Here is a 72,089-nt window from a genome sequence, read left to right as displayed (position 1 = left end):
AATATGACATTAACACTTTCAAAAAGACAGTCTCTCAAGAGGATAGTGAGGATAGCAGTCTTTAAACTGCTGTGCTTTCAAACAAAAAGCTATTTTGCATACTTAAAAAACATCTTTAATTTTCTCATCTGTAGAGCTCAATACTTTAAAAAACAACTCATTAATTCTTTCTTACCTCTTGTATCGTTAGAAAAGAAGCAAAACTTAAACACTCAAAAATTAAGTCATTTGCCAAAGGCTGTATAGGAATTCACCAACTAAGTACATTGACTCTGAAAGGTTTTGGTATGAAATTCCACATATTGTACCACTAATGATAACTCCTGTTCCAGGCACAGTGGCTCATATCTGTAATCCCAGCATTTGGGGAGGCCAAGGAGGGAGTATCACTTGAGGCCAGGAGTTTGAGACAAGCCGGGACAATATAGTGAGACCCTATCTCTACCAGAAGCTTCTTTAAAAATTAGCCAAATGTGGTAGCACATTCCTGTTGTCCCAGCTACTCAGGAGGTTGACATGGAAGGATTGCTTGAGCCCAGGAGGTGAGCCATGATTGAGCCACTGCACTACAGCCTGGGTGACACAGCAAGAATCTATTTCTCAAAATAATTCCCACAAAACTAGCATTCATTGAAGTTATGCCATGCTCTATGCACTATGATATGGCTTTTGTATGCATTAACTTATTCCATGATAATCAAAATGTTAGTAGGTAATATTATTGTCCTCATTTTAGAGATGAGGAAGATGAATTTTAGAGATATCAAGTAACTTTTCCAAGGTGACACACCAGAATGAATATACCCAATTTCTGGCAAAGATGTCATGTCTGTCTTACAAAGAATTACCAAATCAGAGTAAGGAAAAGATCTTGCTTGACTCCAGTACTGAAATAGTGAACAAAATGGGTTCTGAGGTTTTCATGGTGGATTGCTGTAGGTACATTTATTTATTTTTCTAGGGCATAGTGAATCTTTTTTTTTTTTTTTTTTTTTTTTTAAATGTATTTGAACTACTTCATGAAAGTAAATTAGAAATTAGCCTTTAATGTTAGGAGTCAGGATGGTGGTTTCCAGTAGAAAGGAAGGAGTGGTGATGACTTGAAGGGGAGCTCAAGGGTGACATTTAGTGCTGATTGCTTACATCTTGTTGTAAGGGATCACAATACAGTTGTGTTTACTTTGTGAAAATTTGTTATGCTGGACACTTATGATTCATACAGTTTTCTTTATGTCACGTATCATTAAAGTTCATGTTAAAATTACTCTTTGAAAATATCTAAAAACATATTTGAAATAAGTATACTAAATACCTCTAAAAAAAAACTGATTACATTTACCAGCTGTGAAACAGGTGAGGCAGTGTAACAGAGCCTATGCTTATAGATTTTGAAGATGATAGGTCTTGTTCATTTCCATCCCAATTCAGGATTTCTAAGCCTCAACATACTTGCCTATAAAAATAAAGGTACTGGCCAGGTGCGGTGGCTCACCTGTAATCCCAGCACTTTGGGAGGCTGAGGCAGGTGGATCACTTGGGATAACGAGTTTGAGACCAGCCTGGCCAACATGGTGAAATCCCGTCTCTACTAGAAATAAAAAAATTAGATGATCATGGTGGCGTGCATCTGTAATACCAGCTACGCGGGTGGCTGAGGCAGGAGAATTGCTTGAAATCAAGAGGTAGAAGTTGCAGTGAGCCGGGATTGTTCCACTGCACTCCAGACTGGACAATACAATGAGACTGTCTCGAAAATAAATAAATAAATATGTTTTTAATGAAGGTACTGAGATCAATGAGATCTATTACAGTATTAGCTTTGTCTTTGTTACTTCATCCTCCAATGAAGGTTTCTGTGTGCCTTGTATGTAAGTGTAAAAAACAGATAATAAGATGGAATTAAATGTGCAATCAGTTTATTGTGGGAAACATCAGAGGAGGCTTGGAGAGATGCCCCACTGCAATGCAAGTGTGAATTTTGTGAAGGTGAGAGAGCAGAGTTCATGGAAACAGATTATGCTTTAAAAGAACCAGGTTTAGGGAGAATGAGATTTTTAAGAAGAATTCCATTTTGATATAATGAGCCTGAGGTATTTTTTAGCCATCAGTTTTGCACTGTCATAGAGAAATAGGGGTCTGAGGTGTGCTAACGTTGGACATTTGTGAGTCATCTGCATATAGGCAGTAATGGAAGTCAGAGACATGAAGAGAAAGCATAAGATCATGATACTGAAGAAAAAACGGCCTCAAGCACTGAGGAATTCTGACATTTAATGTCAAAAGAAAGAAGGAGAAGCTCACAAAGATAAGTCAGTAAAGAGGTAGGAACAAAGCAGAAAAAGATTGTGTTCAGGAAGTCAAGAAGAGTAAGAAATGATCCACAATGACAAATGCTACAGGAAGGTCAAGTAAGAGGAGGTCTAGAAATGCCCATTGGATTCAGAGACGCAGCGGCTATGGTTGATCTAGCAAGAATAATTACAGTTCAGTGATGAGTACAAGCCAATTCCCCTATATAATGGTAGGGATAGGGGTGGGGCAGGAAGGGAGACAGAGGTGGAGATGGCGTACAAATCTAAAATGCAACTGAATGTGTTAGTGTTACGGAGGATGCAAACAGCTCCTCTATTAAACAAGAGGAAAGGAGAATAAATTAGATACAGATGTAGGCAGTTATGTATATTTGGAAAAAGGAAGATGAGATATCCCAATCTTATACAATAGTTGCTATTTTCTCTTGAAAATATCATCTCTGAGAGCAATGAAAAAGGTAGAAAAGTTGGAGGACTATGAAGAACAGAGAGTTTGAAAAAGTCTTTTCAGAAAATGGGAGTGGGAGTTGAACAAAACATACAGCAATGTAAAAGGTCCATTTGCTGTTGTTGACTGTACATTTAGAGTAGATTCAATGTCACCTTGCACTGTTGGATGCAATCACAGGAAGTGCAGATCACTGGGTTAATCTGGTACTGACCTTATTTCTACAATGAAACATAAGGAGACATGTGACATGTTTCATTGAAGACAATAAAAGCCAAAGGCGAATTCATTAGTGATACTGGACATGGTGTTCCTGAAATAATAGTGTGTGGACTCATGGTTGAGTAGTGAAGTTAAGAAAAGAAAGGAATAATGGGTTGAGAGAATGCAGGGAATCCTGGAGAGAACCCCAGTACCTGAGCTTTTTGACCTCCAACATTAAACAATTCTTACAAAACCAATCAATTCAGTTCTCAAGAAAAAGCTTGTTATACTTCTTACAGTCCAAAAATTAGCTACATTTCTGTTGGCAAATACAACCAAAAAACCTCCCTTGCCTTCATGAAGTTTGTGTTTTAGGAAGTCATATTAACAATACTTATTAGAGAGAAATACTATCTAATAGAAATATAATATGAGCCATATATGTAATTTTTAATTTTCTAGTAGTTACACTAAAAGAAGTAAAAAATAAACATATAGGTTTGTGAGATTTAAGAAAAAACAGGATTATACTTATACTAAAAAGTAATCCTGTTTATCTGAAAATTTATCCTATTGTCATCATTTCTAATGAGCGTGTCTGTTTTCTCTAAATTCTCTCAGGGTGTTTTTAGTTTTCCAGAGTGAAAGCACCTGGAAATTATTTACTTCACAGTAGAGACCCAGAAGAAGAGTAATGGCAGGCAGAAAGCTCACACACACAAAAAAAGAAGGTTGAAGCTGTCCTTTACCTCGGGGAGAGAATAATCTGTCTGACTGCGTCATTTTTTCTTGCCATTCTTCTTATCTGCTGAAACTGTGCTTTCCTAGAGCATTCATCAAGCAGCTCTTTTTGGTTAGCAGAGAGATCCCTGTATGCATTCTAACTTTGCAATATAATCCATCTTGGAGAGAGGAAAATATAATGAAAAAGGAGAAGGAGATAATTCTTATATTGATATTTACATTTCCCAGAACATACAAAACCGTCATTTAAAATTAACTGCTCACTAGACCAACATCTCACTGAGAAAATGCTGTTTCATTCAGAGAGGAGATTGACTTGGAGCCCCTTTGAAATGGAGACACTATTTTAATTACTATTCTTTCTTTCCTCCCCAAATGAACCCCCTTTAATGGTTCCATTTGTAAAAAGTTCTCTTCCTTTGTATTTTTAGTCTGCTGAAGTTTAGAACTCATTATATCATTTTTAATTAGTAAAGAGGTTACAAGTTCTGACCTGCCAAAACAATAATTTCTTTCCAGTCTATAAACGGATGTTTTTCCGATAACAATTATGGAACCAATTTCTAAAGTTTGAATCTACCTGTAGTAGTAAGGTTAGTGCCCCAGTTTGCAGGGGAGGATAGTATAAAAATTGTAATGATCTTACAGTGGTTGGGTAATGTTTGAACTTTGGAAAGATGACAGCCAAAATATACTACTGTTAAATCAAGGTTAGCCCAAAGCTGCCTCCTTACACATTTTAGGTTTGGCCTAAAGGTTTCTCTGTACATAGTGAACTATAACAAGTGGAGGTGTAAACAGACCATAGCCTGCTCTTGTGCCTGTCACTGAGTTTGGGCCAATCAAATGTAGCCAACTGCTCAAACTATGTTCAAGTAAGACAAACGCCAAGCTGTAACCAATCCAGCTGTTTCTGTACCTCACTTCTGTTTTCTGCACCTCACTTTCCTTTTTCTGTCCATAAATCTTCTTCCACCACATGGCTGTGCTGGAGTCTCTGAGCCTACTCTGACTCGGGAGGCTGCCTGATTCGTGAATCGTTCCTTGCACAATTAAATTCTTTTAAATTGAATTCAGCTGAAATTTTTCTTTTAACACTATCCACTGGTACTTTATTGAGGCATGGAGTCAGGAGCAATAAAAAGAAAAGAGAGGTCACCATTTAGAATCATTTATTTCCACTACTTATCATTACCAAGAACTAACAAGTTCTGAGTTCTTGAATATACTCAGCACATAAGCACAAATTTTCTCATCCCTTTCTTTTCCTCCTTACTTTCCCAAACTAGTATAAACAATCCAACAGAAACATAACATGACCTAGGATAGAATTAGGATTATGGCTGGAAAATATTCAATTGTCCTTTACCCTAAAAATGATCATTACTAGTTCTCTTAGAGGTACAAAATTGTTAGGATGCAATTCTTTGTGGGTCTCACATTTCTGCACATTTTTCAAGAGAAACACCAATTACTTTTTTATTTTAGGCTATATTCGAAAAGCCTTAGAAGAAAGAAATGGTATATCCCTTTGGAACAAAGGGCAGGCATGCTTCTCATCCAGTAAAAGAGAGATGATGCCTCCCTGCAAGCAAATAAAGGAAAACTTACCACCCAGTGTAAAATATTTGGGTTCCCTAAATTCAGTTTTCCTCTCCTGGAATCCAACCCACTGCATGTGCAAATGTCATTTGACCCGTTTTTACATCACTCTATAGGGCTCAGAGAAGTATCAAAAAAAATGTTTACTCTGACTGATACTCTTACTGTAAGTAATAAATAATCCTTTGTCTCTGACCCAGGAGTCTTGTGTTTTCTACTAGTATTCATGAAACTGTGGAAAGTTTCATGTGGCAGGCTTACTTGTTAGTTTGCAAGCAGGATAAAATCTCCAACCCTTCATAGTTCTTCACAAGAATCAGCAACAGAAAAATGCATAAAGTTACAGACTTTTAACACTTATATGCCTATGTCTGAAATAGACCTTCAAGCTGAGGCTGGAAGTGGTCAGAAAGTGAAGGCTTTCTGGGGAAGTTTCTCAACTGGTTGCAGCACACTGGTGTACTGTTAACTCTTCATCATTGTAGAGTATCAACTCAATGTGCAAAATGTATTTTTGATGCACTGAGGAGATGTACCACCATCATCATATACATCAGATAAGATGCTGAGTTGACCCGATCATGCTGTATGATATAGGATATAGAATATACCTTTTTGAGGGTAAGAGATGAGAGGTTAAACTCAATTCAGCATGAAAGGAAAGCTGAGCATTTACTGGTACATGTGAGGATCTCGCTTCCTTCATATAAAAGTGTTGACAGAACATTCAAAAACTTGATTCAAACAGGGTCTAAAGCTGAGCAGTGACTAGTTGGAAAGTGTGGTAACTTCAGGAAGTTTTTTTAGTTTTCCAAATTTTTCTCTTTCTTTAAACCTGCTATTCACCTTTTCATCTTTTCAAGTGTGCTTTCCCCCAATCTAGAATTCAAAAAATGTGCCAAAAACACACCAATAATGCAAACCACAGAAATGCAATGTCCACAGCTATAGATTGAGTTGAGGCTGACAATCACAGTAACTGCAAGAAAATCCTCTATGAGGTTGATTCTCACAGGAATTTATAGGCCACTACAGGGTCTAAACTCAGAGCTGAGCAGATTAGATAGTATCTACTTGGTGTCAAAATTTTACAGTGAGAAAAACCTTCTCTGCCCTTTAAGTTCCTCTTTAATCCTCAAAACTAACTCAACCTAGGTACTATATGAAAAGATTCAAAGATGTATTCTTCTTGAGTTTACCCTAGACCTCAAATATAAAACTTTACTAGTCATACCTAAGGGGTAAGAGATACATGGAGAGAGAGACTCAGTTCGTGAGTCCCTGCCAGACAGAAGCCTCCAGGAAAAGGTCTTGACCTCTGGAGAGAAATGCCAAGATAGGAGAGGAATTCCACAGACCACAAACAAGAAGTGGCATTATGCAGGAAGAACCAAGGACAAGTCAGCTTGACAGAACCTATCCCTGGCCTGCGCTGTGAAGGATGAAGTGAACACAAAAGTGAGTGAGCTCCTTTAATGCAAGTAAGAACACATTGCCACCATCAGACATTTAGGTTTCCTCCCTAATAGCAAGATTTGATTTAAAAAACAAACACACTAGCCTCCATGTCCACGAAGTGCTGAAATCCTGGAGGTTGGGCTATAGAGAGGGTCCTCCTCTGACATTATCTGGAGAATAAAGAAAAAATGATTTATCTTAGGAATAACCTCATTCTTCACCTTTGCTGAAAAGTAGAAAAAAAACAAATAAATATTTTAGGTGGATATGCTACTTGACTGCCTGTTATGTTTATAATTTTACTTTGTAAAGGAAAATCCTGCTGTCTTTCTACTTTAAAAAATGCCTTAAATAATAAAGCTCTTCTGAGGAAAGTCCAATTTGAGGATGGCTATATGTTTTAATGAAGGCTTTTGACTCCTGGGAAATATAAGAAGGAGCATCCAGAAATAGTGATAATAGATTTTCTGTCTTTTATTCCTGATGGGAAAGGCTATTTTAAAGAATTTCAATTCTTAATGAAGATACACAACAGATGACAGCACTGATTAACTGGTTAAGCATTCAATTCTTCCCCAGCTATCTAGTCAGGTTTGGATTCTCTATTAAAATTCAATACTTAGGTACACCAGTCAGGGAAGGAAAGAAAAGAATGTCTCTTGCTTCAAACTTATAATGGCCTCCAGCTCTGCTGTGCCCAACTTTAAGTAGATTGCTTAGTTTGGCCACTTATACTGTTTTTTCTGGAAACCACTCACACTTCTTCTGGGTTGCACTCCTAAACCACTGGAAGTAGTCTGGCTGAGAAGGAATTAGAGTCCAAGTATCTTTTTTTCTTTTACCTGTGCCTTTTGAACACCCTGCACTTTAAAAAACATAGAAAACAAATTTATTGACAACTTCTTACAATTATGTCCTACAGAAAGATTTTGTCGTTACCCACTCCTTCTTTCCAAGTTTTACTGCGAAAGAATAAGCACTGTTAAATCCAGCTGGTGACTCCTATGGAAAAGTTTACCACAGAAACATTTGCAATCAGTTAAGACTTTGGTCCCATAATGCTTAGCAAAAGAAGCTGAAGATCATTCAGAACGGAAATGGAATTCTGTGTGCCAAGCCTTAGAGCTAAGCTTTAAAAAGTCACACATGAACGATGTGCACTTTTCTCTTTGTTTGGTGCCTGGCGAATGGAGACAACAATGGCTTTAAGGAGATTTTTATCCACTGTATTTGTGTCTGCGTTTGTATAGAACATACTGTTTCCTTGGCAGATCACCGAGACTTGCTCACATCTGTTTCTGCTTTCATTTCTATTACCCTATTCATTTCTGGCCAGGAGTCAAAAGAGCTCTAAGTTTACAAGTGCCACGAAGGCATTTGGTTGAGGAGAATATATTTTCTTTTATTAAACCTATATTTCTGTTTTGATTTTTTCCTATTTTTCACTTAATCAGGATTAATCACAATGGAATAGAGGTTTTTATGAATATTCTGGAAAATGACATTTTAAAGGTGCAATTTACAGTGATCTAAATGCTTAGAAATTTTATGTTTCCTACTGATTTACAGACCATATAGAGGGGCAGCTCTTTATTGCAAAACCATGTGCTTCGGAGTTAGACAGAGTTAATTCTGAGCCTAGCTCTGCCAGTTATTGACGATCTGGCCTGAATCCTAGGCTTTCTCATGTGTATACAGGAGATGAAAAAGAAAATTCAACATCTTTAAGTTGTGAAGGTTAACTATAAACGCATGCTAAATGCTTGGAAAGGGGGAGAATTATCAATGAAGAGTAGCTCTTATTAATACTTTGTGGCAGTAAAATGCAAGGTTCTAATCACACTCAGCAATTTTTCTGAAAGCTTGCTGGTTATCCTTTCTATGAAATCTAATTATTATGTAGTGGTTTTTCATTAGGACCAATAGCACGTCATCACTAATAATAATGGATGCAAAGGCTTACTGAGGCATAGAAGTTTTATTTGCTTAGCATAGGCAAATGGTCTCGAGGACAACACATTTATGTTTGAGGAAACAGAAACAAATTCCTATAAAAGCCAATACCATAGTGAATATTTGAGAGAAAAATGCAACACTGGTAGATGTGAAAATAAGTCCTGGTACCAGGAATAAGGGAAAACAGTGGTTATCCACTGAAAACCAGATAGTAGACCTAAATAAAATAGACAGTAAGATTAACCAAAGGAAACTATTCTCCATCTCTCACCTCTATTATATTGATTATAATCAGCATTGGCTCTTAATCGAAGGAAAAAGCCAGGCCCCACCTAGGGAAGACCAATGCCAATCTCAGTTAACCACTTGACATGACAAATGGATTTGCTTCAGAATGTCGATTTTGTTTGGACCCTGCAATCAGTAAAATTAAGCAAGGAGACTTATGTACACACATCTAGCCCAATCATAACCGTAAAAGATGCTGAAGTTTAAAATAAAGAATTTGAACAATATTTAAAAGACAACATTTTAGGCGTTCATTTCACTTCTGGAGTCAAGTAATATTGAAGAAGCAATATTGTACTATTTCGATAGGATTTACTCAACCAGCTGGATTTAAAGGTTGCTTCTTCCACATGGGTGATACTGTTTGCTGTATCAGGGGAGATGTTTACGATTCTTATCTTTAAAGCTGTGATTATTTTCCATACTTCCTAACAATTTTTCAGGTACCCCAAAGACAGCCACACTCATCTATCTTTATTCTCTAAAAATGTATTTTGTTTTTTTCTCGCTTAGGTGAGGTTGACTTTCATAAAGGAAGACAGGGATTCTTGTAAACATTGGAGTCTTTTCTTTAATCAGTTTTCTTGTCTCCTATTTGGTATCGCTTACTTCCCTCTGGGTCATTTCAATGAAATTAGACCTCACCATGCCATACCAAATAAAAGAAAAGAAAACTATGAATTAATGAAGTTTGGATAATGTAATTCTTTTAATGAAATTCAGGCTTATTGCTTTAAAGAACCTACGGTAATTAAAACAAGACTGAGAACTGCTTCGTTGAGATTCAAATTTAATAAATAACGAAGCGAGATTTGCAATTAGAATAACAGATCAGGCACCAGCCCAAGTACTGCCAGTATTTGCTTATATTGTAAATCTGCTTTTTATTCATCTATTCATTCTTTCTTTCAACACAAACTTATTGAGCATGTATTATTTTTCAGGCAGTATGCTAGATGCTAGCGATAGAGTGGTTAACAAGAGAGAATTACTTCTTTACCTGCTTTATTCTGGTATACTTGGAAAAAATTTTCCTCTAATTAACCTTTCCCTTTATTATCTTATTTATATTATTCAATGTTTTCATATAATCAAAAACTCACAATTAAGATTAAATGAATGAGGTTTTGTTCTACTTTTTATAAGGGCAGAAACTGATCAGCAATTCTTCCTTTTTCTGCAGCTGTGTGTCTTAACAGATTAAAAGCTATTTGAATCGGTTTCTTTTTTCCTGACAACTTGCAGGAAATGGATACTTTTTGGCTAGAAATGACCAGAAATGGCAAATCTTGTCTTTATTTCTGCTATAACATTATTGTAAGAGTTCGAACCAACAAGTTAAGAGATACAAAGTCAAGGAAATACTGCACAGTAAAAATACGGTGAAAGTAGATTTTGATGAGAAAACAATGCTACAACCTCCAATAGTGCATAATAATATAGTTGTCTCAGGAGGCAAAATGACCTAGGAAAGTTAAGCACAAGAACGTAAAGCCTTATGGTGCTCAGAAGTATACCTGGCACCGCTGCAGGATACTTTAACCAGAAAGAGCACAGACTTCTGGATAAAGAACTGAGTCTAGTGGTCCCAAGTTCTACTGGAACCTTGGGTCTGTCCCTTTACCTCTTAGGGATACAGTTTACTGGATAAGCAATGGAGTTGCAATCAAAGCCTGATCAAATCCGATTGGGAGTTGTAACTGTGGCCAAGCTCCTTCCCTGAGGGGGCTCTTTCATCAAAATGATGAGGTCAGACTAGAAGTTTTCTAAAGGAAGCTTTGGTGTTGACATTCTTCATTTGTAAAATTAGAGTTAACCAAGAACTGTTTCCCTAGGTGAAAAATTTATTTTTACTTTTTTTTTCTGCATGGCACCTGTTCTACTCACTATCCTCCTATAAATACTCCTTGTAGGACTACCCGAGCATACAGGAAAAGGTGGCAATGCCATGTTATGGGCTGGATTGTGTGCCCCCCAAAATTCCTGTGTTGAGTCTTAGTGCCTAGTACCTCAGAATGTGACTTTATTTGGAGATATAGTTTCTAAAGAGGTCGTCAATTTAAAATGAGGTCATTAGGGTGGGCTGTAATCCAATATGATTGCTGTCTTTATAAAAAGGGGACATTTGGACACCGAGGCAGGCACAGAGGAAAGACAAAGTGAAGACAGAGAGAGAAAATGGGCATCTATAAGCCAAGGAGGGATGCCTAGAAGAATGCTCTCCTTCACAGTCCTCAGAAGGAATCAATCCTCCCAAAAACTTGATCTCTTGAGCTCTACAACTGTGAGACAAGACATTTCTGTTGTTTATGCCAGTGGTTCCCAACTCCTGGGCCAAGGTCCTTGGCCTTTAACAGGGCCAAACAGCAGGAGGTAAGTCGAGGATGAGAACATTACCATGGCATTAGATTCTCATAGGAGCGCGAACCCTACTGTGAACTGTGCATGTGAGGGATCTGGGTTGCGTGCTCCTTATGAGAATCTAACTAGTGGCTGATGATCTCAGGTGGAACAGTTTTATCCAGAAACCATCCCCCCTCCCACTCCCGTCCCTGGTGCCAAAAGGATTGGGGCCTGCTGGTTTACATGACCCACTTTGTGATACTTTGTTACAGCAGCCCTAGCAAACTAATACACCCCACTGAGCTAGTTCCAAGAAAGAAAGAAAAAAAAAGAGGTCTGGCTATGACAAATATCAATAAACAGTGACTTGGATCCTAGTCTCCCTGCCCCTTCTAAAGACATACCCCAGTTTGCATGTTTTCCTTTCATGGCATCTCCCTTTTTTCCTGTATCTCCCACTCCCCAAATCTGCCTGCAGACATATTTTAACTAGACATAAGTAGGCCAATTTGATGCAGAGGATTTATAACCTGATTTGTCACACTCACCTACCCTACTTGCCTGCCTCAGAATATTTTTCTTTATGGCCTGACTTCCTCATGAGGGCCCCTTTTAGCTACAATATCTGTTGAAATGGATGTGGTAGGTCATCAGTGGCCTCCTAGAGATTCTGAGTAGAGGAATGGCATGATGAAAAAGGTACTTTAGGAGATGATTAGTGACCAGAAAAGGAGGATGAGGGGAAGGAAGTAGATGCTGAGAGACAAAAATTATTGTCGTTTTTCAAGCAGGTGATATGACCAAGTAGTCAACAGGATTAGACTAGACCTGTGGTTCTCAAACTTGAGTGGACGTGGGAATGAGCTGGAGGGTTTGCTGAAACACAGACTGCTGGGCCAACCCTTGAAGATTCTGTTTCAATAGATCTGCGGTAGGGACCCAGAATTCCTATATGCGTAACAGTGCCAACTCAATGATAATCGATCATGCAAATTCTATCTTATTTTGTCACCATATTAGCCAGGAATTAGAAGCTGCCATGCCTAAAATTAAGGGAAAATATGAACTGATGCCTTCAAATCTGGCTATAGTCTTAAGTTATAAATGGAGGTGACTAACATTTCTATTCCTCCACTTTCCCCACTCCAGTTGGTAATCACTGATTTATAATTTGCAAAACCCTTATATGTGATTTTCTTTTTAAATATTTTTATTATTTTAGTTATATATTTTTTTTTATTTTTCCACAAGTTATTGGGGTACAAGTGGTATTTGGTTACATGAGTAAGTTCTTTAGTGGTGATTTGTGAGACTTTAGTGCACCCATAACCCCAGCAGTATATATTACACCTTATTTGTACTCTTTTATCCCTTGTCCCCCTCCCACCCTTCCCTTCAAGTCCCCAAAGTCCATTGTATCATTCTTATGCCTTTGTGTCCTCATAGCTTAGCTCCCACATGTCAGTGAGAAGAGGCATCACACTACCTGATTTCAAACCAGGTGACTGATTTTGGTGACTATAAGGCCATAATCACCAAAACAGCATGGTACTGATATAAAAATATGCACATAGAACAATGGAACAGAATAGAGAACCCAGAAATAAACCCTAATATTTACAGCCAACTGATCTTCGACAAAGCAAACAAAAATATAAAGTGAAGAATGGACGCCTTTTTCAACAAATTGTGCTGGGATAATTGGTTGGCCACATGTAAGAGAATGAAACTGGATCCTCATCTCTCACCTTCCATTTGACTTTCAAGAGCAATTGATCAATTCACAAATAATGGTTCTGTTCATCATTCTATTAAGTAGGCTTTGAAAATATTACCCCCAATTTACAGACGAAAGAAGTGATGAGAGAGGGCATTTCACCCCTCTCTCACTTCTGTTCTTGCCAAGTTTTTAACAATTTGCCCAAAAAATTAATGTCTCAACTCTAGAAGTTGCCCTTAACTATATGATGGGAACAATATTAGATTGATCATTACATTCACACAACTAATTTAAAGCAAAGCACCACCCAATCAGAGTCCATTAAAAACAGCAAGTCAACCTTAACAGACTTCTCATTGATAAATTATGGATTGTGCTTGAATGTTCATCCTATAAAACTGATCAAGTTTCCGGGTTTTTTTCTCTGTCCTTAGACTTCATGTTATATAAAGAAGTGTCAGGCTATACATTCAATAAGTTAGCTCCTTGTGAAGTGAGGAAAAAACAAGCTTCTCATTTCTGATTTCCTTCAAGTTCACGAAGAGAACAATCCCAAGAACTGTACTTTCTATTAAATTGAGAAGATATGTAATGAGGAAAGAATTTTGTTCAACAATAGCAGCAGTGCCACATAGCTGACCAGCTGGAGTTTAGCCTGGTGGTGGCTCTGCCGCCCTCCCTTCCAGGGAGAAGCCAGCGTGGCTCAACCTCTCTCCGTGAGGGTGAAAGGCGCCTTCACAGAGGGAGTTTGCCCTCAGCCCTCATCAGAGAAACCAGCCATCCTTTCTGTAGTAGAATGTGTGCACTTATAAAACTTTTGTGATCTCTCTCTCTCTCTCCCCCCAACTTTTACCTTTTAAGTCAGTTTGGTGGCTTTCACATGAACATTTAAGTGTATTGGGTCCACCCGGGCAATCCTTGGATTTAAATGAGTTGCTTTTATTTCCTTGGGGACTTAATTTTATTCAAAAGATGAGGGTTACACACTGATGCTTTATGTGAGAGAGAGAAAGAGAGAGAGAGAGAGAGGCCATTCTGAGATCAACATTTCAACCTCTCCTTCCTGATTGCTATTTAAAGCACTTATTCCAACTCGGGGAGAATGTAATATATAGTTTCTTAATGCGTTTAGTTAAGGACTTCATGAATCATGTGGATTTCTCCTCAACCTAAGTGGTTATTATGCTGACCCAAGGGTGTGCCGTTTTGTGGACACTTCATTTTTGTGTTCCTGTTTATTTGTAGCAAGCAAGCTCAGTTCTGTAAGACACTGATTACAGGGACAATGGAAGTTGTTATCTACTGTAAATCGCATACAGCAAAAAGCTGCCAAGTGGTGTTCACATAATTGAAGAGGTAGAGCTTTCAGACTTGATTGTGATTTTGGGTTTGGGGCTTCCAATTCTAACTCAGGCTCTCAATAAGGCTAAGACCACTCCTTATCTTGAATTGTTCCTTTTTAGGAACAACATTCTAACTACAGATCTTGGAGATCGCATACAAGTTGTTGCATTTAAAACCTCTTTCTTAACTAGGACAATCTCTTCCTCAGTCTTCCTAAAGCTAACGAGTCCAAGCTGCTTCTTTTGCTTGCTGCTGGATATCAACTTTGCAAGGGATTTTACTAAGTGGAGAGAGACTATGGGGGATGGTATTGGCAGTGAGTTACTTAGTACAACCCCAGGGCTGGGAGGGAGGGAGATGCTGTGCTTTCTTACCAGCTGTTATACTTCAAGAAGAAACAGGATTTTGTAACCCTTTCCTGGCATGCCAGTTTCAAAACAAAGGCCAGACTCAGTTTTGACAAAGATTTTCTTGTGAAAATACACACAGCATAACAGTATGAATGCATTCCTATCTAAATATGATTAATAACATGTGACACTGTTTCTGTGTTTTGGATCACAAGAAAGTGTGAAAACAGAGGCATTAAACAGTGTTGGTCTCGTTGACATCCAAATGGCGCAGCTATTTGCATCTCCCTCAAGGAAAGCCAATCTTTTCCACTGAGGAGTAGGGAAAGAAAACACCAATCTGAAAAAGAAAAACTGGAGGGTTGGACCTCCTCTTGATCAAAGCCCAGAAGCATATTCAAATATGCTTCACTTAAGAGTTAAGCACAGGCACCTCCCAGGAAATGACAAATGGTCCTACAGCCACAGTTCTGCTGATTTCCCTGCCCCCAATATCCAGACTTCCAGACATCAAATGGTTAGAAAAAGTGTTTAGTTTGAAAAAATTCTTGAGGTTTAGCTTGCCTCACAAACCACATTCTTGTTACTCTTCTCCCCCCGTCCAGTTTAAAAAAAAAAAAAAGGGAAAGGAAAGGGACATGCGTTGGAATTCTGATGATAGATTTTCATAAAATTGTCCACGTTGCTTGCTGAGGCAAAAAAAAAAAAAAAAAAAAAGAAAGAAAAAAAGAAAATCTATATAAAGTTACGACTTTTTTAGCTGTTGGTCTTCAATTAGAGATATTTGTCTTCTATGTTTACTTGTTTATCTTCTATTTTTACTTCTTTACATCTTGAATTTTTTATTTTTATTTTATTTTATTTTTTGATAGAGGACCTGGTTCTATTTCTCAGGCTGGAATGCAGTGGCATGATCATGGCTCACTGCAGCCTTGACCTCCTTCGGCTCAGGTGATCCTCCCACTTCAGCTCCCTGAGAAGCTGGGTCTATAAGCATGTGCTACTACACCCATCTAATCTTTTTACTTTTTGTAGAGACAGGGGTCTCACTGTATTGCCCAGACTGGTCTTGAATTCCGGGGCTCAAGTAATCCTCTAGCCTCAGCCTCCCAAAGTGTTGGGATTACACATTTGTGCCACTGCACCTAGCCACATCTTGAATTCTTGTTGTAGTTTTCATTTTGCAATGTTTTATTCCGACAACCTAACTGCATATTAGCCCCCATAAAGATATCAACTATTTTCTGAAGCTCAAGGTCTCTGGATATACCAAAACCCTTGAGTCAGTCTGTGAGCAGTTTTTAACCTACAAATGCATGGGGCCCAGCCTCAGAATTTCTCATTCAGGCCCAGCGCAGTGGCTCACGTCTAATCTCAGCACTTTGGGAGGCCGAGGCAGGTGGATCACTTGAGACCAGCAGTTCGGAACCAGCCTGGCCAACATGGCAAAACCCCATCTCTACTAAAGGTTAAAAAAATTAATTGGGCATGGTGACACATGCCTGCAATTCCAGCTACTCAGGTGACTGAGGGAGCATCACTTGAACCCAGGAGGTGGAAGTTGCAGTGAGCAAAGATTGCACCACTGCACTCCAGCCTAGACAACAGAGTGAGACCCTGTCTCCAAATAAATGAATAAATAAAGTCTCACTCATTAAGTCTTATTTGGGCCTTAGAAAGTTTGATTGGCTCCTCCTGCAGTTTAAATACAGATCTGGGCTTGGAAGACACTGCTGCATAGTATACACGTACACACACACACATACACGCAAACACACATTACTTTCCTTAATGACTACTATCCAATAAGATCAGTCATCATTAAAAGTTCTGTTTGTAATTCTATTGTAGAAGATATCCTATTTTGACTGTACTGCTAAACTTCTTGAAAAAGTGGCCAGTCTGGCCTCACTTTTCCTACTTCCTAACCCCGGGGCCCAGTTTCATTAGATACAATCAGGTTTCCTCCTAACAATTTCTAGATCCATAGTCAGTGATCTCATAATCACGATCTTCTTTAGTCCTCTGCTTCTTAAACATATTTTCAGCATTTAACACTTGATCATCCTCACCTTCTAAAAGCTCCCTTCTTTTTAGGATTATTAAGATCTGCTCTCCCTGGCATTCCCCCAGGTCTCCCTCTGGATCATCATATTCTTTCTGCTCCAGGTCTGTCTTTGGCTATTTTGTGTTCCATCTCCACAAATTCTCCTCTGGCAGGCTTATTCAACCCTGCAGACTCAACTAGCATCTCTTTGCCTATAGGCTCTCAGATCTACTTCTCTAATCCTCACTTCTTTCCCAAACTCCATTTCTCTTTTTTTATTGCTTGTGCAACTCCTTTACCTGGCTCTTCCACTATGCCTCCAAAGTAACATATTTCAAAAAGGAATTTACATTTTCTGCCATACCCACTGTCCATCTGGTGTTTCATGATTCTGTGAATGGTAGCTCAATCCTCTCAGCTATCAAGGCTCAAAGCTACAATATCATCTCTGACCAGCTCCTATTGCTAGCCTACAACGTCCAGATGGGCATTTTGCCCCGTTAATTCTTCCACCAAAATATCTCCAACTCAGCCTTCTCTTTTCTGTTCCTACATCAGACTATAAATGCTATTGTATTTCAAAAATGGGGAAGATTTTTTTGAGAACTAGAGTATTCAAAGAAAGATTGTAAATGCTCAACCTGAAACTGAACAAGCCTGGAAGGACAGGTAGGCTCTAGGAAAGTCAAAGGAGGAGAGGGAAGGAACGTCTTGGGAAGATCAACAGGATTAAAGGTCCAGATGCAGGAATAAGCATGGCATAAGCAAGTACAGTGAGAATTTGTTTGACTAAAGCCAAGTGTGTATAAAGCAATCTCCAAAAGTTGCTCCCTAATGAACTATGCTTCCAGGTAATGATGTCCTTGTGCAATACCATCTTCTTCAATTTCAGTTGGCATTGTGACTCTCTTTTTTCTACAGAATGTAATGGAAGCGACACTGCATAACTTCCAAGGCTAAGACAGAAAAGTCTTGCAGCTTCCTTTAGAACACTCTCTGGGAGCCACATAAGAAATCTTCCTGTTATGCTAGAGATGCCAGATATAGGCATTTCAGTAAACAGTTCCAGCTGAGCTCAGCCTTCTAGTCATCCCTGTTAAGACAATAGACATGTGAACAAAGCCATCTTGGATCCTTCAGACCAGACCAGCTGCCATCAGGATCCTAAGAGAACTCAGTCAGTACAAATTAGAATAGAATAATTTCTCAGCTAAGCCCTACTTGAATTCCTGATCTATAAAGCAGGAGATATAATAAAATTCTTGTTGTTTAAAGCCACTTATTTTTAAGGTAGTTTGTCAGGCACCAACAGATAACCAAAATACAAAGTCACAGTTTATTGAACAGTAAAAAATAGTATTAAATGTGTATGGTGGTTCCACATTCTGGATAGTCTTGAAAACACCAAACAAAGAGGCTCTTCTTACTGATACAGGATAATTGGAAGCCAGTGAAAGTTTTTGAGCAGTAGGTAACTATCGCATTGCTAGTTTGGCAGAAATATACAAAATGCACAGACATTTTGGCAGAAATACTCAAAATGCATAGATAAATGACAAGTATTTGGCAATTTAATTTAGTAGACCTAGAGTTCAAACTTAGCTATGTAATATTGAGAAAGTTACTAGCTTCAGCACACTACCTCAAGGAAGTGTTGTAATGGTTAAATGGGTGACATACATGACAGTACTTTGAAAATTCATTTTAAATACACTTTAAAATAAATTCTTGTTAAACTGATGAAGGAGAAACTAGAAGCATCAGAAGCAGCTAACAAGTTGGGACAGCAATCTGGGTGTGGTAGGATGCATTTCTTGATTAGGATGATTTATTTGGTCTCTTTACAGCCTTATTTTTTGTAACTTTCTGATTCACAATATGTGCTCTGGCCATACTAACTATGAATAGTGGCTTCCAAATGCCATACCTTGTACATTTTTCCTTGATTTTCATAGTTTGAATTAATCACCCTCTCATTGGTGCCTCCACTGTACATTGTACTCCATGAGGATTCTATATCATAGTAAGCAGCAGTTGTTGGTTTATGCATTTGTCCCTTCACTAGCACTACACTCTGAGCACCTTTGATTACCTAGCACATGGTAGGGCTTTAACGAATGTTTTTCTATTTATCTGTTAGCTAGAACATTAGGGGTAACAACAAAAGACGGACTGAAATAAGAGACATCTTAAAGGAAAAAAAAATAGAACTTCATGATTTCCTGAATTTGAAGAATGAAAACTATGGAATGATCAGAGATGATCTTGAGGTTTCAGATGTGTGCAAGTACAAGAACATTAGTGCACTAGAAGACTTGGTGGAAATAAGGATTCTAGACATAATGGAAGAATTCTGGAAAGCTGAGATATGAATATGTTGAACTGAGAAAATGGCAAAGCATCCAAATAAAAATATGGCCAAGGCAGGCGGATCACCTGAGGTCAGAAGTTCGAGACCAGCCTGGCCAACATGGTGAAACTCTGTCTCTAGTAAATATGCAAAAATAACAAAAAAAAATAGTTAGTTGAGCATGGTGGTGGATGCCTGTAGTCCCAGCTACTCAGGAGGCTGAGGCAAGAGTATGGCATGAACCCAGGAGGCAGAGCTTGAAGTGAGCCAAGATCGCACCACTGTACTCCAGCCTGGGTGACAGGGCAAGACTCCATCACAAAAAAAAAAAAAAAAAAAATAGCTGCGTGTGCTGGTGGGCACCTGTAATCCCACCTACTCGGGAGGCTGATGTTAAAGTGAGCCGAGATCACGCCACTGCACTCCAGCCTGGGTAATCCAGCTAGTTGTGTATATAACGCTATCACTGAGTTCATGAAGCAGAAGTCAAACTTTTTTAGTTGCAGCACTTACATCAGTGATGATATTTGGTATCTTCTTGATAAAAGGTTTTCCCAAGGGGTAGTATAGGGAGAGAAGAAGTCCATCCTTAGAAACCAAGAGAAAAAAAGAAGTTATAGAGAGAAACTGGAATGAGACAGCATTAATAAAACTATCCATGACAGTGTCACAGAAGCCAGCAGCTGTTGCCTGCTAGTCAGGATTGTGTTCTGCAAAGCATCCCATGTCCAAATCTAAGTTCAAACTCAGAAGTCTGCCTTTCCCCTCCTTGCTTTGTGAATGACACCATCATCCATTCAATGCTTTAAAGGAAATTTAGATACCATTCTCAATTCTTCCTTTAACCCTGATATTCTATCAACAAATGTTATGAAGCTATCTCTTAAATGTAATTCTTACCGTCTTTCTACTGCTCAACCTTCTACCTCCATGTTTCATGATGCAACTGCTCCTTAGCTGACTGTCTCCAATATTAGCTCCCCATGATCCAGCCTTCCCACTGCCAGAATAAGTGTTCTAAACCACAAATCACACCAAGAAGTGCCCTACGGAGAATTCCTCAATGATTCCTCATTTCTAACAGCATATACGACTACTTCTATGATATGAGCACTGGCGCTTACTTCTTTTCTGATTCTTTCCCACAGGCAGCCCACGTTGCAGCCATAGGGAATTACGTGCAGGTATTTCAAACACAATTAAAGCCCTCAAGTTCTGCCAGGATTCTCTGTCTCAGAAATGTTACCACAAGGCAGAAACCTGGTAGTCATATTTAATTCCTTTCTTTTCTTGATTCTCACATCCCAAATTCACCTAATTCTCTTCATCCTCAATTTTGTCACCCCCACATCCTACCACAATTCATCTAGCATCATGAAGAGTCTCTTAAGTTCCTCTTACCTGTTCCAATCCATTCTCTAGACCATGGAGTTATGTTTCTAAACACACATCTGATCAGAATTAGAATTACAGCGAGGTTAGAGTTAATATTGGGGTTAGGATTTAACACTTTCAGAGAGTTCTAATTGTTGTTAGAATAAATTTCTAACATGCCTTTCAAGGCCCTCCCTAATTATCCTCTGACTAACTTGGAACATACTTGCATTAATTCAACCCCTATCTCACTCATCTTCCTTCCCTTCACTAACTTGTACCCATTTATCATGGACTCAATATCTGTGTCCCTCCAAAATTCATTTGTTGAAGCCCCCAATATGATGCTATTTGTAAGTGGGGCCTTTGAAAGGTAATTCTGTTTACATGGCGTCATGAAGATAGGGACCCCATGATGGGATTAGTGTCCCTGTAAGAAGAGACACCAGAATGCCTTCTCTCTCTCTCTCTCTCTCTCTCTCTCTCTCTCTCTCTTTCTCTTTCTCTGCCATGTAAAGACATACTGTGTCTGCAAGCCAGGAAGAGAGTCCTCACTGGCAACTAAATTTGCTGGCACCCTGATCTTGAACTTCCTAGCCTTCATTACTGTGAGAAATAAATGTCCGTTGTTGAAGCCAACCGGTCTATTTAGTTAACAGTAGTCGGAGCTATGACACTGTTGTAGTTCTGAGTTTGACATTTCCTCAGAGTCCTTCTCTATGTCCCATAACTAGATCAGGACCCCTGCTATATACTCCCATAGCACCCTACATATTTCCCATAAGACGTTTCATCACAGTTTATTCTGTAGACTTGTTTAATGCCTATCTTTTCTGCAGGAATCCTCTTGCCTTAGGTTCCCAAATCCCATCACAGTGACTGAGACATAGTAGACATAAAATACACACTTAATAGATGAATGAGTGAAGCACCTGATTGAACCATGAGGCTACGATTTTGCATATTCCTCTTTACTTCTTAGAGTGCCAACCCAACAAATCCTCACCCATCAAGATTGATCTTCTGTTCTTGGTGATCCATCTTAATATTCTTAGGCAAAGCTAGAAGCCTTATTTCTGTTTTCCCACAGAAAGATTTCTATCACTAATCTTTTTCACATTATTTATCTCTCACGCATGCCTCCTAAATTATAAGCAACTTGAAGACAATTGTCATCTAAAGCATCCTTCTATCCTTACTGCCTATGATTCAATGCATAGCTGCTGAAGGAATAAGAAATGATTCACATGAGAAAGAGGTAGGTTAAGTAACGTTGAAAAACAGGGATATCCTAACTATTCAGTGATACTAGCTCTTCATTATCTTACATGAAAGAAATCATAAACATACAAGAAATAATATTTTCTTTTTAAAAAGAAATGTAGAAAATAAGAGTGTAAATGTAGCCACCTACATTAGGAAAATACCTTCATTGAATAGTGAAACTGCTCAGCAAATTCCTTATTATTCCCTACCATACATTTTTAGCCCATTCTTTATTTGTAAAAACAAGTAGTAAAGATTCCTTAATGTCCTTTGAGAAATTCATCTAAAACATTAAACATCCTACAATTTTAAGTTGTATCATGAGTTTCCACTCTGTTTTCTTAAACAATTCTTTTTCTATTACATTTATAATTCTTGTAATTACCACTGCCATTTTCTGGCTTTACTGTCTGCAAATATTTTGGAGACAAAGTCTGTAGAAGGAAAAGATTAAAGTTCCAAGATTTGGTGAACTGTTCTATTTCAGACCTCTGCCATTGACAGGTCACAAGACATTGATGGAGTCACTTTATGTCTCTGGAATAACTCCACTATGCCCCACATGAAGTGTGGCCATCAGGACTGTAAAAACAGAGCAAATGGTCTCCTAAATCTTTTCTCACTCCCTGCCCCTGCCAGGGGCTTTCATTGCTGCCGAGGCTTTATCCAGACAGTTTCTTCAGTTTGAAGAACATTTTCTATTATTTGAGACCATTATAGATGGCTCACATTGATTTCCCATATTTTTACTCATCTTTCCTTCTGATGAAACTCTGTGCTTCTTTTAAAAAAAGTTATCACATGAAATGTGCATAACATAAACCGTCTTAAAAGTGTAATCAACCATCTTAATGTGTAAAATTCAGTGGCATTTGGTATATTCACAGTGCTGTGCAACTGTAACCACTATCTAGTTCCAGAACATTTTCAACATCCTCAAAGGAGACCTTGCACCAATTATGCAGTCATTCCCAATTATCCCCTCCCACCAACGCCTGGCCACCACTAACATGTTTTCTGTTTCCATATGTTTAGCTATTCTGGATACTTCATGTAAATTGAATTACACAGTATCTTACCTTTTGTGTCTGGCTTCCTTCACTTAACATTATATTTTCAAGGTTCCTCCATGCTGTAGCATATGTATGCACCTTATTCCTTTCTATGACTGAATAAAGTTCCATTGTGTGGATATGCCACATTTTGTGGATATGCCACATTTTGTTTATTCATTCATCTGTTGATGGAATTTCGGTTGTATTCACCTTTTTGGCTACTGTAGGTAGTACTGCTATGAACATGTCAGCTTCTTAAAAACTGGAGTTATATATCTTGATGACTTCTATACCTGGGTAATGGTTACATAAAAAGTCTTGTTGCTAATGATACAAACTAAGGTTTTAATAAATATTCAAAGGCAAGTACCACATACATGCACATATACAAATCCTGCTTCTCCTTCTGTCTTACTCATCCCAAGTAACGATACCAACACCCACTTAGTAGCCCAAGCCAGAATTCTCACCTCTACTCTCCATATTTAATTGATCAGCAAGTCCTATGAATTCTGGGTCCTAAATATCTCTCTGCTTCTCTCTGTCTTCACGGCTTCAGCTTTAGGTTAGGCCCTCACCATCCATTGGCCTGCACTGTTAATTATACCCCAAGTACTAACATACATATTGCTCTTTCTCAAACATGACTTCTCTTTCATGGCTCTCTTCACTTAGCAAAAGTTAAATGAGTACCAACACTGACTGTAACCGTGCTAGGTTTTATGACACAGTACTGAATAAGACAGGCAAGATCCCAGCCCTTGTGGGACTTACCTTATACAGCAGCAGCAATATTGACATTTGAGGTGAGTAAGTCTTTGTTATGGCTCTGTCCCATGTACAATAGGCTGTTTAGCAGCACCCCTGGCCTCTATCCACTAAATGCTAGTAGCATACACCCCTGCCCCCAGTTAACGACAGTCAAAAATGTCTCCAGACACTGCCAAACATCCTCTGGGGGACAAAATCACCTTGGATTGAGAATCACGGTTCTAGAGGGAGATTATAACATTAATTATATAAGTGCAAATTATGATGTCACCTCCCACTACAAATATTGTATCATCTTTCCTAGAAAGGGTTTTCCTTTCCTTTCTGTTTCGGTGAATTTCTCCAGGATTCACTTCCAATGTTACCTTCTTCTTGAAGCCTCCTCAACTTCCCCAAGCAGAACCAGTTACTTTTTAACTCCCTTAGATCTTGTTAATACATTGTTCACTGCATTAAGGAAAAATATCTTTGTTTTAAAGAGCTAATGCATTATTTTCTCAGGTAAGTTATGGTAACCTCTGCCCATGCATGAATTGCCCCTACATCAAATTTTAATAAACAAGGTATTCAGTATATGCAGTTTAGTTTTGTATACTTTTTCTCAACCACAAGAATTTTAGTTCCAGTATATAAGAATTATGAGTTACTCCTTTTGGGGATAATTAGAAAAAGAGGAAATTGGGTGATGGGAATAAAAAAGTAAAGGAAGGCAGCATGACAGTAACAGAGGTTTTTGCCTTGAGGCTTTAGGAAATTAGGGAATCTGAGGAGACGTCAACCAGGACCTTAAAATGGAACTCCCACAGATGCAAGGAAGGAGGGAAGTAGTATTTGTGTAAGAGAGGCCTAATGGCATGTACTTTGGGGAATTACCTCTGGGATTGAGGATGCAGAAGTCAACAATTCCAAATCATGAAATCAGAAAGGCACTACACATTTGGATGGAGAACCAAATTCGGGGGAAAGATCTTTCACATGTATATCATTTTGGCAAAGCAAAGCAAATTTATGGGCATTTTATTGAAATGCCAGAGGAGAAAGACCCTGAGAAATTTCAACGAGCAAGAGATGATAAATGGAAAGCAATTGTACCATAACCATTACTAGTAATTTAAGATGTGAAAAATGCTACCGATATTCTTTATTTGCATGCTGTCCTGATGGTTCTGTTTTAGAGACAATACAAAGAAGATTTATGCGAGTTTGCTTCTAATCCATCTATAACTGTATTGTCCCCCTAAAATCTTAAGTACCTCAAACTGCAATATCTTGTTATCCTCACAACTGGGGAGAATCTACTCTATTTGTAACAGTCTCCTGAGACTGGAATTTCTATCTTATTCCTTTTTCTATTCCCACATCTACATTGGGCACATAATAAGAACTTAATCATTATTTGTTGAACATATAACTCAAAACAAGATGTGGCAGGAGGAATTAACAAAACCTATCCTACTCTCTCAGATGGAGATTCTGAGAGCAAAGTGGAGATTGGGAGCAGGCAGAGCAGAAATGCACTCAGCTGCAGACAATAGACAAGTCAGAAGCAGAGACAGCATGGAGGCAATAAGCCAGAATGGCCATCAGAGAGGCCCTGCTCGAAGGAGTGCAGGTGCTGCAACAAGTGTAGGACTGTAGAGTCCTAGGGAAGCAATATTGGAGATCCAGGCAGTTAGGTCTGCAATAGTAACTGACATGAATATACAGACATGACACTGAAGTTTAGGAGCAGAACTCCAGCCTCCAGGGTGTAAGGAAGGGGTAATAAATGACTGATTGCCAAGATCATAGCTCAGGCCCAATATTTTTCTTTCTTTCTTTTTTTCTCTCTCCCTTTTTTTCTTTTCTTGAGACAAGATCTTGCTCTGTCACCCAGACTGGAGTGCAGTGGCACAATCTCAGCTCTCTGCAGCCTGACCTACTGGCTCAACTGATCCTCCCACCTCAGCCACCTGAGTAGCTGAGATCACAGGCACACACCACTAGGCCTGACTAATTTTTATGTTTTTATTTTTTGTAGAGACAAGGGCTTTCTATGTTATCCAGGCTGACCTCAAACTCAGGCTCAAGCAATCCCTCCCATCAGGCCGAATTTCTAACATTGTGTCTTACACAGACAGTAGTAGTTTTGTTGAATGAATGAAGGAAGGAAGGAGTGAATAGAGTGACTGATTTTTACCAATAACAGAGGAACAGGGCACATTATCAAAAGAGAAACTCAAGTGCAAGAAAACAAGATGGATGATATAAGAATGGACATACAATTTAGTCTGGTTTCAGAAACATGAAGCCCAGACGAAAGAACAGAGCCCCAGAGTGAAATACGATAAACAATGCTTAGAAAAGGCTAGAACTGAGCTTCTTCAATTTATCCTATACAACAGGTCCTGTTCCAAGTCTGGGCAGGAATATGTCTGCCAGTGTGCATAAATGGCCACAGTTGTAAAATGAGGTCCCTGTCAGAAAACCCAGTAGGGACTCACAGACATGAACAATGACTTATGTGACTGTTTTAGTCTAGCATCTTGCACATTCTGAGGTTCTGAATAGGAAGATCTATTCTCTTACCTAATCTCCTGGGTACTTCAGAAGGAAAGTCCATTTTTCAAGGCTCCAGAGTGTCATTTTTATTCAAGTGTCAAAACGTGACATGGAAACTACAGAGAATAGAAGCATATGTCTCCGATGTCAATGTATAAATAAAATGTTTCAAAACATCACCTTGGGCCTCTGAAGGCATTTTCTAGAAGGAGTAATGAGTTTACAGTAAACTATGCATCTTTTTTGCCTCACCAGATCTGCTTAATTACCAAGGGAATGGCACCCCAAGTCCACAGAGTGGTGAATTCCAAAATACTACAACAGGGAGAAGTTAATTGGTCCACGGAGGAACTGAGGCTACAGCCCAGACTTCATTAGCACCAGGTTTTAACCATTACTCAAATCACATTCAGCTTTCTTGAAGAGTTCATGTATACCCTTCAGTACAAATTTTTTCACTGTAAATATGTTAAATAAGTTTAAATAGAGTTGGGATCAGCAAAAAATGGATTAAAATTCTTCCTTTCATGCTACAAATACTGTAATAAAGAATAATTAATAGCTTTTCAGAATATCCAGCTACCTATCCCCTTGTACTAAGGAGAATCAGGAAAAGAAGGGGCCTAGACAGGCAAGGGGAGATGCTGGCAATGGGTACGAAGTTCCAGTTAGACAGAAGGAATGAGTCTTCGTGATCTACTGCAGAGCATGGTGACTATAGTTAATGATAACGTACCGTATACTTCAAAGGAGCTAAAAGGAGAGGATTTTTTAATGTTCTCATCAGAAAGAAATAATTAATATTTGAGGTGATAAATATGTTAATTAGCCTGATTTGATTATTCCAAATGTATACATGTATCGAAACATCACATTGTACCCCACAAATATATACAATTATTATTGGTCAACTAGAAATAAAATAGAATAAAAGTAGTATGTCAACAGATATATTAAGGAGAGAGCAAAAAAATGTGAAGGAGGCTTTTTGGAGTGAAGGAGAAGAGAGAAAAGAAGTTATCTTCGTAACTGGACTTCCAGATTTCCATTTTGCCCTACTCTATTCTGCTTGAGGCTATCAAAGTAATTTATCTAAATCCAAGTTTAATCATAACAGTCATATTCCTCAACACTACTAGTTCCCTAACTACAGCATGATCAGAATCACCTAGAGGGCTTGCTAAACCACAGATTGCTGAGAAGCCACACCCAGAGTTTCTGATTCAGTGGGTCTGAGATAAGACATGAGAATTTGTGTTTCTAACAAGTTCTAAGGTGATACTAATGTTACTGTCCAGGGACCACACTTTGAGAACCAGTGATCTGGAGAAAGTCTTTAACTTTGAGCTTCAATTTTCCCCTTGTAAAATAATTTTCTCCTTGTAAAACTCTTCAGATTGTTGTGAGTGTTAAATATTGAAAAATATTCCAGACAAATGCTAGATGTTATTTTAATTTAAAGGAAGGAGTAAGAGGCTTGCAGTCAAGAGGCCAGCCCCCTACTTACAGGTCTACCATAAGCTGACTAGTCAAATAACCTCTCTAGGCATGTTTTCTCATTTATAAAAGGAATTAATTCATGCAACTAGCACTTATTGAATACCTGTTGTATACCAGACACTTGTCAGACAATAGAAATACCGTAGAAAAATAAATCTTGCTTCCACACATTTATAATTATGATTATGATTTGGATGATATTTAAATTGTCTTCCCACTCTCAGTTATTTCATGACTTTATAATTAATAAAATCAGCTTTTTCCTATTCTTATGGTATTTTATTCCTCATAAATTTGACTTAAATATTTATGAGCTATTAGGTAACAATTAGGTATGACTATTGGGTGAACTGCCTAAAATACATTCGTGTGTTAAGTAAATTTCATGTGTTGATTGCCACTATATCAATAAAAGAAAGTTTCTAATGTGTGGGTTAAGTAGTAAATCATCAGTGAAGTAAACAACCAGTATTTATAGTTAAGTTCCTTATTTTCCAGCTATGTCATGCCAAATCAGTTGTTTATTGGGTATTTGTTGAGCATCTACAGGTCAGCAGACACTAGGCCAGGATCTAGTGATAGAAGGGTAAATGAAATTGGCATTGTGTCTGCTATAAAAGACCTCACATTCAAGCGAAGCTAGTCAATGAACAATTAGCACTTTTAATTAATTAACCAACAGTCTTGTGGTAGATATTAGGTGTTAGAAGTATAAGCCATTTTGAAAATGAACAACAAAAGGACTTGACCAGTTCTAGGATATCTAGGAAGCCTCAGACAAGTCACTTCAGCTTTCTGAGCCTCAGTTGTCTTATAAAACTGAAAAAAGTCATAAAACACACCCCCTAAGACGTAGATAATGATTGTTGGCACTTTGAGATAATTTATTTAAAATTCCCACCACAGTACTTAGCACACTATATAACAGGTAGTTATGACATCACATTATTCACACGCAGAATTCCAATGGTCAAAATCAAATTTTAAAGAGTTTATCAGGGCCAGACACAGTGGCTCACATCTGTAATCCAAGTGCTTTGGGAGGCTGAGGCAAGGCGGATCACTTGAGGTCAGGAGTTTGAAACCAGCCTGGTCAACATGGCACAACTCCGTCTCTACTAAAAATACAAAAAAAATTAGCTGGGCGTGGTGGCGGCTGCCTGCAATTCCAGCTACTCAGTAGGCTGAGACACAAGAATTGCTTGGATCCTGGGGACAGAAGTTACAGTGAGCCAAGTTCGTGCCACTGCACTCCAGCCTGGGCAACAGAGTGGGACTCCATCTCAGGAAAAAAAAAAAAAAAAAAAAAAGTTATACTAATAACTTAATTTGCCAGTTTTAAAAATAAAATATAAACTGTATTAATTGCACATATAGTATCACATGGAGTTAAGTCTTTATAGTTCTTTTTCTACATGTAATACATGAACCAAAGAGAGATCCTGGATGAATTAATCAATTATCAACACCCAGACCCTTTCTTGCAACTGGAAGTAAATGTCTCCTTATTTCTTTCAGCTACTTGAATTGAAAAATATGAGTCTGGAAGCCAAGCCAACAAAAGTTCTAATAAACCAGAGTGGACCTTTGGAATGCATCAACAGTCTGGTGTTTTTCAACTTAGGGATGGATTTGGAACTGGCTGCAGAAATGTTATCAGCATCTTCTCAAAGAAAAAGGCGAACTTCACTAAAAGTTGAAATTTGTGTGCCCAAATACATCCCTCTGAATTATGGGGCTTGGAATAGACAATAACAAGATACCACAAAACAACTATCTCCATACAATCTGTATAAAAGAATACTCAGAATCATGTGTAAGTAAAGAAGTGATTATGTATTTCATATCTCTAAACTTGAAAAATGGGGCACTGGAGATTAAACTGGGATTCTCGAAATATGAGATAAATCGACTCTGTCTACACATTTTAAAGGGACTTCATGAGAAAAACTGATGATTCACTAACAAGTTAGGAAAAAAAATCCATACACACTTAAATGTTCCTTGCTTCAATACTAAAAAGCAAAGGAAGGGGGGAATAACATAGAAAACCTAAAGAATATTTTAGTGGAAGGCTTTAAAATGGGGGTGAGTGTTAAAATTCAACAGCTGCTTCAAATGGTCTTATTCTAAACATGCATAATCCTCTTGCATAGTAATCCTAACATCATCCTTAAACTCTATTCAGCTCCCTAGGGACTCCTGTAATAGCTAAAATTCCACACCACATGTGTATATTACCTCACCTTTCCCTCTTCCACTTTTGCTCACCTGGATTTTGTTCCACTGAAACCAGTTACCAAGGTCATCAGTGACCTTCAAGGTGCTAATTTATGTAATCTTTTTAGCCTTTTCTGGACCCCTCAGAAAAACATAAAACTTTTCAACACCCTAAAAAACTATTCTTTCCTCCCTGCAAAGCCTGTTTTCTTTCGTTCTGTGATGGGGACATTATGGTTTTTCCCCATCCACAGTGGCTGCTCTTTCTCAGTTGCCTTGAAGATTTTTCCTCTTCTGTTCATTCTTTAATGCTGGACCTCTTCAGAGTTTTGTCCCATGTTTGATTATTTTCTACTTTCACACGCACATATAATCTGGGGGATTTCATCACTCCCATGACATTAGTCATCTGATGACTCCTTTATCCCTAAGTCAAGGCCAAATAGAGATTGTGGACTTGAGGCCTAAGTATCTAATTATCTATGAGACTTCTCGTCTTAGATGGCCCAAAATCACCCAAAATTGAACAGGAATTGGCCTCTTTATCCTCCACTCCCCACCCCAAGCTGTCTCCTCCTCAAATGTTCCCCAAGTCACTGGATGGCACCTCCAGCCAGTCAGTTGCCAAAGCCAGAAACTGGCAGTGCTCCTTGAGTCATCCCCTTGAGTCCTTCCTCTCTCTCTCTTTCTCCCCATTACCAAACATCAGAGTGCTTTTCTTCTACTTCTGAAACATTTCTAAAGCGCATCAACTTCTCTTGAGTTCTCCCACTTCTATCCCAGTTCAGGCTACCATTATTTCCCCTCAGAATTCCTGCTGCAGCCTCCTAACTGTTCTCCCTGTCTCCATTGTGCTCCCCTTCCAATCGTTACTCCACACTGCAGCCCCAGTCATCTTATTCAAAACACTCTCTGGTTTCCTACCTTCTCTGTTTAAAATAATCTAAACACTCCCATAGCACACTTGAGAAAACACAAACACCAGAATACAGCCTAAAAGGTCCTTTTGGATCTGGTCTCTGCCAAACCCACCAACCTTATCTCTAGCTCCTTCCTCTATCCTCCCTCTTTTCCACCACAATCCCATCATACTGAAATGCTCCATTCCTCAGATTGCCAAATTTTTCAGTGCTTCTGTACCCACACCACTCTCACACCTCTTTTTAAAATTCTGTTTGAATTTAAAGGTTTAACAAGGATGCTGCATCCTCCAAGAAGCCCTCCTTGACTCCACTTACCTGATCTAGATGAGATGTCCATCCTAAATCCTCCCCTAAACATGTAAGCATTCTATTCCTCTATTGCAGTATTCATCACACTCTTCTCTATCCTCCAACAGACTATAAGCCCCCTGAGGGCAATGACCTTGGCATTCTGTTTCATAATTATACACCCACCAACCCAGTAAGTGTCTGGCATAACACTAAATATTACTTGAGTAAACATACATCTTACCAGCCTGATGTGGTGGCTTATGCCTGTAATTCTAGCACTTCAGGAGACCGAGGTGGGTGGATTACCTGAGGTCAAGAATTCAAGACCAGTCTGGCAAACATGGTGAAGCCTTGTCTCTACTGAAAAATAGAAAAATTAGCCAAGTGTGGTGGTGGACGCCCGTAATCCCATCTACTTGGGAGGCTCAGGCAGGAGAATCGCTTGAACCCGGGAGACGGAGGTTGCAGTGGGCCGAGATTGTGTCATTGCACTCCAGCCTGAGCAACAGAGAAAAAACTCTGCCTCAAAAGAAAAAAAAACAAAAACAACAAAACATACATCTTGACTCATTGAAATAATCAATGGGAACTGAATATCCTAATTGATATGACACAGAGCAGGAATCTCTATAACTTTCAAACAAATATCACAGAAAGAAATCAGCCCTTGCTGGGCACAGTGGCTCACATCTGTAATCCTCACAGTTTAAGAGGCAGAGGCAGGTGGATCGCTTGAGCTCAGGAGTTTGAGACCAGCCTGGGTAACATGACAAAACCCCATCTCTACAAAGTATACAAAAAAATTTGCCTAGCATGGTGGCATGCACCTATAGTCCCAGCCACTAGGGAGGCTGGGGCAAGAGGATCACGTGAACCCAGGAAGTCGAGGCTGCAGTGAACCCAGATGGTGCCACTGCACTCCAGCCTGGGTGATAAAGTGAGACCTTCTCAATGAATAAATAAATACAAAATAAAAAACCAGCACTTAACTCTTCAGCTACCACGTTAATTATCAGCAAATACCTTCTTAGCAGTTGTTTGACAACCAAGTTAACTAGAACTGGAACTAGAATGAGATAATGTGGTATTGCTGCTTCTCACAGACTGGATCCTCAATGAATGTTTGAAAGGTGATATCAGTCCGATGTTTAACTTTGATCAAAGAAAGAAATGTAAAATTAAGACATCAGGCAGGGCCTTGTCAGGCTGTTCTGCATTTCTGTATTAACCAGACTCTCAACCATTTTCTTGCCTATATAAACATGTGGCCCAGTTTGTAATCAGTGGGTTATAAGGAAGCTAAAGAAATTATCTTTTCTTTCATTGAAAATAATTTGGGAATAGGGACCCAGGCATTAACCGTCTAGCACCAAAGTTATAGGAATCTTTAGTCTCCTCTGCCTCCCTTCTTCCATCCCTCTATTCTCAGTCTTGACCCCACCCCACTCGCTTACTTGTTTTTCCTTCTACTTATTTTCTCCTCCCTCCCTCTCCCTTCTTCCCCACACTAGAACCGTCAGGGCCCTCACCAGGGCACTCAGTTCAGGTTCCGGTTCAGCTCTCGCAGCTCTATCAGTCCCACCCCCATCCTAGGAAAAGCTGCTCCTTATTTGGAGTCACAAAAATATTTAACAGAGATCTAACTGACCATTAAAAAATTCCTCCTTTAAAACAAACACCTAATCAACTATTTCCCCCCAAGTTATATGTAAAAACAGCTGCAATTAGAACCTGATTCTCACTTTAAGAAAGAAAGATGCCTGTTTAGTTTTCTCCACTTTCATTGCTTCTTTCTAGGTCCAGGGCCTCCCACCAAATGCTGACGGCTGCCTGCTTCAAACCCTGCCACATCAGCAGGGAGGGAGCCCAGCGGCATTTGGTATTTGCATCAGTTTCCAGGAATGCTTTTCAAGTTATCAGTTCACTCTGCTGCCTTTAGCAGAGACGTTTTTCCTCTAAGTTTATAGACGTGTGCTTCAACTTATAGTCCTCTAATTCTCAAAAACTTGCCTAGGATTTTTCTTTTTTGGCTAAAAGAGAAATAATAATCACACTTCTAAAAACATTCTACACTTAAAACTATTTTGACAACCACAACAAAACCTACCATGAAGCATTTAAAATTTGGGGTATCTATTGCAAATCCAATGATTGAACCAACTTGACCCCCGAAGCGTTATCTGATAACCTCACTGAAGGATATTTGGAGGGTTTCTTTCATAAATATGTTGCATTACGACCCTGAGTCATTTTGCTCAGAATTAGTTTCTGACTCTCAGCAACACAGGACAAATGCACACATATGTCCTGCAAAGGCAATTCAGCAGAGTGGTAACAATGATACTTAGAAATCATTGCTCACTCTTCTGATATGCAGAAAAAAAAATTGTTATGATGTAGTATTAAAGTTTTTCTTTCCTGATAAAAATGATTTCCACTTTAAAAGATTTTTTGTTAGTTCTGTAACTGCGATATTTCAGGGAAAGGGTAAAAATGTTTTTGGAATATACAATTCAACCTCAGGTCTTTTGTTGCTGTGTTGTTCCTAGAACCTAGAAAACTTCAAACATTGTTACCTAGTTAGAAAAAAATTTGAATGTGGATCGCTCCTTGTAAACCCCCTTCTAGGAATGACCAGACACCCTTTCAAATTCTTTCACTCCCAGTTACTTTAAAAAATCATCCAAAGTTGTCTCCCAAGTCAGTGCCTTTAATTAGAATAAAACAAGGGTTTATTGTTTTTGGTTATCCACTTTTACTTGCATTAACCTTTTTTTCTTTTACATTTTGAAAGGGTAACCTGCTTTAAAATAGTCCCTTTTATTTACAGAAGCTGCTGATGGAGTTAACTTCTGCAGAAATTCTTCCTTAAGGCAAAGCAAAAAAAGGGGGGAGGGGGTGGGAGGAAGGAAGGGAAAAAGATTCTCAAGGAACTACAGCCCACTGGTTTCTGTTTCTTAGAGACAGAACTGACCTAAAGATGCCCCCTTTGCAATGACTTCTGGGATAGAGCAGCACTCTGACTAGACCTCGGCTGCCTCATGGGGGCCTTAGGCAAGTAGAGGAGAGGCCTCACACACACACACACACACACACACACACACACAGCCTTTCAAACCTAGGACCTGGAATGCCATCCCAAGAAGCTTTAGAAAAGGGCACAGGACCTTTGGCCTCCCACCTCAGGGTCAAGGTACCAGCTCCTCCTCTCCCTAGTAGGGAGTGGAGGGTTGGATGGAGGCGGCCAGAGAAGAGGGATGTTGGGTGTTGGGGAGAGAGTTAACATCTACGTTGGTGGGCGCACTGCTTGGGGTGTTACCAGCGAAGACTACCAAGACTAAGAAGACCCCAGGCTCGAATCAGAAGGCCCTCTGGATGTGCTAGGGGAGGTGCTTGGTTGTAGCTGTAAGAGATGGGACAGAGAGTAGGCAGCAAGGTCAAGAGGGACCGGGGGCTCACGGGAGGGTTGAAGGGTCCAGGCTCAGGGTAGAGCTGGTAAATCCGGACAAGGAGCCCATGGAGAAGGAGAGGAGAGACTGGAAACCATGAAAGATCCCCCACCACAGCCTTAGAAAGGAGAGACTGAGAAATACATTCTCGGTCTCCAGATCGGTTGCAGTCGTTTTGGAGTGCCAGATCATCCCCCAAAAGACCGTGTTTGGAGTGAGCCTCAGCAAAGGCAAGGTAGGAGGTCGAAGGACTTCCCAGGTGACTTGGTCTAGTCTAGAGTTCGCAAAGCCTATCCTCCCTGTAGCTGAGTGCCAAGCAGCCTCGTGCCTGCTGCCTAGCCCACCTGCCAACAAAAGGCGTCCTCCGACTGCAACCCAGCCTTCCACAGACAGGACTCCCCTTTCCCGAAGTCATAAGAGAAAGAGAGTGCATCACTGCTGAAACAGTGGGCGCACACGAGCCCCAGAGCTAGAGAAAAGCTGGACGGGGCTGGGGGTGGGGTGCAGGGGTGGAGGGGCGGGGAGGCGGCTCCGGCTGCGCCACGCTGTCGAGTCTTCCCTCCCTCCTTCCCTGCCCCCTCCGCTCCGGCCGGAGCCCTCCACCCTACAGGTGGCCTACAGGGCACAGGTGAGGCAGGACTGGACAGCTCCTGCTTTGATCGCTGGGCTCTCGATCCCTCTCTAGCTGCTCGGCTGCCCGGAGGTCTGCAAATTCTGCCCATGTCGGGGCTGCAGAGCACTCCGACGTGTCCCATAAAGTTTCCAAACTTGGAAAGGGCGGGGGAGGGCGGGAGGATGGGGAGGGCGGAGGTATGCAGACAGCGAGTCAGAGTTTCCCTTGAAAGCCTCAAAAGTGTCCACGTCCTCAAAAAGAATGGAACCAATTTAAGAAGCCAGCCCCGTGGCCACGTCCCTTCCCCCATTCGCTCCCTCCTCTGCGCCCCCGCAGGCTCCTCCCAGCTGTGGCTGCCCGGGCCCCCAGCCCCAGCCCTCCCATTGGTGGAGGCCCTTTTGGAGGCACCCTCGGGCCAGGGAAACTTTTGCCGTATAAATAGGGCAGATCCGGGCTTTATTATTTTAGCACCACGGCAGCAGGAGGTTTCGGCTAAGTTGGAGGTACTGGCCACGACTGCATGCCCGCGCCCGCCAGGTGATACCTCCGCCGGTGACCCAGGGGCTCTGCGACACAAGGAGTCTGCATGTCTAAGTGCTAGACATGCTCAGCTTTGTGGATACGCGGACTTTGTTGCTGCTTGCAGTAACCTCATGCCTAGCAACATGCCAATGTAAGTGCCTTCAGCTTGTTTGGGGGAGACTGGGGAGAGAGGTTAGATGGGAGGGCACCCTGCCCTGAAAAGGAAAACCTGTAACCTGAATTCCAGGTACACTTGGAGGGCAGACTCTTAGGCATGTGGGAAAACGCCGGATTTGATAAGAAACATGGAAATTACTTTAAAAAATGAAAACATACAAGTCTCGCCAAAAGTTAGGGAACTTTTCTTCTAAGTTCAGAGTGAGACAGTTAACTCGATCTGGATCCTCAGCTTGGTAACCCCCAAAGGGAGCGGAAGGTCTTTCCCTAAGGATGAGATATTAACCACCAATGTGGTGGAGGAAGTCAAGGTCCTCCACCCCACAGGCCCCATAACTGCACTGATGTCCACCTTGTAAAACTTGAGGCCTGCGTTAGAAAGTCCTTCAATTGAGTAACACAAAACTCACCTCCCAAGAGCTTTTATCTTCTGGGCATTGTAAGGCTTGTCTGGAGGACGACGACGATGATGATGATGGTTATAAGGCGCCCTCTGGAGGAGGGAAAATGAAAGTACAGGGGACAGGGCCTTAAGCAAATGGAATCCCAATTAAAGCTTCTACGGGTTTATACAGATTAATGATCAGCATTTCTGGTTGGAGCCTTTCCCAGTGGCTAGTCAGTGAACCCTGGAAAGAAGAACGGATGCTACTTGGAATGGGTACTTTCTGAAAAGTAATATAAGTGTCTCAATTCACTTTCTAGTCATGGAAATGGTAACATTTTTTAACTCAAATATGCTCTAAATTTTGTTGAGCCGAGAATTACCCCTTTGACATGTTCCCAGTGATAATCAAAGGTTATGAATGCAGCAAGTTGAGAAATATCAACACTGACATGAGACTCAAGAGACCGGGGTTTTTCCCATGACTCTGACACCACTTTGCTGCGTGACCTTGGGCAAGTCAAACGGCCTTTTCTAAACCGTGAGACAGAGATTATGGGGACCCCAAGGCCACTTTCCAGCTCTAGGTTTTATGACCAGACTTTCATGTCAAGATAGAATGAAGAAGATCAGTCCGTTTTCATCTTAAAAATGGCTGCCAAAGTACTAGACAAAGATATTGACTAGATGGGGGATGGTATTGTCTGACCACACCCAGTACTCCAAAAAGTTGTTCCAACCACGTAGCACGGTGTCTACTACCGCATAATTACTAATGAGTGTGTGTGTGTGTGTGCGCGCGCGCGCGCGTGTCTGTGTGTGTCTGTCTGTCTGTTCCCCCTTCATTCACTTTTAGTGTACATACTGTGGGTACTAAGGAGTAATTGCAGTGAACAAATTCACATTACCGAGTTCATATTTTTAATGAGATCTGAGAGTGGGAAGAAAGAGTCGGCTCCTAGAGAATAAAATGAAGGCAGACTTAGGGAAATTTAAAGGTACAAAGGCAACTTACCTTCTGATCAACAACCAACCACACTCTGGAATAAATGTTATCAAACACACATTCTTCAAAATGGTCCATGTCTGAGTAATTAAAAGGCAAATTTCCAAAATCATAAGGGCTTCCGTTAATCAAGTCAGGCATAATTATTCTTCCTATTGATGGACACAATGAAGTAAACATATCATTCTTGTAATTTAACAGTAATTCTCATAAATTGCCCTTAAATGTCAGTGCTGGATGTGGTCCACCCTCCTGAATTGTGACTGTTGCAACAGATGTTCTCACTTCAAATAACACACTTCTTGGCCACCTCATTAAAGCAATTTTAGGGGTGATTCATCCTATTGCAAGCTTGGCCACACTTGTATCCTGTATTAACCGATAATTTTTATACTGTAGGAGAGGAATTCACTCTTTAAGGACTTATAACAATTATGGCAAAAGGGGGGATAGTACTTCTGTTTATTTTTTCTATTATTTTTCAAGATCTTTAATCCACAGTTTTTCCATTTATACAAAGCTCTTTCTCAGGGACAAAAATGATACATATTGGTAAAATGACCTTACCTAATTTAAGTGAACTAATTTAAAGCAAAATTCAGATGTCTGAATTAATCCATCTTTACAGTTAATAATGTGCAAATTAGACCTTTTGAAAAAGGATATTAAGAATAGTACAAAGTCAATGAAGTACTAGGTAACTTCAATGTTTTATAAAAAAGTAAGTCAACTTCAATGTTTTATAACAAACAAATTTCAATATAGAATTTTAAGGTAGCATACTTTCCTAAATTTTACCTTTTTTAGATATTTAGGTATTAAATATGAATTAAACTATAAATTACTTCCTCATCAATCTATTAATCTTGTCTTACATTCAGCGATTCATCTGTGCACTTTACCAGCTTAATTGCTAAGTATTCGAAATATCCTTCAGACACATTAATATTTCACAGCATTTATACAATAGTAAATAATTAACAATTTAATTCAAAATATATTTACATATTACTGTTGCAAACAAATCACCCTGCTGATCCCTGCCATGCTTTTGGCCTGCATAATTTCCAAGTCATTAAAATATTCTTAATAAAATATATAATTGGTCCTTTAATTAGGTAGCTCAGTTTTATAAACTTGTCTCTCTATTTGTTAATTATTGCTATTGATCCATGAGGTGATACTAATAATTATTTCCTATCTTTTCTTTTTTATCTACAGCTTTACAAGAGGTGAGTAAAATTATTTTTAGAATTTTTTAAAAATACTTTGATTCCCTTGGCTACAGTGCTGTCTTCTCTTGGAAGGGAAGAAGTTACATTAATATTGACCATCCTAGATTCCCAAGAAAATTGTGAAGAATTTTGATAGTCAAAACCTTTCTGGCAGCCTTAGAAAGTACCCACCCAATTTTCCAAAGTAGGCGGGGCTACTGAATAAGACTAAGTTTATAAAATACTCATAAGAAATATAGAGTAAATAATCCAATAGAAGTTTGAGTTTTAGGATCTGCTACTATGAAGCAGAAGATTTCACTGAGCTAGATAATCTTTTCACTCCTTTGGAATCATTTGCAAAAGCATTTATTGTTAACACATTCTTAGCTCGTGAATTGAATTTGAGGCATAATTACAGGTAAGTATTGTTATGTATTTTTTGTTCTGTAGGTATATATTTTTATTTGATGTATTGGCAAAATTTTAAATTGTAGTTTGAAATATTAAACTAAGATAATAGTAAATGCATAATATAATGAATTGTGAAGGTATATTTGTTTACTACGCCAAAATGGAAGCTGTTTTAAAATATATATACAATTTTCTTCATAATAATCTTTGATTTCTTCTTTTCTAGGAAACTGTAAGAAAGGTAAGAGTATAATACTTCTCCATAAACATCTAAAATTATCAGAGATAACTTATAATTTAACTAAATTTATAGTAGACTATGGAAGGAAAATATCAAAATTTTGCTCACATGAATATGCATTAGCTAAAGCATAAAATAAAGTAGCTTTGATGTTTACGATAACAAAGTTTAATTATCTTCCAGAATCATCGTAATTACATTTATGTGATGCAAACTGGTAATTTACATACAAAAGGGAAAAAATGACTTGTTTTTATTCTGGAGATGGAAGGCATATTATGTTAATTATAGGTAGTAAAAAAGTTATTTTAAAGAGCTTTGACTATATAAATGTGCTGTTAAAAATGTAACAAAATGGTCATTTCATCTACAGTTATCATCTTATTCAAATGCTATGCATAGTATTAACCTAATAGCTGAAGACTATGGCAGCTTCCAATCCCCCAGCTAAAAAAAATTACGCATAATTACAATTAAAAAATATACTTTTATCTATTGCATTGTGTCAATTTTTTATGTAGTGTCTAATAACATTGTAGTTAGATCAGTCTTACCAACTAATTATTATCAAGAATGATTTGCTTATTCACTGGAAATTACTTCTTAGGCATTTATTATCATGCTGTTTGTATCTTTCCTGTAGGGCCCAGCCGGAGATAGAGGACCACGTGGAGAAAGGGTGTGTAATTTTTGAACTATAAAGGGCTTTACCCCATATTTGAATAGCTATATATTAGAAACTATAGGAACTGGCAACTGGCAATTTATAAGAATATTATGTATCCAGATAATTGTACACCCCTTTAAACAGGTAATGCACTGCAGAAGAAGTGAATGAGCATTATTACGTATAATCAATATTTGTTTTAGGTCAAAATTACCGTTAAAAAAGAAAAACTGTTACAGTCATTATTTGCATGGCCTACTTTCTTTGTAATTTACCCATCCAACACATGCATAATGAAAATGTATCTACTACCACAGTCCTCTCTTTAACATATTTGGTTTGCTTTTGGAGTAAGATCCCTTAGGTAGCTTGGAAATAATAGTGAATTAGTAGTCAGTAACATGTTTCTCTGCTCAAATTCATACATGTACAAGTCAGGCTTACATTTTATTTGTGGCATTATTAAATCTCCCTGCAATGCTTATTTGACATTTATAACTACGTAGTTTTGCATTATATAACACTTTTGCCAATGTGTGAATACCTATATCTTATATCTGTTAGGAAGTGGAGACTTACATGTATTCCACTCAATTTATTAGAAATAGAATTATATCAGTTAATTATTTTAATAACACAAGTAGTTAATGATAGTAAATCTGCAGGATTTTCTATCCTATGATAAAGCAACCTTATTAACTGTCATATCAATTAATTTATTCACATGTAACATACCAAAACTATTGAATAAGTTTGTCACAGTCAGAGATCGGCAAATAAAAATACAATGTAGGTCCTTGTGCACTGTTAAACATGGGAAGCACACAGAACCATACATTTTGGCTATAATTTTTATATTTGAATACTGGAGCTTCAGTACAAATTAATATTCAATGGCTGAGATACTTCTTTAGGAAAGCTACCCTGTGATATCTTGTGAGTTATTATCCCTCTTTCTAAAATAGACTCATCAGTGAATGTCAACCAATGACAAATATAGTATATTAAATTTCCACCCTAGCACATAGAAAGGTCTGAACAACTGATCTTACTACATATAATTCTTAGGTTTCTACAGGGCCTGTCTAACCTGACCTTATTCACTTTTTACATAACAGGGTCCACCAGGCCCCCCAGGCAGAGATGGTGAAGATGGTCCCACAGGCCCTCCTGGTCCACCTGGTCCTCCTGGCCCCCCTGGTCTTGGTGGGGTAAGGTGTCTTAAGTATTGCTAACTTTTAGCTAACTTTAGTTTCTCTCTGTTGAAAGAAGGCTTATTGTGGAATTTATTTTTAGCAGTTAAGGGATAATTGTTCTATTTGAAAATTAGTCTATTTTATTTCATTTATTTGGTTTCTTCACTCAAGATTCTGCTTTACCCATTCTCTTTGTGAGCCCTTGTCAATTACAGGACTGGTCTTTGTGTGTGCTGAAGTTAGCTGTGGCCATCATTACCATTATTTAATTTGGAGATTTAATATCTTTTATCAGTAAGGCACAAATAAGAGGTGTTACATAATTAAAGAGTTTGATTAGATTGAACTACATAAGCGAAATCCCTGATCTTAAGCAATTTCACAAACATCCTACGCTTTTTATTCTCCTTGACTTGAAGTCTGCTGAACCAACATTCAAAGCGGTTTTAGGTTTAATTTGCTTGAAACTAATTTGAGAAAAGTACATTTCCCTTTTTCATTAATATCTTCTTTTAGCTTTATGTCTTTAACAATGGTATGAGTGCCAAATGGCCTCACTGCAGGAAGGAAAACATTTTGCTTAATTGGTTAGCACTATGAATCAGAAGCCTGATTCTAATACCCAACTGTATGCCAGTAAAATAAGACCTTTCTCCCCCAAAGATCTTATTATGATTGCTTATCTATGAAGGGCATTAAAAAGCAGCTTCTTTAATAGAGCTACCACTATAAGAGAGATCTTTAACAGTAAAGTTATTACTGTGAACTAGTTTTTAAAAGTTTTATCTTCCAAGGGGCATTTTAATTTAATTTTCCTCTGAACTTGAAAACTCTTTATATCCTTCCTGAAACTCAGGCAAGTAAAAGATCCCTTAGTCATTTTGTGTAGCTCCGGTGGGGAAGGGCAACAGGTGAAAATGCGAAGATGCCCTCTTGAGCTCTGTCTAATTTATCAGGAGCACTTAGTAACATTAAAAGTTTAGAAAGCTTCCCTTCCTCAGTGTAGAAGTAAAAGGTGGGAGTGGAGACACCGAGTTAAGGCAGAAGAAGGGCTCAAAAAATAAAGTAGGGAAGTTCTCCATTTCAAAGAGATGTGGGCCAAGTTTTAAATGTACAGCTCTCCTGACTTTTTAGGAATTTAGTTCAATATAGAATTTTAAACTAATAATTATATCAAAACTTTCCCCTCTTTTAAATAACAACAGAAAAATATTGACAAGTAAAATGAGAAAATGAACTACATGGCTAGTAACTAAAAATATTATATATATATATATATATAAAATATACATATATATTTTTTTTACTCCTCTAGAACTTTGCTGCTCAGTATGATGGAAAAGGAGTTGGACTTGGCCCTGGACCAATGGTAAGCTTATCTGTTTATCTTAGCCAAAAAATTTACTAAATAAAGAATTCATTGTATGTCACATTTTACAACGCCATTTATTTAGCTACCTAAGTTAATACTCAATACTTAGATCATACAAAAACAACTCTTTTTGTCTTCAAATTTATGAAAACATAAGTTAAAGAGTTCACTTTTCTTTACAAAAGTGCCTCATTAAGATAGGTCATATACTTATGTTCAAGAAATAATCTTTGGATATAGTAATCATAATTTGAGCAAATAAATTTAATGTAAAACAGTAATCACTCTGATTAATTTTTTTAATATTCTTTAGCATTGCTTAGAATTTTAAGCAACACTTAGAGACATAGAACTATTTATTAAGTTCTCTGAACTTGTTGGAAAGGATCAACAAGTTCTAGTCCAGCTAATTCATTTTAAAATGGGAGAGTTTAAGTCCTTTTCTCAAGGTCATCCAGGTAACTAATGACATAATTAGAACTAGCTGCCAGACAAGATGTCTAATATTTGATGATATCATAGTTTATGTACCCAGTCCTTGAATAAACCACTCATTTAGTCAATGGATATTAATCAGGTACCTTCAATGGGCCCTAAACTGTATTAGGAACTGGGGAAATTACAAGGAATATGACAGATTCTGATCCTTCCTCAAGGAGTTAATAATATAGGAAACGTTTCTTTTTCTATATTTTGACCAAAAAAAAAATCTTTTTTAGTCTATTGATTGTAAATCAATACAGAATAGAATATGAGTAAAAATCTAGCATTTATGTCGCTCAGTACAAATATTCAGCACCATACCCTATCAGTGGAGCACCGCTTAGAAACACTCCCAATATGATGATGATGATGATGATGACTATTAACAAATGAAGCTTCTAACAAGCATTAGAGATGTTTGAAGGGAAAAATGCTAATATGAGCATGCGAAATGTGTACTAGCATATATGAAATAGAGGGAAAAATTGCCAGAAGTCAAAGTGTTAGGTTGATTAAGCACTACAAAATTGAATGTATACACACACACATGCAATTTAGTGATTTTAATTAACTGTTTCAAAACTAAGGTATTTATCTGCCCAAAGTCAACATGGTCTTTAAAATGTAAATTTTACCTGGGCAGTGCACTTAGTGCTCTAGCTTCAAAAGAAGATGTTCTGCTGGAGCTAATGGCCCACAGTAAGCTAATATACTCTAAGGGTGAGATAATATTTTCTGTAGATTAGAACTCTCACTTGAGAAATAACGTACCTTTAATCGATGACTTCTAATTCCCTAATTTTTTCTGGTAATTTAAAATGTTCATATCTGAAATGAAAAAGTAGAGCATTTATTTTGGCTTTGTTTATATTGGATATTTGAAATTAGCTGTTTCACCTAATGCTGGACATTAGTCAGTTTTAAAGCAGTACCTATATCTCAAGAAGAAGCAAAGGGTGGAAAGTAAAGAGCCACTAAATGTCATTTTTAAAAAGCCCACTAAGCTGGGAAAATTAATATGGATTTCAGATTCCCCTGTTTTTGGAACATCTGTCTTAGGGGCATAAAGCAGAGTATTTTACTTTGAAATATCGGTGAAATATAATTTAAGCTTGCACATCCACACACACGCACAGACATATGTAATCAACAGATATGTGTTTCACAAATAGGGATGATAGGCAGCAATAAAGTATTAGTATTAAATCTAAAGTGTTAAAATAATTCTCCATGCTGGAAAATCAATAACTATAAAATCCCACAGGGTTCTTCTCTGAATTAATGAGTAATCATACTGTCTCACAGCCTCCACGAAATACACTACATTTTATGTAAATGAAATTGTTGCAAATACATGAAAAAATAAACAAATATAATTAGAAATTCCTGGTATCAAAGAAAATTATTTTTTAACGTATGCCTAAAAAGCTATTGTGATTGAAAAGTGACAGTTTCTTTTAATGTTGGAGCAATTTCTAAAACAAAATGAATAATTCTTATAATTAAAATGACATACATTTTAAATAAAATCCATGTTATTTCACTCTAGGCATTAATACAGTAGGGTAGGTTTGACTGCAGAGTCCCCACGGCTGATGTCATGAACAAACTACTTGAGACTGGCACATGAAATATTTTCAGCATTATGAGGAACAGATCCTACAGATGAGCTGACACAGACATTGATAACTGCAAAGAGGAGTCAAGAAAATGTTTTTGGTGTACGAACTAGTAACAGTCTGTTTTACCCTACTTTTGTGCTACAGAAAGAACAAAGGGAAAAACAATCTTCCATCATCTGGGCCATATTTTCAACAATAATATAATATAATAGACTTTTCCAGAAGGCTGTTTCAATAATATTTTATTTTTCCTTCACCCCTCATTACATCCACTTTTGTTTGACATTTTCATCAGTCACCAATAACCCTTAGAGGAGCGGTAAGGTTGTAACAAACTTCCCTTTAATCATTAAGAAGGACTTTTGATTCTTTTCAATTTATGTCCTTTGTGGCAATAAAAATACCAATTTCTTAGCTAAATATGACATAGAAGATGACATATGATCAAAAAAATCCAAATGGAAATGCTTCATCTGCTGCATATAAGACAATTGTATATTCTGCACTTGTGCAAAGACTGATTCACTTCATTGCATCAGAACAATCTCAATATGCCCAATCATGCACAAGTTTAAGGAACCTATGAGTGACCCATCTAATTCTCACTGACTTCTATTGATTTGGATTGGGAGAAAAGGAAAAGCAAAGGGACAGAACTAGTGCAAGAAGCTTGAGTCCTTAAATTCTTCCTCAGGAGAAATAAAAACTATGGAATAAAACCACAACAATTCTGTTTGTCCATCACAAAATGTCTATGGCACTGCTAAGTTGGTCATATCTGATGCCAGCCAACACCATGACCACTTATCAGTGCTAACTATTGATATATCTGTTTTCTTTACAGGGTTTAATGGGACCTAGAGGCCCTCCTGGTGCAGCTGGAGCCCCAGTAAGTACTGAAAGTTTATAATGCCTCTTACATAAAAAGACAGAGAATTAAGAAATAAAGGCTTGGAGTATGACATTCTTTTCTTCTTTTAGGGCCCTCAAGGTTTCCAAGGACCTGCTGGTGAGCCTGGTGAACCTGGTCAAACTGTGAGTACCTTTTTCCACCTTTGTGATCAGTTTTTTTCCTGGGAGTTTATGAATATAACCTTAATGAAATGATGGGTCTCCCATTTTCTTAGGGTCCTGCAGGCTCTCGTGGTCCAGCTGGCCCTCCTGGCAAGGCTGGTGAAGATGTAAGTATTTACTCTTAAGCACTTTCAAAATGCTATTTAAATACTCTTGCCTCAACAAGATTTTCTAGATTCAAATTAAGTATTCTGCCAAAAGCTGAATATGCCTGAAAGAACTCTTAATACATGGGAAATGATATTTTAATGAAACATTAACTAACCTGCTTATGTTAAGGGAAATATTAAATATGTATCTGGATCCACATTTTTATGTGATAACTTTCTCCCCTTTTGTAAAAACCAAGATTTCCCCCATTTTGTCTGATAGTTTACCAAGAAGAAGTTGACTGTACGATGTTTTCATGTTTAGGGTCACCCTGGAAAACCCGGACGACCTGGTGAGAGAGGAGTTGTTGGACCACAGGTGAGACTTTTTACATTGGTAGATAGCACAAACATCATAGGCCTATAAGATAGTTGCTAAAACTAGCATCAATCTAAATGACAACATAGGTGTCACCCAAACTTATGACACGAATCGGAGGCATCTAACAAAGAAAAGAGCCTAGTAAAAAAAAAAAATGCATATACATTTTATTCATGCAAATAATGGAATACTAATGACAGCAAGCATACTATAAGCAACTAAATTGTGTTTTCTACAAACACCATATTCTTAGAGTAGGTTAATTTGTCGTTCCATGCTTAAAGGTATACTAGACTTTGATTCAAAGCTTGAACTTTGATGAGAATAAATACTTTGGAGAGAAGAAGTAACTGTCTTTTTATTTATGGAAAAACATTATTCACCATCTTCTCCATTTCTTTCTAAGGGTGCTCGTGGTTTCCCTGGAACTCCTGGACTTCCTGGCTTCAAAGGCATTAGGGTAAGCACATTCTTTACTCAGATGAGAGAAAATGCCTATTAATTTTTGGAAAAAACTCAAGTATGTTTAAAATCTTGGGTGATATATACTCACTTTCAAATTCCTGGAGTTTGCCAAAGGGAAGAAAGAGTTAAAGAGTCAGATTTCTTGAAAGTAAAGTGGGGTGCAATTTTTTCAGTCTGTTCATAGCGACCAAAAAACAGGCTCGCTACAGAGAAAATTATATGAAACACATATTATTTATTATTTACAACCATCTGAAAATCATAAAATTATTAAGAATGGAAAAGATGTGAGAGAGCACCTAGTCCTCCATCCTTCTCTCTCAATGGCAGGAAAGTTAAGTGACCTATCTAGGGCAATAGATTAAGTTTGCTGGGACCTAGAACACTGGACTTCTTTCTACTGCAGCAGACAAGATTCACCCAGGAGAGATTAACGGCAAAGATACACAATTTTTATTTGACCAAACACTATCATGGAACAGTATTTTATAATAAGGCTTGCCTTTCAGGGACACAATGGTCTGGATGGATTGAAGGGACAGCCCGGTGCTCCTGGTGTGAAGGTAAATATTAAATTAGAAGCACTGTTTTTAAGCACTTGATTGAAATTCCCCATGACCTCCAAAAAAGTATATTATACTGAAGATTACCCATATTCTAAAAAGTTTTTTTTTTTCTTTTCTGTACTTCAAATCCCTCATGATGGGGACTATGAGAGTCTATGACAAAAGGTCAATTATTAATATTTATTTAATTCAATGTCTATTAAACAATTGAGACAAAAATAATATTAATAGTTTCTTCTTCCATTTTCTTTCCTCCCTCTGTAATTTCAGTGTCTCTCTGCAGCCAAAATAAAAGTAAATAAACATATTATCAGAGATTAGAACACTCTATTATTTTAAACTGTAAATTCTCCTTTGCCACACACTAATTAGATAGGTACATTCATGTCACTATACACTTTTCAACCTCCTTCCTGTGATTTATCTGTGCACACTCAAAAAATTTTTAATTAGGTAATTAAAGTCTCAGAAGTGTGTTATCTCTTGGCTAGGCTCTTCTTTGACAGCGTTTTCAGCTATAAAATGTTCTCTTTCCTATTAAGGAGATAATGTGATATTAAAGTGAATACCAACGTAATTACAAATTAATGAGTAACGAATACTAGCGGGACCAGAAATGAACATGAATATGGAGAATCTGTTCTAACTTTCCAGCTGCCACACAAATGGATAAGGTCAAACTCATTCTCCCAAGAGCCCGATATAACAGCTCAGACTACTAATCACTGTATCATAAAATGTTAGAGCTGCAAGGAGCTTTGGAGACCCCCTCATTTTGCAGAGGTGGGAAACTGAGGCTTAGTGAGAGCCATTGACCTGCCCAAAGTCACACATCTGGAGGTTAGAAAGTCATAGGCTAGAAATGATCCCCCCCTGCCATTTCAATGCTTATTCTCAAATAATAGACTTCACATAGAATTCTGGAAATGAAGGGTCCTTATGAGGTCTCTTAAACCATATTTCCCCTATATCAAAATCAGATTATTTTTAAGAAAAGTTCTTTTACATGTGCCATAGTATTAAATCCCACTGCTACTACAAGTACCGTGGTTTTTACTCAGGATAAGAATACAGATTGGAAATAAACATGATAGCTCTAAAAAATATTATGAAGCTTCAATTTTTCATGCATATTTGATGAAAGTGGTAACACTGAGTGTTCAAAACAACTTTAAAGAGGATAAATATGGTTACATTGAAAGTAAATCTATCCTTTGCCATCTCTTTTTATGATATTGTTTCTAATATATAATTGATATCCAGAATCTAAGGGAGAAATTGGGGAGGAGGTACACCCAAATAACCACATTTCCTTAGAACCTGGACATGTGGTACTATCTGAATAAAAACTCATGTTAGCACATTTTAAAATCTGTGTGTCTGGCATAATTGAAAAACAATCTATATGTGTAAGAAATGTTACAAAATATATGAATGGTTCAAAGTGAAAAAATAGGGTAAAATTGCACTATCAGAAAAAATAATTGTTATATTTAATGAACAAAAACTCAATCCTTTTTCTCCATGTAGGGTGAACCTGGTGCCCCTGGTGAAAATGGAACTCCAGGTCAAACAGTAAGTATTGACTACTTCATTGTAAATTTAAATGTGTACACTCTTTGTGAGATGGAACTTCTTTAATGTTCTTGCTAATCACTGTATTCTTCAGCATTGTATTCTTTGATATTTTTCTAATAGCCTTCTGATACTTAAAAGAAATCCACTACTGTTTAGTTGGAATTAGAAGGCAACTTATTTATTTTTAGTGTTATTCTTGTACAGGTTGGAAATTGAACAAAGCAAATGATGCCTGTGACATTTTTTAAATTAGCATTCTGGATTTTATTGAAAATATTTCTGCTTCTAGGGAGCTCGTGGGCTTCCTGGTGAGAGAGGACGTGTTGGTGCCCCTGGCCCTGCTGTAAGTGCTTCCATTTCTGTTCAGTTTCATCCTTTTAAAAAATCTTCTAATGACTGTCATTTAAGTTTCCACCTGATCTTCCTCTTTATTTTCTTCCTAGGGTGCCCGTGGCAGTGATGGAAGTGTGGGTCCCGTGGGTCCTGCTGTAAGTTTTGACACTGGGGAATTTGAAAGGAGTTGACAATGTGGGGTGGGAGCTGTCTTCTTCACTAATCTCTTATGAAATAGCATCATTTCAGACACTTTACCAAACGTTCTGTGAGGTCTTTTGAAGGCTCCATTTATACGTAGTGTAAGCCATTTATAAGTACCTGAACTCTTGATTGATGTATAAAGCAAAATCTCCCCACCCTAGATACCATGAATGTCTTGCCTTTGATGAGATCCTAATGACAACAGACTGGCTGTCAGTTTTTTTTCTTTACTAATATAAATAGTGTCATGCCACTGTAAGCAACTTCGATCTTCTGTCATTGTTATTGTTTCCTTAATTTACTTGGAGGAAATTTCTTACCACCTTCTGCTTTGATTTCAGGGTCCCATTGGGTCTGCTGGCCCTCCAGGCTTCCCAGGTGCCCCTGGTCCCAAGGTAAAAACACTGGTGACTATTGTCACTACTTTGATAAACTTTTTACTGTGATGTGAAAGATTGGAACTGTGTTTGCAGATAGAGAGATAATTACAAAACAATTACCTTAATTATTGCTTCCCTTCAAAATGGACATAGAATGACCTGTTTTCTCACTCTACGTTTGAAGTAGATCGTTTCTCTGCACTGTACACTGTGCACTGTACCCATCGATATAGATGGCAACATGGAAATTGATTCTCCCAAGTTAGTTAGGACTGACTGAGAACCAGAGTCAATCACAGAGACAAAAGGAGAGGGAAGGTAGTAATAGTAGCCAAGATGGCAGAACCAGGCAAGGAAAATAGGAAACCAAACTCAAAATCTTGTTGTAATAAAACAGATAAGAAAAGTAATTGCAATTTTCATAAAACTTGACATCTTAAAAACAGATATGGGCCAGGCACGGTGGCTCACGCCTGTAATACCAGCACTTTGGGAGGCCGAGGCGGACGATCACGAGGTCAGGAGATCGAGACCACAGTGAAACCCCGTCTCTACTAAAAATACAAAAAATTAGCCGGGCCTGGTGACGGGCGCCTGTAGTCCCAGCTACTCAGGAGGCTGAGGCAGGAGAATGGCGTGAACCCGGGAGGCGGAGCTTGCAGTGAGCCGAGATCTGGCCACTGCACTCCAGCCTGGGCGACAGAGCGAGACTCCCGTCTCAAAAAAAAAAAAAAAAAAAAAAAAAAAAAAAAAAAAACCAAAAAACAAACCGATATGCTGTTTCATTATTTGCTGGTTAAATCCTTGGTTTAATTTCCTCTTTTAGGGTGAAATTGGAGCTGTAGGTAACGCTGGTCCTGCTGGTCCCGCCGGTCCCCGCGGTGAAGTGGGTCTTCCAGGCCTCTCCGGCCCCGTTGGACCTCCTGTAAGTAACCGTTGTCTTTAACCTTTATTGACTAGAAGAAAACGAAGGTAGAGTAGGGAGAAGAAGAAGAATGAAGGTGGGGTCAAAGAAGAACAGAAATATTCCAATTAACTGATATCCTTCTCTTTTCCTTTTCCTCATAGGGTAATCCTGGAGCAAACGGCCTCACTGGTGCCAAGGGTGCTGCAGTGAGTATATCTGTGTAGCTAAAATGTGCTGCTATGATTTTAAAGGCATTTAATGTGTACTGCCTCTACAGCCCGTCACCTCCCTAATGAACCACACTGCATTTTCCTTCATAGGGCCTTCCCGGTGTTGCTGGGGCTCCTGGCCTCCCTGGACCCCGCGGTATTCCTGGTCCTGTTGGTGCTGCTGGTGCTACTGGTGCCAGAGGACTTGTTGTAAGTGGTCATGACTGTGGGTTCTCATCATCCTGAAATACCAGCTCTGCCATCATTTCATCACTATCTAGACTTCCACTTGTAGTTTTATTATTCCTATTTTTCTCTTCCTTAGCGTTTTTAGTTTATATTTCTTATGTAAGTGTATGTATATACACTCCCGTCTGCTATTTGCACACAGACACCCCCCTCCTGTTATCTTCGATCATTACCTCAAGGTAAATGAGGCAAAGTTCTACAATATCAGTTTTGTCCCTTTGGCCAATACCATTCCCCTGTAGGCAATTTAAATATGAACTGGGTACATTTCTTAGAGAACTTGAGCTTCTCTTTACCTTGACCCACAAATATTCTAAGAGATTTGTCTGCAAGAGAGTTTCAACATGTTTGTCATTTGACCACTGTTCTGTATTGAACCCTAGGGTGAGCCTGGTCCAGCTGGTTCCAAAGGAGAGAGCGGTAACAAGGGTGAGCCCGTAAGTAGCTCTATCATCACAATTTTATAAAGTTAATTGTTTTTTTTTAATTCCAGTTTCTCCAGCTGGACATAGTATAAAAATTATTTTTTTACTCCCTCTTCTTTTGTTGTTTTCATTAAACAGGGCTCTGCTGGGCCCCAAGGTCCTCCTGGTCCCAGTGGTGAAGAAGGAAAGAGAGGCCCTAATGGGGAAGCTGGATCTGCTGGCCCTCCAGGACCTCCTGGGCTGAGAGTAGGTTTCAAATGCTCCCAACATCTAAACACATCAGAGGCAGATTATGACACCCTTTCATTGGGAATTGGTCAAAATTACTGACTGTATTTTCTTAGGCAATAAAAGCATCTGCTTTCCATCTGCCTTATTAAATCAGTGACTCTCAATTTAATATGTTATAAAATGGCCTGGAAACAATGTTGACCTACTTTTGCAGGATGCTCATCTAAGAATTCCTCTAGGGGTTGGGTGAAGTGTTTTGCATTGGTTTGTGTCTGTATCTCCCCTGTAAGGAGATCATGCTATTTTAACAAACTCTACCTTATCAAAGTCCAGAGATTTCTTTAATTCCCTCATGTACTTTCTTGCAGGGTGGTCCTGGTTCTCGTGGTCTTCCTGGAGCCGATGGCAGAGCTGGCGTCATGGTAAGCTGTCCATCACTTACTTCCTAGAAAGGAACTTGATGCTTCTCGTGGTGGGTGTGTCATTAGCTTTAGCATCCTCCTCCTCTATCTCTTTTTTTTCTTTTTCTTTTTTTTTTTTTTTGAATAGGGCCCTCCTGGTAGTCGTGGTGCAAGTGGCCCTGCTGGAGTCCGAGGCCCCAATGGAGATGCTGGTCGCCCTGGGGAGCCCGGTCTCATGGGACCCAGAGTAAGTTTCAGACTGATTCTGAGCAAACCACACCTGGCATTACTTCCTTCTTTAAAGGGTTGGTTAATATTGAAGATAACAATAAAAACATCAAAAGTAAATTTGTTAGTAGTCTTGCTGACAGTCGCATTTTTAACTTAACTTTATCAAAGCTCAGTAGATATTTTCATGTATTTAATTAGTTCATACATTTTCTATTTATTACTTGATACAATGGCTATGAGGTTTTTGGAAGAACAGATCTATTTTAATATATCCAAATTAGGTTGGCTCTCCTATCAGCATGAATCTTTTGTCTTAATTTGTGAGTTTTATATAAGGTGTTCATGAAATGTATTAGGACTATACATTATTCGTTTATTAGATTCATAAGTGAAGTCATTTTCCCAGCAATCACAAAGTGCTATAATGTATTCAGCATCACACTAGCTATGGAGAAATAACCTCTAGGTCCATAGACACACTAATCCATAGCAATAGAGCAATTTTTTGCCTCCATTATCTCTTATGGGTGAATATCAACTGTAATTGTATCATAAACAAGCAATAGGGACACCAAATATAGCAATAAGAAATCCACTTCGGAAATTGCTTGCTAAAAGTATTAGTTTTTCTATTATGAGGTAAATAACGTGATACATTTTGCCCATATAGCATGTCGCTTAACAGTTTCTTGAGATATCTATAAATGGGTGAGTTGCACTAAATTTCTGTAAAAGGAAAGCCACAAAAAAATAGAAGAAAAATTTCAGAACTCTTCACACTTCCCAGCTAGTGGCTAATATTCCTAATGATTTACTTTAGGCAACAAACAAAAAGTGGAGGGAAAAAGTGCCTTTGTTAGACTTCAGTTAATCTGAGGCTTGAGTATGTAAGTTAAAGTGCCAATATAAAAGCATCTTCATTTATTTTATAGGGTCTTCCTGGTTCCCCTGGAAATATCGGCCCCGCTGGAAAAGAAGGTCCTGTCGTAAGTGTTGCTCATTTTCCATTATATTTTCAAGGACACTTATTGCACCCTTATCAAGTCTATTTTGTGGCTTATTTATACATGAACACATTGAAAATAAATATCAGACACATATATCATCTGGGAATGCAGAGTAATAGATTGTAATTATGGAGTCCAAATGAATGCAGGACTGAAAGCAGAGCAGGGGAGAGAAAAACATGGCAGGGAAAATTGAAGCAGGTGACAAGGGGATGACAAGAGAAGGGAACGAGGGAAATTGCGTACATACGAGATTGAATTGGCTATGTGTGTACCGACATCCTAGTTAGAAAAGGAAAATGGATTCATAATTTATTGACTCTTTATACAAGAAGCTCTACGCATTCAGAAAACTATTCTGTTTCATCCGTGGCAGCATCATAAGCTTGAGGTTGTGAGAATATGTTGACACTGAGTAAACTTGAAATAACTCTGCTTTCAGGGCCTCCCTGGCATCGACGGCAGGCCTGGCCCAATTGGCCCAGCTGGAGCAAGAGGAGAGCCTGGCAACATTGGATTCCCTGGACCCAAAGGCCCCACTGTAAGAATGATCACAACTTTCTTACCCTCAGCACTTTTTGTGGCCACATTTTACCAAACTCTCATATTTCTCTCCTGCAAATCAGTCCAGTCTCAGGGAGTTTCCTTTCAACACAGGAAAACTGCAGGCCACTATCACATTAAGAGTTTACCTCCAGTGTATTCTTATATCCCTGCTGAAAATCCATCTCCTGAGCCCCATGCTTCCACAGACACAGGGACATCTTACGGTACATGGAGCTGCATGGTGACGGATCATCCTTAGATAACAGAATCCACAGACTAGGGAGCTCAAAAGAACACAAAAACAAGCAGGAAATCAACATTCCAAAATCATCATGGTTAATTTGACATTAAATGTATAAGGCTGTTTTTTGTTTTGTTTTGTTTTTCATTTTTTCTATAGGGTGATCCTGGCAAAAACGGTGATAAAGGTCATGCTGGTCTTGCTGGTGCTCGGGTAGGTGCTAACTTGTGTACAGATCTATTTACATAGCATTCATCTAAGAACCACACTTTTTTTTTTTTTCCCCACATCATCTGATATCATTTTGTCACTTTCTTTTCAAGATGGCATCCCCAGGGGTCCTTTTACCATCATAAAATGCCTTTTTTAAAAACCAAATTTATAAAACAGTGAGCAAAAACAAATCAGAATATCCATTAGGTCAAAAATACAGAAGCCCTTGGCTTTTATTTTATTCATTTTGTAATTAAAAGGGTATGAATATGCAGTAGCGTTCTCTGGCCTTTATGAATTGCCTTGTATCTGCATACTTTGCTTGATTCCTATCAAAAGTTAGTAGGCAAACCCATAAACATATATACCTACTATGTACCCACACAAATTAAAAATTTAAAAAGTTAGTAGGCAGTATTTGGGCTTTAGTGGGAACCCACAATGAGTTTAATTCATGCTAAAATGACAAACTTGTTTTAAGGAAGTAACACATGAGGCTTTGAGACATCTTAAACTACCTGGCTTACAGGTAACCATCAGCCTTTCTGTTAAACATTTTTAGGGTGCTCCAGGTCCCGATGGAAACAATGGTGCTCAGGGACCTCCCGGACCACAGGTGAGTATTCCTCTCACTCTTGTGCTCTTCTGCACTAGAATGTGTATAGTCTCTCAAACTGACCATCTCCATTTTTCAATCCAAAAGTTATATAGCTAGATAACAGTGGTGACAGACGTTGCTATTTATGCTCTCTTTCCTGTCACTTTCAGGGTGTCCAAGGTGGAAAAGGCGAACAGGGTCCTGCTGGTCCTCCAGGTTTCCAGGTAAGTCAACTCAAACATACACAATACTGCCTTTGGTCAGCCTCTTCAGCTATAAATCACCATACCGTACCTCTCTCCTCCACCACAATAAACATGATTTCAGGACCAAAGCAAAGAAAGGTGCATTTTTTTCCAACAAACTTCTGTGTCATGCTTTAATAACATACAATCATGCTCATACTGGTATTTGGTAGCCACCACCCTGAAACTCAATTATTAGCAAATCTCCTGAACATAGCCATAGGATTGAGATTTGTATTTCTTTTCATTTTTAGGGTCTGCCTGGCCCCTCAGGGCCAGCTGGTGAAGTTGGCAAACCAGGAGAAAGGGTGAGTAAAACAAGTAATACTAAGTGGTAACTACTAAACTTGAGAATTTCCCCCTGTTTAATACCCCACTGCTATGCAATTATAATATGTAAAAGAAAATTTCATATTTCATATGTTAATGATAGTGTTTTACATATGTTGGTGCTGATGGAGAGAATGAGCCAAATTACTTTAGTTCTGATTACTTTGTTTTACAGATTTAATGAAACATCACCTTATGAAAGTAAAATCTATCAATGAATATTTTATTTAATAGCCTTACTTTTTGTATTGTTCTTGATAACATTAAGATACAAATTATTTCCTTCCCCATAGTGAAAAAGTAAATGCACAATTTTCAATCAAACTAGATCCTGAAAAATTGCTTTTATATTTTTCCTGGCATTCAGACGTGACACTGCTATCCACAATCAGGGCATGAGTTCTGAGTCATTTTCTCTCTAATTGTGATGAATGTGCCTCAATTTAGTTACATTCTGTGGCCTGGTCTCCTTTATCAACAGTGGGGCACATTAAGGAGACAGCTGGTCAGTGATAAAAGAGATACACTTGGGTATACAATTAACTAGGTAATGTACAGAATATGATAATTTCTCTTAAGAAGATGGTCTGTCACATAGCTAAAAATAGGCAATGTCTAATATTATTCATTATTATTTATCTTTTTATTGAAGGAAACAGTCTGTTTGTCACTTTTTTAAAAAGCAATAAACTAAATAATGGGAAACAAATTTTTTGATACCAAATTCTGGAATGGATACATTTTTGTCACTAATAAAATTCTCTCTTTCTGTATCTTTCCATACTAAAAGTTGTTCTTATTAGCCTGTGTACTTATGCACTCATGTAGATAGTGCCAGCTTTATTTCACTCTTTCAAAATTTTTCAAATATCTTAATCATAAGTGAATTTAGAGATCACACAGAAATTTCATGCTTTATTCTCATGCTTTGTCTAGGGTCTCCCTGGTGAGTTTGGTCTCCCTGGTCCTGCTGGTGCAAGAGTAAGTGTTACTTCATTACTTTCATAAACTCTAGTAATGTGTTTTACAAAGTAGTAGTGCTTTCTCCTTAAAGCCACTGATGACCCTGCAACAAGTCTCTGATGCCCTTCTACAGTCAGACGTAATCTGTAGAGAGAATTAGATTTCTAAGTTGATAGTAGAATTTTTTGTTTCATTGCTCATATTTCCTATCCAATAATTACATAGTTATAAGAAGCATAAATAAATCAATATATATATGTTATCATCAGTGATTTATATAGACAACTATGCTACATTTGTGACAGTGGCTCAACTTGAGCTAAGGAAAAATAATATCTTACTAAAATCTAAAGTTAATTTTGGCAATGTGTATTGATGTTCAAAGCCTAAAGCCGAAATTATGAGTAGTCATATAAAGAAAAAAATACTTAGTTTATCTGTGGGTATTAGCATCACTGAAACAATTAATCTGCCCTGAAAGTATTCCATCATGTCACTAGTTAACACATATGTAGAAAGCTCAAAGAACCAACTTATAACAAGGTCCTTTGAAACAGTTACAATGTGGACCTATGTGATAAATATTTTGGGCTACAGAATGCTATGTTCTAGTGATATTTAGATGTAAATTGGGAGATATTTAGATAGGCATAGATTATATATACAAATACATGTATCAAATATAATACATATGAATATTATAACTATTACATCATTATTACACAAGGTTATAAAAAGGGGGCACAGATAGGAGAATATCTGATCTTATCTACATCTGCCATTGCTATTCAACTAAAATGACACAATTTTTTCCTTTGAATAATACACATAACTGGCATCTGTTTTTACCTATGGATTTATCACAGAAAAGACTCCCCCAAAAAGGGGAATGAATTGCAAAAGTTGGATATTATACTCTAGAAGCAACAAATTCTGGAGTTGTAGTCATGGGACATTAGAGCTAAATGACACTTTAGAGAATATCTCATCAATCTCTTCATTTTACTAGTGGAGAAATTAGGAACAAAAGAAACTTTAATTTGCTAATAAATGCAGAACGAAGGCTCAGAAACTACACAAGTGTAAACTCTCATATGTAAAATAGTATCACTGAAAGTGATGAATGGTGCAACACTTCTTCTAATCACTTTTTCCAGGGGGAACGCGGTCCCCCAGGTGAGAGTGGTGCTGCCGGTCCTACTGGTCCTATTGGAAGCCGAGGTCCTTCTGGACCCCCAGGGCCTGATGGAAACAAGGTAAAATCTTATGTTTTACATATTGCTGGTTTGGCCCAGTCTGCCTAGAATAAGTAGACCCTTTAAATAGAAAGATAATTGCTTTTCAGATTTTTATTTATTTCCAGTTCTGTGATGACTTCCCTCTCAGTAAAGAGCAATCTGATTCCAGTGGACCTGAATTATTCTAAGCAAGCAAACAATAGAGAGAACTGTGGGGGAAATTCTGTGTTCCCCAAACATAAATGAATTAGTATGGGTTGTCACTCTTTTCTCATCACACTGTTTATACTTTTGTTTTAATCTAGAAACATTGTATACATTGGACATTATTTTCAGAGAAAAAAACTTTTTATCTTCTTAACATCTCATCCCATAGAGTAAAATTTCAAAAAGTAGTCTGAATTTTAATAATAAGAGTTTATGATGATGAAAATTCATTGTGCAATACATTCACACCAAAAATTTGTCTGGAAAGTTGTGTTCCAAAATAGAATCTGTGGTTTCGATTTTAAAATAGATTTAATATACATCCCTGAAAAAGTGATTACCTTAACCACAATAAAAAGAAGACAACTCATATTATTTTAATTCTTAACTCTAGGGAAAAAGTGTAAACATCAGTTGCAAAAAGCTATTTTAGTGTATGGAAGGATGTTCTTGGGAAAAAAATAAAAACGTAAGAGGGAGAGAGGAAATAAAGAAACTTTGGTTTTGTGAGGTAGTACTTTCAAAGGGATCTATTTATCTCAGAAGCTAGTCAACAGGTTTTAAGTACATGGAATTGTAGGGTTTTATGTGAAAATGGAAGATACGGTCTCTACTCTTAAGGAGATTAAAACATAAACATCTCCTCAACTGACAGGGTCTCTTTCCATGTTTTCTATCTGGGCTAAGAGACTTATCCTTGAAAAATGTCTGTGGGTAAACATTTTTTACTCTCTGCTTCCCATTGTCCTATCCTCTTCTTCTCCGTGCCTGCCATCCTTAAGAGTATTGAAGCAGGTTATAGAGGAATCACAGCTGTGCACTCCCACTACCCTCATCTCTTCAGTCACCGTATCATTAACAGCATCTCTCTCTGCTTTATTCTCCTTCCTTTCAATAGTCCAGACCTTCTTTGTGTTTCAAAGCAGGCAAGAAGCCTGTCTAGGTAACTGTTTAAATTGGAATTCTTCAAGCGTTTGATTCTTCATTTTCTTCTTTCTCCACTAAAATTGATTTCACATGTGTTTGACTCAAGGGTGAACCTGGTGTGGTTGGTGCTGCAGGCACTGCTGGTCCTTCTGGTCCTAGTGGACTCCCAGGAGAGAGGGGTGCTGCTGGCATACCTGGAGGCAAGGGAGAAAAGGTACCCTCCCAGTGTTGAACTCTATTACGTATTGTTGATGAATTCTAGCAAAGAAGGCTGCACAAGGATGCCCAAGTTTTCACAATTCTTGGCAGGTGGTCTGGTAGCATTTTGATATCTACCGATATACATTTCCCTCTGCCACCTAGCACCTACACATTTCTAAACTCACTAATCTGGCAAAATTCCTTTCTACCATGGAATTTCACACAAACAGATGGTGTTGAGTAATACATGAGGCTCATTTTAATGCCACTAACAATAATGCCTCATCCTGCCCTAATTAATGGGAAGAAGCTATATTGAACAGCTGTCAACCGTGCTGCTGCATTAGTTATGCCATAAGAGTGATCAGGCGCTGCAGCCCATTGTGATGTTGCCTTACAATTCTGTCCACATGAATCTGTACCTTGCTTGATTATGCTTCAGGAGAGTGTACGGAAATTAGAAAAGATTGTTTAACAATAATCTGGAAATGGCCTTGAATTATTTTTCCTCATTATTTTTCTCGATTAACATTCTACAGAATGGTAAGGAATCGAGACATTGCTAAAAATCTTAAATGACTGAAGGTATCATAGCCTCTTCTGCAAAAAAGAAAAAAAATTATATTAATTTTAATTCAAAATTTTGGTCAGAAAACAAAAAGTTGCTCTTGCTTTATGCTTTCAGGGTGAACCTGGTCTCAGAGGTGAAATTGGTAACCCTGGCAGAGATGGTGCTCGTGTGAGTAGAATTTTGTTTGTATGTTTGTTTGTACTTAGATTTTTTTTTTTAACATTTGACTTGAGAAGTTTTCCAAATTAGAACTACACACACTTTCTTTATCAAGTTTAATAAAATAATATTCCTTTCTCTCCTGAGTCTATGACTAATAATATCATTTTACATGTTTCAAAGGAAAAATTCAACGGGATTTAACCTCTTTAAAAATAATATCCTGAATTTTCTAACTTCCCTAGCGTCAACGATACCAAGTACAAACGATAGACCAAAAGCTTTAGGTTTAATAGAACATTAAATGATTGTTTCAAGTGATACCAGAGATTTAAATAAATAAATAAAAATAACTCCCTTATGCTTTAGGAAGCCAGAACCTCTAACAAGGTTCTATAGTGATTCAAACCTACTCCCTAGAAATTTATCACCCAAAGAGCAGCCCCAAAGATTAGCTGTTAATGCCATGAAGATGCCAAAGATAGTCCCGTGACAGTCTAATTACCTTATCTAGGGGGTCAGTCTCATGGGTCTTCCAGGCCACAGTTGGCCTGGATTCCTTTATTCACCTCTCCTTTGGAGCTGAAAACTGACTATAGCACATCTGTAATAGTCTTTCTTTTGAATCACATAGTTCTAACAGTTTCAAACAAGGCTGCTCATTTGCTGCTCTCCAGGGAATTTTATAATAGCAGAAAGTTCAGATCTCCCAAATTTCTGACCTGCTATTGACTTACACATTTCCATAACATTTATTACTCGAGTACCCTCCTTCTGAGAGTGGCTTCTAATAGTCTTGATAATTAGAACCAAAATGCATCAGAGGACTTCTTGATGTCCAACCAGAGTGCAGTAAAAGTGTTCAGTCACTGTATAAGCACAGTCAAAAGAATGACAAGGTTCACTCTTGATGATACAGGGTGTTATTAATAAGACATGTTTCCTTTTTGACACTAGGGTGCTCCTGGTGCTGTAGGTGCCCCTGGTCCTGGTGGAGCCACAGGTGACCGGGTAAGCGTGCATTTTCACTGAGCCAACAGCAATATCTAAAATTTCCTGCCTTTCCTAGTCCCAAAGAGCCCCAGCAATTCATTTTTATGGCTTGGTATAAAGCCTACTTATTTAAAAACCTAGCTATTGTGATAGGGCAGCAGGAAACAAATGCTGTGTGTTTAAAATTACTTTTCCCTTCCTATAGATGTGCCAGCTATCTGATCTATACTGTAATCCCTAGCATTTGTTTTAAAGTCTTTCCATGTTGTGCATTAACAATATCCTAATGTACTGAGGCTTCTCAAAGCCTTCAATTATTTTTTTTAAAAAAAATCAATATAATACATAGTGTGCTCATTTCACATTGAACAGTCCACTTAAAATAGATCTTATTTATTGTATTGCAAAGATTGCCGCAAATAGATCAGCCCCATGTCCATCTAAAAATTAAAATGTCCTCCTCCTGGTATTGTGAGCACTGATTTATAGTGTTTTCTCAAGTGTACAAGCCATACCACTTAACCCCCAAAATGAATATAGCATTAAGTAAAAATCCACTTCATTTTACTCTGTGAAATGTGCATGAGTTATCTCCTCCACGGCAACTGCAGACTCTGACAATAGCCCACTGTCCACCACTGTTGTCTCTGCCTCCCAGTTTTTGAGCATCTATGTCCGGCACATTAACAGACTCATCTTTGGTCCCAATATAGGGTGAAGCTGGTGCTGCTGGTCCTGCTGGTCCTGCTGGTCCTCGGGGAAGCCCTGTAAGTAAGAACCTGGGTCATTTTGGATACTCACACCTCACGATGTTTAGACATTGATGAACCTAGGATTGATAAGACATTTTTAAATACTTTCCCCCACCTAGGGTGAACGTGGTGAGGTCGGTCCTGCTGGCCCCAATGGATTTGCTGGTCCTGCTGTGAGTATCACATAATGAAGATTAATCTGAAAATATCCTAAGTTGGGGAGTAGAGTGGGTCAGAGTACCAGAGCTCTAACTGTTTCTTTCCAACAGGGTGCTGCTGGTCAACCTGGTGCTAAAGGAGAAAGAGGAACCAAAGGGCCTAAGGGTGAAAACGGTGTCGTTGGTCCCACAGGCCCCGTTGGAGCTGCTGGCCCATCTGTAAGTTGAATTCACTGGTGGTCCACTCAGCAGCCACCCATTAGATCTTACAATTAAACATATATTCGTCAAGTGCCTACTATGCAACAGGGAATACACCAGATAGAAGATGGAAAATAACGGAAGGGTTAACATTTGCACGCTGTTTTACAATGTATAAAAGTTTCATAAATATTGTTTTATTTTAATTCTCTGATAACTTCATAAGGGTGGTAATATTGAAGAACATTCTGACACAGATAGTCATTTTTTATTTCTACATTTTCTTCTAAGAGATGTGGGAATGATCCCCTTGAAGAAAAGAGTAACATTTATAAGAGTTTGTTTGTGATTTGACCCCACTTTTTTCTTTGCATTTAGGGTCCAAATGGTCCCCCTGGTCCTGCTGGAAGTCGTGGTGATGGAGGCCCCCCTGTGAGTATTTACAATGGACTCTCACCACTTTTCTTTCTTCAGAATCTATTAAGGACACTTGAAGGTTTTGACATTTTTGGTAAATTTGGACTACCATGAGGAAACTTTTGAGATTCAAGTTCATTCTATTCAGAGCAATTCCGATATCGATGTTAACTTGAACTCAGCTGGAACTCAGTGTATGTTGCTATCACCTCACTTGAGGTAATAACGAAAGTGGGCCCTAGGCAGTTTAATTGTAAAGTAGGAACAAATATTTCTTTGGTGTCTTTCATCTGTTTATTAATATGCCCCTTCTTCTGCCTGACCATGTCCTTCCCCTTTGCAGGCAATGCTATGACAACAATTCTCTAGAGACCCAAAAATGAACTTTACTGACTTCTTCTCTCACTGGACAGTGCTGAATGTTCTAGGCCATTTGTTATTCTTCTGTTCATGAATACCATTACTTATTAAGTGCCCATTTCCTTACCACTCAGCCAGGTGGTAAAGATAGTTATTAATGTATACATATTAATGTGTAATAATGACATACTATCTTAGCATCATACCTTTACAACCATAAGATAATATGTCAGCATTTCAGAAAGGACCATCCAAACCTTAATGCAAAATATGGGCATTGCAACTGGTGGCATGCTGGTAAGGAAGATGTGTGGAGAAGGAGGACCTTCAGGGTCCTGGCTAAATAATACCCTATATAAATCTGCCTACCTCCTACTCCTTGGTCTATCCCTGGTCACAAGTACTGATTTTCAAAAAAAAAAAAAAAAAAAAAAAAAGAAAGAAAGAAATTCCCATCTTACCCAAATTCTTGGAGTTGATGTTGACTGTGGAATTCTAATGTGCTTGGTTCTTAGGGTATGACTGGTTTCCCTGGTGCTGCTGGACGGACTGGTCCCCCAGGACCCTCTGTAAGTAAATCACTCCAAACATGTGTCTTCATTTACTCTAGCCAAAAGACCTGGCTTCCGGTAGAAAACTGGTAAGAAACTCTTCATGAAAACACATCACTAATATTTACTATTACTCTCCTGGTCTGAAATCAGTTTTTCTGAACCATTAAGATGTTACCATCACACGTTATATTTTACAATATCAGTTTGAGAGGCTTTTACTCATGTGAACCCCAGTCCCCTTTCAGGGGCATGGTCTCTTTGGAAAAAAAAAAAAACGAACAGTTTTAGCCACATATCAGATATTTCTATATTTAATTACCCTTTATGGCTAACATTCTGCCACCATTGTTAAGGTATAATTGTTCCTGAATTTAAAGGTGGTTTGGCCTCTAATTTAATTCTGAGTCAGACTCTCCTGTCAGGACTCAAGAAAATTTAATTAATTACCAAGGATTAAGTCTTCTGGTTAAGGTTTCAGGGGAAAAAAAATAGCAAAGATGTTGATTTCTTGGAATCCTTTTACAGGTTCATAACAGAAAAATATTCGTTCCCTGTAGACATTTAATTAAACCTAGTTGAGAGCGTGTGTGATTCCTCAATTATGAACAAAATGCCTCTATTGGTTTTCTTTAAAAAAAAAAAGAAAAGAAAAGAAAAAAGAAAAGGCAGAGTCCTTCAAAACTCAGAGTCCCATTCATTTATCATTAACTCCTATCATTCTACATAGTTCTGATTCCAATATACCAGGGTACCAGCGGCATGACATTGTTTTTCCTCATAGAAATTTGCCATAGTCTCTCCTCCATTATCTGGTTTGTTACAGCCTCATGAAGGAAGACAGGAGTTGCTTCTTTCTGCAAGAAAGAATGTTAAAAACTATAAATATTTCCCCAAAATGGCCAGGGTATTTTTTATTGCATCACATTGTTTGCATCTTAAGATCTAGAATCTTTGCCTCTCTCTTCCAGGCCCTTGCTGATTAACAGAAAGAAAATCACCTTGTACATTTGCTCATAGGGTATTTCTGGCCCTCCTGGTCCCCCTGGTCCTGCTGGGAAAGAAGGGCTTCGTGGTCCTCGTGGTGACCAAGGTCCAGTTGGCCGAACTGGAGAAGTAGGTGCTGTTGGTCCCCCTGGCTTTGCTGGTGAGAAGGGTCCCTCTGGAGAGGCCGGTACTGCTGTAAGTGATTTCCAACTCCTCTTTCTTAATACTTTATGTTGAATTAAAATAAAGCCCCTACACAAATCTTCAAGTGGCATCAATTTGTTGATGAGTATTGTAGGCTCTCAAGTAGAACTCAACTGAGCCAGGAAATCTGTCCAGCACACACTGAGGGGCTATGGCTTCCACAGATGCTCACGAAGCACAAAATCGGGAAGACAATAAATGAGGGAACTCAGTTTTATCACAGCGGCCCTTTAAGCTATTGAGGGCACCTTACTGGTACCAGGATTAGAACAGAGTCCCATTGCTGTGGCCATCCTACTACAAATTAATCAATCTCAGTAAGTTACCAATTTCTTAAACATACACTGTCCAGTACTAGTGCTACTCTGAAAGATCCCCCTAGTAGACCTTAGATGCCAAAGTCAAAATTTGCTTCCTTTTGAGATACTGATTTTACTGATTTCCTTTTTGTTTTGTTTGTTTGTTTGTTTGTTTGTTTGTTTGTTTTGGGATGGAGCTCCCCTGTGTTGCCCAGGCTGGAGTGCAGTGGCACGATCTCAGCTCACTGCAACTTCCACCTCCCCAATTCAAGCAATTCTCGCCTCCCAAGTAGTTGGGACTACAGGCACACGCCATTATGCCTAGCTAATTTTTGTATTTTTAGTAAACACGGGGTTTCACCATAGTCAGGCTGGTCTCGATCTGCTGACCTCAGGTGAGCCACCCACCTTGACCTCCCAAAGTGCTGGGATTACACACGTGAGCCACCCCACCCAGCCTGATTTCCTTCCTTTTGTGTATATACCCAGCAGTGGGATTGCTGGCTCTTATGTAGTTCTATTTTTAGTTTTTTGAGGAATCCCTCTTACTATGTACAACTATAATGTATCCATAATAATTTAAAATAAAATTTTTTATTTGTTTCCCTGCCTCGAGGCCATAAAAACTCTATTTCACCACCCCAAGTGTCTTTATAAATCTCAACCACATATTTTTAAATGCTGTGCCATTGGTCTCAAGGATGAATCAAATACAGAAGTATACATGCCAAGATGTAAACTCACTGTCATCACTAGAGAAAAGATATCCAAGGATATTGGCTAGTAATATGAGGTCATTAGCCTTTTTCTAAGCTGAAGACAGTTTATTCTCACAATCTTCAAGCCAACCTGTGTTATCACCTAGGCTCTTACCCATAATACTCAATATTTTTTCTCCATTTAGGGACCTCCTGGCACTCCAGGTCCTCAGGGTCTTCTTGGTGCTCCTGGTATTCTGGGTCTCCCTGGCTCAAGAGGTGAACGTGGTCTACCAGGTGTTGCTGGTGCTGTGGTGAGTGCTTGACAATATTCTGTCTCCATTAACATAAGAAAAGATTTTAAAAGCTGCCACTTCAAATGTGACAGATTGATCACTGAATAACTTCACTTAAGATTTTTATTCATGGCATTTTCTTTATACAGATCACATGTCACTTGTCTAAGAAGCTTTAATGCCACCTTACTTAGACACATACTATAAAGACACAGCTTAAAATTATGCAGAATGATTTTTGTTCTTTCGACGCGCTTAAGAACGATACAATCTCTAATTGCATTTACTCCTCTGCAATATGAAATGCTGGCATCATTTATCCTGTAGGAAGAATGAAACTCTGGAAGTTCTGAATCATTCCATTAAACCTTATATGTGACAACAACTAGAAACCATCTCATCTCCATAAACTCTATCAACTTTATGAATTCATTTCATTTGGGATACTAAATGACACGAGGCTCACTTTTTACAGAGCAACATCCCGTGATTACATAAAGCTGGCCATCTACACATGGAGAAGGAGGGCAGGGATGATACTAACGACACTTCTTACCACTGTGTGACCCATTCACATTCAATTTACCTTCTTTCTTCAACTAGAATCTCCTGAATAGGGTTATTTTGGAGGGGAAGGTTAGCATTCCGTCAAATGAGGGGAATGTCATTTTATCTTCTCTGCCTATTTAGGGTGAACCTGGTCCTCTTGGCATTGCCGGCCCTCCTGGGGCCCGTGGTCCTCCTGGTGCTGTGGGTAGTCCTGGAGTCAATGGTGCTCCTGGTGAAGCTGGTCGTGATGTGAGTCCAACACTTGGTTTGTAAAATAAAACCCAGCAGGATTTCATTGTGTGAAACTTTATGTCCTCAGCAGAGGTTTTCTTGTTCCAAATTTCTGAACAAGATGGTCAGCTTCTCCATAATATCTACACCTAGTATTGAAAATATGAAAAACTGCTTAGGCCAAAGAATGGGCTTTTCAGTAGCACACTGCAAAATTGGGCCCAAGTATTTAAAACATCTCTAAAAAATATCTAGGTTGGCAGGTTTTTATCCCTAGTTTTAACAGTCTGAAAGAGGGTTCATTACTACTGAGCACTGGAAGTGATGAAGACAGAGTAGCCACAACATAGGGGCTAGTAGGCAGCAGAGCCTCGCCAACAACCTTAATTTGTGTGGTGTCTTCACAGGGCAACCCTGGGAACGATGGTCCCCCAGGTCGCGATGGTCAACCCGGACACAAGGTCAGTACATTTTTCGTCTTTCTCTAATTCAGTAGTGATTAAAATACAACCCAGATTGATGCTAAGCTTCATTTTGCCTTTGATAGGGAGAGCGTGGTTACCCTGGCAACAATGGTCCCGTTGGTGCTGCAGGTGCACCTGGTCCTCATGGCCCCGTGGGTCCTGCTGGCAAACATGGAAACCGTGGTGAAACTGTAAGTTTGTGAATATCAGTCCCTCCATGCAGCATTTTCGTGGGTTTCACTTCTGACTTCCTCACACGTGGGGATGGTGGGAGAGTGGGGAGAGGAATCTTGGGCCTGGCTAAGTTGTGTTTTTCTTTTCCATTTCACAGGGTCCTTCTGGTCCTGTTGGTCCTGCTGGTGCTGTTGGTCCAAGAGGTCCTAGTGTATGTACATGCTGAAGATTTCTTTACAAAATTAAAATTTAGAGAGAATCAGTCCAAAACATCCATTAAGAAAATAATATTTCAGCTAGACTTAATATTTTTAAAACATTTCAGTCCATGCTGAGAATTGATACAAATAACTTGAGCTATTTTAAATCTCTTCTGCTTGTTTGTATTAAATGATTACAAGGATCTAGCCACTTTATAGATAGCGCAACTAAAGCAGATTACTAGCAGAGGTGAGAGCTTAGCTAGACCTTTACATGTCCTGAGTTACCTTTGCAAACGAATTAAGTAGTATTTGTGGTGAAGTGAGTATCATTTTTTTAAAACGGTAAGTCTTATCCATCCTTCTCTTTTTTTATAGGGCCCACAAGGCATTCGTGGTGATAAGGGAGAGCCCGGTGATAAAGGGCCCAGAGGTCTTCCTGGCTTAAAGGGACACAATGGATTGCAAGGTCTGCCCGGTCTCGCTGTAAGTAAACTGTAGCCATCTCGCACATAAACTGACCCTGAAGGCCTTCAACTCAGAAGGATTTTCATATTTTCACTGCTATTGTTCCAATATAGCCTATGTAATATCCATTTCCCATTCTCTGGCTAACTCCATCTCACTCTTGGAGATAATGCTATTTCATCCCAACATGAAAGGTGAGGATTAAGGGAGATAGAAATATACATACATTAAAATCTCCTGGCAACAATGTCCTTCAACCCCACTTAAAATAAACATAATTAGAGGAATGACTAATATTGCACTGCTGAAATAGGTTGTGAACAAAATAATTGAATATAATAGACATAATGGGAGACAAGAGCTCCACTTTACATTTTCAATTTTCTCAATCCAGAGTCCATTTAAACTAAAGTTTCCCATTCAATTTGGAAAAAAAAAAAAAAATCTGTCTCTTGAAATGTGCTCTGAAAGTGTGATTTTCCTATTCTCTCTTTAAAGGGTCACCATGGTGATCAAGGTGCTCCTGGCTCCGTGGGTCCTGCTGGTCCTAGGGTAGGTAGACTCAAGAGAAGACAGTTCATCTCTGAAATAGAGGCTAAAGCGAGCAGTGAGCCCCAGGCTGCTGCTCCCTTGGTGGGATTCACCAGCTCACATGCACTTGGTGTCTGTCTTCCTTAGGGCCCTGCTGGTCCTTCTGGCCCTGCTGGAAAAGATGGTCGCACTGGACATCCTGGTACAGTTGGACCTGCTGGCATTCGAGGCCCTCAGGGTCACCAAGGTCCTGCTGTAAGTGTGATTTGGGGAAATAATAAAGAAGATCACTGACCTGAGGAATATTTTCTTCAGACTAAACCGAGACAACTATGACAACCCATTAAAGTTAGCCCAATTTCAATATATCCTCTAAAATATCTGGAAATTGTCTATATGCAACGGGCTCGTTAAGCCCATCCCTGCAAGTATGCCTGGGAGCACGTTATTTATTTACTTGAATTTGATTATTTTTTACTTATTAGAACATGCTTCCGTGTGAAGCTCAACGAAAATCTGCCATGGATGTCTCTCACTGTAACAAAGTATAAAGCCTCTCCTCTCTCACTTTCACCTTTGCAGGGCCCCCCTGGTCCCCCTGGCCCACCTGGACCTCCAGGCGTAAGCGGTGGTGGTTATGACTTTGGTTACGATGGAGACTTCTACAGGGCTGACCAGCCTCGCTCAGCACCTTCTCTCAGACCCAAGGATTATGAAGTTGATGCTACTCTGAAGTCTCTCAACAACCAGATTGAGACCCTTCTTACTCCTGAAGGCTCTAGAAAGAACCCAGCTCGCACATGCCGTGACTTGAGACTCAGCCACCCAGAGTGGAGCAGCGGTAGGTCAAGATGTCCAGACCAGACTGACCCTTCTCACAAGTTGAGCTTTTCAAAATTAGTTTCCATTGACATTTAGAGTGAAAATGCATTTGGGTAAAGATTACATTGTGTGAAATCACACACAATTAATAAAGCATCTTCTCCTCCCAACCAGCACCCAACCTCATTTCTCTTAAAATGTATTTTTGCACTTTTTATAGTAATAAGTACCCTGATTTGATTTTTCATGGAGGAGGGGAGGGAAGGAACTGTCTAATCTTAAAAATAGCCACTCTCTTCTTCTTAAATGTGGGGTAGACAATCAAAAATGTTACTTACGAGAGTCAGTATCTTTCATTAGTTATTATTAGAATCTATGTTCTGCTCAATGAGAAGTTTCATGATCTGAATGTTATTTTCTTAAAAGGTTACTACTGGATTGACCCTAACCAAGGATGCACTATGGATGCTATCAAAGTATACTGTGATTTCTCTACTGGCGAAACCTGTATCCGGGCCCAACCTGAAAACATCCCAGCCAAGAACTGGTATAGGAGCTCTAAGGACAAGAAACACGTCTGGCTAGGAGAAACTATCAATGCTGGCAGCCAGGTGAGGAATCCCCACAAACACCTCTCCTTCTGCTAAATAATATTTTGGTAGAACTGTTTGTTAATTATCTGCGTTTTAATCTCTGACAAAAATGGGCTTATTAAAAAAAAAAAACCTGTTCATTTCCTGGGTTCCAATTTTGTCCTAAATTGCACATTAGAAGATGGATTGATTGGACACATCCATGTAATTCAAAGTTATTATTCAAATTTGACTTAATTGGTAGTCATTGAAAAAACTGACTAATGTCATTTAGTGTGAAGGAGCACTGGCCAGCATATACCCCACACTCATGCATATGCATTTTCAGAATGTGAGCAGCTTTTCTGAATTTTTAATCAAACCTTTTCACCAACTTTACTGAATGCCTACTGGAATTCCATAAATTACAAAATTACAGAAAAAGAAAAATGTCAGAACTTCTACCTCCTCATTCTCTTATTCTAAAGAAGAAAGCATATGCAAAAAGGATTAATTGGAACAGATAACGTTTTTAGATGACCTTGCCTCAGTCTACTAGGTCTTTTGTTCATCTGGGTAACTGATATTTCAAAGACAAGTGAATTAAGTTTTCTTTGAAAGTACCCTTTTCCTAAGCTTGGCTCTGAGTCCACTCTTCCTGAGATCTTTTTTTTTTTTTTTCAGTTTGACTCTTAGTATCTGAGTCCTTCTCCAATTAACTGGAATTTCATCTTATTTTCTGTAGTTTGAATATAATGTAGAAGGAGTGACTTCCAAGGAAATGGCTACCCAACTTGCCTTCATGCGCTTGCTGGCCAACTATGCCTCTCAGAACATCACCTACCACTGCAAGAACAGCATTGCATACATGGATGAGGAGACTGGCAACCTGAAAAAGGCTGTCATTCTACAGGGCTCTAATGATGTTGAACTTGTTGCTGAGGGCAACAGCAGGTTCACTTACACTGTTCTCGTAGATGGCTGCTCTGTAAGTAATAGTGAAATATGGGAATAGCTTTGGGAAGTGGGATGGGGGGGTTCTAACTTAGACCCCCCACAAGGAGGGGTCTAAAGGGGGGGTTAAATTAACAGAAGAATGAGAGAACTATCTTATTTCATCTTTATTTCATAAGTAAATTCAGTTTTTGTATGTATATTTATTTATTTATGCATATTAATTTCATATTTAAACTCAGATGATAAATTCAGAGTATTCTTATCAGATAGTGCCTTCTGAAATACTGAAATGTATGCTATGTCCATGCATTGTTTTTCCTTTAGCATAAGTTTTTTAAATGGTAATGTATGCCCAGAATGTAAAATTTCTTGAGACTCCAGTGGCTTAAACTATAATTTATAGTTATGTGTATTTTATTTTACTTATTAGTATGGCCTACATTTAACTTTTAATGCTTTCTCTACAATATGCTATAAATATAAGAAAAATTAAAATTCACTAACAGCAATACTACATACCCACCCAGGTCCTGCTCTCAAAGACACACATAGACGGACATACACACAACAATCCTAAAAATGACTTTGTAGACATAAGTCATTTGGAACGTGTGTTGAAATGTTGTGGGGTTTTTTTGGTTGGTTGGTGGTTTTTTGTTAGACTGATAGAGAGCCCCTCCCACTAAAGACACCCTTGATACTGTTATTTCAAAGATGAACTCGTTGATCTGGGACAGATATCTTCAGAAGGACACATGCCAAACAGTGGTTCTTATGAAATCAAAGGTTCAGATGTTATCAGATTCAGAAATAGTGATGATTTGCGTATCTATTTTCTTCTCTTTAAACAGAAAAAGACAAATGAATGGGGAAAGACAATCATTGAATACAAAACAAATAAGCCGTCTCGCCTGCCCTTCCTTGATATTGCACCTTTGGACATCGGTGGTGCCGACCAGGAATTCTTTGTGGACATTGGCCCAGTCTGTTTCAAATAAATGAACTCAACCTAAATTAAAAAAGAAAGAAATTTGAAAAAAACTTTCTCTTTGCCATTTCTTCTTCTTCTTGTTTTAACTGAAAGCTGAATCCTTCCATTTCTTCTGCAAATCTACTTGCTTAAATTGTGGGCAAAAGAGAAAAAGAAGGATTGATCAGAGCATTGTGCAATACAATTTCATTAACTCCCTCCCCCGCTCCCCCCAAAATTTGAAATTTTTTTTCAACACTCTTACACCTGTTATGGAAAATGTCAACCTTTGTAAGAAAACCAAAATAAAAATTGAAAAATAAAAACCATGAACATTTGCACCACTTGTGGCTTTTGAATATCTTCCACAGAGGGAAGTTTAAAACCCAAACTTCCAAAGGTTTAAACTACCTCAAAACACTTTCCCGTGAGTGTGATCCACATTGTTAGGTGCTGACCTAGGCAGAGATGAACTGAGGTCCTTGTTTTGTTTTGTTCATGATACAAAGGTGCTAATTAATAGTATTTCAGATACTTGAAGAATGTTGATGGTGCTAGAAGAATTTCAGAAGAAATACTCCTGTATTGAGTTGTATT

General features: G+C 38.6%; 1 protein-coding gene across 1 annotated transcript; it reads left to right on the top strand.

Annotated features, from left to right (window-relative positions):
• Positions 1 to 35,629: 35,629 nt before the first annotated feature.
• Positions 35,630 to 71,836, top strand: COL1A2 (collagen type I alpha 2 chain). Its single transcript, XM_007982138.3, has 52 exons — positions 35,630 to 35,842; positions 38,481 to 38,491; positions 39,114 to 39,128; positions 39,772 to 39,807; positions 40,914 to 41,006; positions 42,307 to 42,360; positions 45,313 to 45,357; positions 45,450 to 45,503; positions 45,596 to 45,649; positions 45,957 to 46,010; positions 46,420 to 46,473; positions 46,988 to 47,041; positions 48,575 to 48,619; positions 48,912 to 48,965; positions 49,066 to 49,110; positions 49,501 to 49,554; positions 50,366 to 50,464; positions 50,608 to 50,652; positions 50,767 to 50,865; positions 51,288 to 51,341; positions 51,468 to 51,575; positions 51,929 to 51,982; positions 52,110 to 52,208; positions 53,125 to 53,178; positions 53,642 to 53,740; positions 54,146 to 54,199; positions 54,762 to 54,815; positions 54,968 to 55,021; positions 55,297 to 55,350; positions 56,309 to 56,353; positions 57,493 to 57,591; positions 58,814 to 58,921; positions 59,594 to 59,647; positions 60,596 to 60,649; positions 61,345 to 61,398; positions 61,503 to 61,556; positions 61,653 to 61,760; positions 62,121 to 62,174; positions 63,035 to 63,088; positions 64,091 to 64,252; positions 65,465 to 65,572; positions 66,245 to 66,352; positions 66,742 to 66,795; positions 66,882 to 66,989; positions 67,130 to 67,183; positions 67,551 to 67,658; positions 68,139 to 68,192; positions 68,319 to 68,426; positions 68,754 to 69,012; positions 69,420 to 69,604; positions 70,311 to 70,553; positions 71,374 to 71,836. The coding sequence occupies exons 1-52, from the start codon at positions 35,773 to 35,775 to the stop codon at positions 71,518 to 71,520; spliced, it is 4,101 nt and encodes a 1,366-aa protein (XP_007980329.1). The 5' UTR covers positions 35,630 to 35,772; the 3' UTR covers positions 71,521 to 71,836.
• The last annotated feature ends 253 nt before the right edge of the window (positions 71,837 to 72,089 follow it).

Source organism: Chlorocebus sabaeus, chromosome 21 (genome assembly GCF_047675955.1).
Source record: "Chlorocebus sabaeus isolate Y175 chromosome 21, mChlSab1.0.hap1, whole genome shotgun sequence".
NCBI classification, from domain to species: domain Eukaryota; kingdom Metazoa; phylum Chordata; class Mammalia; order Primates; family Cercopithecidae; genus Chlorocebus; species Chlorocebus sabaeus.
Note: the sequence above shows the minus strand (reverse complement) of the source record. Positions and strands in the feature narration are given on the sequence as shown.

What these genes read in the sequence shown, in the direction of transcription:
- COL1A2 (XM_007982138.3), top strand. Translation starts at nt 35,773, where the DNA reads ATGCTCAGCTTTGTGGATACGCGGACTTTGTTGCTGCTTGCAGTAACC. An exon ending in CTGGTCCTCGGGGAAGCCCT is followed by an intron (nt 61,399 to 61,502) that starts GTAAGTAAGAAC and finishes TCCCCCACCTAG; the next exon opens with GGTGAACGTGGTGAGGTCGG. An exon ending in TTCTCGTAGATGGCTGCTCT is followed by an intron (nt 70,554 to 71,373) that starts GTAAGTAATAGT and finishes CTCTTTAAACAG; the next exon opens with AAAAAGACAAATGAATGGGG.